General features: G+C 44.2%; 3 protein-coding genes across 5 annotated transcripts in view; 1 reads left to right on the top strand and 2 right to left on the bottom strand.

The window, feature by feature from the left end:
* Nucleotides 1-5,005: 5,005 nt before the first annotated feature.
* Nucleotides 5,006-7,024, bottom strand: LOC115143646 (cytochrome c oxidase subunit 6C-1). The gene is made up of 4 exons (XM_029684125.2): nucleotides 6,918-7,024; nucleotides 5,893-6,007; nucleotides 5,531-5,662; nucleotides 5,006-5,107 (listed from the first exon to the last, which is right to left on the bottom strand). Exons 2-3 carry the CDS (start codon nucleotides 5,995-5,997, stop codon nucleotides 5,537-5,539), a joined length of 231 nt encoding a protein of 76 aa, XP_029539985.1. The 5' UTR covers nucleotides 5,998-6,007; nucleotides 6,918-7,024; the 3' UTR covers nucleotides 5,006-5,107; nucleotides 5,531-5,536.
* A 26,867-nt stretch (nucleotides 7,025-33,891) lies between these two features.
* Nucleotides 33,892-50,383, top strand: tomm34 (translocase of outer mitochondrial membrane 34). 3 transcript variants are annotated; one of them, XM_029682689.2, is made up of 8 exons: nucleotides 33,892-34,068; nucleotides 47,270-47,409; nucleotides 47,598-47,694; nucleotides 48,547-48,699; nucleotides 48,853-49,004; nucleotides 49,156-49,303; nucleotides 49,472-49,598; nucleotides 49,693-50,383. In XM_029682689.2, exons 2-8 carry the CDS (start codon nucleotides 47,280-47,282, stop codon nucleotides 49,792-49,794), a joined length of 909 nt encoding a protein of 302 aa, XP_029538549.2. In that variant the 5' UTR covers nucleotides 33,892-34,068; nucleotides 47,270-47,279; the 3' UTR covers nucleotides 49,795-50,383. The 3 variants fall into 3 exon arrangements, with proteins under 3 accessions (XP_029538549.2, XP_064857752.1, XP_029538548.2); XM_065001680.1 differs by lacking the exon at nucleotides 33,892-34,068 and adding an exon at nucleotides 36,468-36,570; XM_029682688.2 differs by lacking the exon at nucleotides 33,892-34,068 and adding an exon at nucleotides 46,850-47,046.
* Nucleotides 50,384-63,931: 13,548 nt separating this feature from the next.
* ywhaba (tyrosine 3-monooxygenase/tryptophan 5-monooxygenase activation protein, beta polypeptide a) overlaps nucleotides 63,932-70,669 on the bottom strand; it is a 9,291-nt gene continuing 2,553 nt past the window's right edge. The window contains exons 2-6 of the mRNA XM_029682687.2: nucleotides 66,900-67,200; nucleotides 66,447-66,570; nucleotides 65,834-65,997; nucleotides 64,213-64,308; nucleotides 63,932-64,078 (exon numbers count right to left, since the gene is read on the bottom strand). Of these exons, the coding sequence (XP_029538547.1) occupies nucleotides 64,022-64,078; nucleotides 64,213-64,308; nucleotides 65,834-65,997; nucleotides 66,447-66,570; nucleotides 66,900-67,193 (735 nt within the window). The 5' untranslated portion in view covers nucleotides 67,194-67,200 and the 3' untranslated portion in view covers nucleotides 63,932-64,021. The remainder of the gene's footprint in view (nucleotides 64,079-64,212; nucleotides 64,309-65,833; nucleotides 65,998-66,446; nucleotides 66,571-66,899; nucleotides 67,201-70,669) is intronic.

Below are 70,669 nucleotides of genomic sequence, written 5' to 3'. Positions count from 1 at the left end.
ATTTAGCAGACGCTCTTATCCAGAGCGACTTACAAATTGGTGCGTACACCTTAAGACATCCAGTGGAACAGCCACTTTACAATAGTGCATCTAAATCTTTTAAGGGGGGTGAGAAGGATTACTTTATCCTATCCTAGGTATTCCTGAAAGAGGTGGGGTTTCAGGTGTCTCCGGAAGGTGGTGATTGACTCCGCTGTCCTGGCGTCGTGAGGGAGTTTGTTCCACCATTGGGGGGCCAGAGCAGCGAACAGTTTTGACTGGGCTGTGCGGAACTGTACTTCCTCAGTGGTAGGGAGGCGAGCAGGCCAGAGGTGGATGAACGCAGTGCCCTTGTTTGGGTGTAGGGCCTGATCAGAGCCTGGAGGTACTGAGGTGCCGTTCCCCTCACAGCTCCGTAGGCAAGCACCATGGTCTTGTAGCGGATGCGAGCTTCAACTGGAAGCCAGTGGAGAGAGCGGAGGAGCGGGGTGACGTGAGAGAACTTGGGAAGGTTGAACACCAGACGGGCAGCGGCGTTCTGGATGAGTTGTAGGGGTTTAATGGCACAGGCAGGGAGCCCAGCCAACAGCGAGTTGCAGTAATCCAGACGGGAGATGACAAGTGCCTGGATTAGGACCTGCGCTGCTTCCTGTGTGAGGCAGGGTCGTACTCTGCGGATGTTGTAGAGCATGAACCTACAAGAACGGGCCACCGCCTTGATGTTAGTTGAGAACGACAGGGTGTTGTCCAGGATCACGCCAAGGTTCTTAGCGCTCTGGGAGGAGGACACAATGGAGTTGTCAACCGTGATGGCGAGATCATGGAATGGGCAGTCCTTCCCCGGGAGGAAGAGCAGCTCCGTCTTGCCGAGGTTCAGCTTGAGGTGGTGATCCGTCATCCACACTGATATGTCTGCCAGACATGCAGAGATGCGATTCGCCACCTGGTCATCAGAAGGGGGAAAGGAGAAGATTAATTGTGTGTCGTCTGCATAGCAATGATAGGAGAGACCATGTGAGGTTATGACAGAGCCAAGTGACTTGGTGTATTGCGAGAATAGGAGAGGGCCTAGAACAGAGCCCTGGGGACGCCAGTGGTGAGAGCGCGTGGTGAGGAGACAGATTCTCGCCACGCCACCTGGTAGGAGCGACCTGTCAGATAGGACGCAATCAAGCGTGGGCCGCGCCGGAGATGCCCAACTCGGAGAGGGTGGAGAGGAGGATCTGATGGTTCACAGTATCGAAGGCAGCCGATAGGTCTAGAAGGATGAGAGCAGAGGAGAGAGAGTTAGCTTTAGCAGTGCGGAGGGCCTCCGTGATACAGAGAAGAGCAGTCTCAGTTGAATGACTAGTCTTGAAACCTGACTGATTTGGATCAAGAAGGTCATTCTGAGAGAGATAGCGGGAGAGCTGGCCAAGGACGGCACGTTCAAGAGTTTTGGAGAGAAAAGAAAGAAGGGATACTGGTCTGTAGTTGTTGACATCGGAGGGATCGAGTGTAGGTTTTTTCAGAAGGGGTGCAACTCTCGCTCTCTTGAAGACAGAAGGGACGTAGCCAGCGGTCAGGGATGAGTTGATGAGCGAGGTGAGGTAAGGGAGAAGGTCTCCGGAAATGGTCTGGAGAAGAGAGGAGGGAATAGGGTCAAGCGGGCAGGTTGTTGGGCGGCCGGCCGTCACAAGACGCGAGATTTCATCTGGAGAGAGAGGGGAGAAAGAGGTCAGAGCACAGGGTAGGGCAGTGTGAGCAGAACCAGCGGTGTCGTTTGACTTAGCAAACGAGGATCGGATGTCGTCGACCTTCTTTTCAAAATGGTTGACGAAGTCATCTGCAGAGAGGGAGGAGGGGGGGGAGGGGGAGGAGGATTCAGGAGGGAGGAGAAGGTGGCAAAGAGCTTCCTAGGGTTACACCTTGTGCTGGGGACAATAAAGGGCCACTCTATGTGTAGTTGTCACTCAATACAATGCTACAGATGTCTCAAGTTTTGAGGGAGCGTGCAATTGGCATGCTGACTGCAGGAATGTCTACCAGAGCTGTTGCCAGAGAATTAAATGTTAATTTCTCTACCATAAGCCACCTTCAATGTCATTTTAGAGAATTTTTTAGTAGGTTCAACCAGCCTCACAACCACAAACCACATGTATGGTGTCGTGTGGGCGAGCAGTTTGCTGATGTGCCCCATGATGGTGGTGGGGATATAGTATTAGCAGGCATAAGCTACAGACAACAAACACAATTTCATTTTATCGATGGCAGGTTGAATGCACAAAAATACTGTGGTGAGATCCTGGGGCCCGTTGTGAGGTCCATTTTTTAAATACGGTGGCCAATATTGAGAGATATCGTGAGGCAACCCTCACACATATCTGAAATTACATGATCAATTGATGTTTACTGATCATGAAAAGCATGCAGTTACTTGCTGTATAACTCTAATTGAGCTAAATGTGTGTTATGGTTTTCCATGGAATAATCGGAAATGTGTAGTTCTGACAATGCTCTTCTAGATGTGATGATATTACAACCAAATAATTCACATTTATTTAAAGATGCACTATGTAGAAATCGCTCAATTTCCTGATTGCTAAAATTCTAATAGTTCGCCTAATTTCAGTTTGTGACCAAATCAGCAGATAATCACACCACCTAAACGCTGTGAAATATACTTTCCATAACCAAAAATATAGTTTTTTTCAGCTGTTTTAAACTGGTGTACAAAACAGAAAGCAAAAGAGGCAAAAACGAAATTTAACAACGGAAAGAATAGAAATATCGCATATAGATCAGAACTACCTCTCCTTAGACTTGCTTTCAATAAGTGACTATAACTTATTTATAAATATGTGAATATGGTGGTGTCGCCCAAAAGGTTACATATTGCAGTTTTAACAATCCCTTAAAGGAATGGTTCATCCGTTTTGAATGTAATACTGTTGTTGTGCATCTCCGAGTGATGTTCTATCGAATCGCTGGGTCATTGCATGTTTTCATGTATATCTTGAAGTATTGGCGTTCAAGCAGGCAGACATCCGGGCGGTATGAAGCAGCGGCGTGATAAAGTCGCTCTCACTACCCTGGAAGTTAATAGGAATGCGGCTTTTAGATCCTAAAACGCATTATCATACATGTCAGAATTCAATAATAGCCATGTCATAAATCGTTGATCATATTTTTGCGACATTCCTACCTCGAGGAATTTCTAATTTAACAGTGTGTCTAGCACGTTTCCTATTTGCCTGCCTCTTTAGGCCAAGGTGCATTGCATGGTGCCGTTGCCAGCGATATTATAGAAAGGAATCCAGACTGTCAACCTAATCGCGTTCACGTTGTCATGCAGTTGCTAAATTAATCGTCACGCAATCTCATCTCAAAGTCAGTGTATATGTCGCGAAACGTCCCCATTTTCCCTCGAACGTATGTAAATGTCACGATTCCATAGTTATACAGTACTACAGATAGCAAGTTAATTATCCCACATCCCGGAAAATATTTATGTTGTACTTCTTGACGAAATTCGGGCTAATGTTTTTTTGATCTAGCGCCCAAAAGACTCCCATTCGGAACTTGGAGAGCACGTTTCATTAACGTAGAATGGGAAACGTTTCCCATCTCCTCAAAAGTATATCTGCAGTTGCGAATGTTAAGAGTGCAACTCGAGTGACATTGATCTGCAGGTTGAACATGGTGAGATTGTAGACCCCTACATTGATAGTGCAGTTTGTTTAAGCTATTTTAGAGCCAACTAGCTGCGTTACATGCTGATATTGTCTTTGGTGTTGTGTGTGGCAACGCTTGCTTGCTAGCTAGCAAGCCAGCCCACAGAGGGAGCTTTGTATTGTCGATTTGAGTTGCAACTGATTTCCACAACGATTTTCCATGTTGCTACCAACCTTACAGCCAAAATTAAAAATTTGTTCACAAAAAAAAGATTCTCACGGGTTATTTGACACTGTAAATGAATTAATTCCCCTTTAAATGGCATGATTGTATTGGAGCTGGGTGTCCCCTCACACACCCGGCAAATCTAACGCTCATCACCTTGTGACATTTTAATGATAACGACCTATAGAAATCCCCTATCACACAACTGGTTTCCATCCAATTGGCGACAGACTTTCATGTGAATATTATAAACCCAATGTAAAGAAAATGTGCATTTTCCCACCAGACTTGTGGATAAAAAGCAGTGCGTGATGACGAATTGCACACATGTACTTTCACTTCCGTTTTCATGTACGAAATAAAAGTTCAATGTGTTCCCATCGCATTTTCAACTCTACCTCTGGTTGTCGTCTCAAAAACTGTTGCATTAAATAGCAAATAGGCCTACTCTGATCTTGGCACTTGTGCTCTAGCCAACAGTTTACATTGTGGGTAGGCTAGTGTACATGAGATTATCATAGATAAGAGCAGACTACTTGTGAAAACTGCAGTCAAGCATCGGTAATTTCTCCACAATAAGACCCTCGATATTTATTGAAAAGGGGCATCAGGCTCACCACCATGGGAAGTTATGCATATATTTAATCTATAGCCTAATAAACATGGTTTCCCTGAGTCTTAGTGTGAGGACCACACACACATTATCGCATGACTACAAGTTTAACTTCGATATCATGGTTCTCAATGTTTGTGCATAAAGGCGTTTCCACCAGCATTTCTCACATAATTGTTTTTACCCAACACAAAAACATCCCCACCATGTGAAACAATCAAATTCTGTTACCATTTAAAAAATGTAAAGTTCTAGTTTCCATCACAGCTGTCATTATTTTATTATGGTACAACTTCTACTCACATGACTTAAACTGAAATGTAATTTTTTAAATGCTGATTCTGTTGCTAAACATTTTTTTGCTAAAGCTTTCTGATTGCTTCGGTTTGGTTCGTAAATGGTTTCTATTGCAAGACGTAATGAACACACTCCCAGTATTCTTTGGGAATGAAAGCATTGTTGCATTCTTATTAATCAAAAATGTTTCAACACAGTTTATCACAATAACACAGATGAATCATAATGAGGCACTGGCACCAATAGAGAATAATTTATTCACGAGAACATAACCGCAGTGTTCGATGAGTAAATCACAGAGCTGGAACATCAGACCAGGAATGCACAATGGGACATCAGCTGTAATACAGAAAGGGACAGATCATAACACAATGCAGTATTACAGCTATAACATTGACACATTATTATAAAACCATCCACTCATGGTCCAAGAGCACTGCAGCATTATTTTATCCTCCTTGTTAAGGTTAGCGCCAAAAACACTTGGCTCAACAAATCGTTGAGACCTTGTTTATCAAATTCAAGGGCTTATTCAGTAGGCAACAATGTTCTGAAACATTTTAGAAACATTTGCACACTTACAGGACAAGTTGAACATTTTGACAAATGTTCTGATTTGTGCCTACAGAACACAGAGGTGTGCCAATGTGGGGCTGGCTGGGACAAAAGCCTGCACCCACTGCAGCCCTCCAGGACAAGGAGTGAAGAACACTGGCCTAATAGATAGATGAAATGATGCCTCATTGGTTGCAAAATACTCACAGGGGTTTATTCGCCAGTTGGCCTGACACTTTCAAAAACGCCAGCGTCCCTCATGTTGTTGAACTCCTTTGTGGTGTCATATTGTTTGTAGAAATCGGCATAGGCCTGTTTCCTGGGCTCTGTTACACCATACTGAGAAGACAAAGACAATATTACCTCATCAGAAGGAAGTATTTACTTATGAATACAAAAACATGCCTGTTGCTGATGATATCCATTCAATGTGACAAATTCCATGATGGACTTTAACCATTCCATTTCAAACTTCTCTCCCCAGGGCTTTTCCTACATAGAAAATGTTAAGGTGGCCACCTTGTTGAAATCCCGGGCCACCTTAAACAAAAACATGATTGTCAGCTGACCTTGAAAGCTGCTGCAGCCACCAATGACAGAGCGAAGGCAATAGGCAAATGGAACCGCAAACGCTTCCCAAGGAGTCCTCGCATTGCAGGCTTAGCCAGAGACATTGTGGAATTCCTGGAGTTCAGAAGAGAAATGGCACATAATTTACTTGGGTTCAAGTACAACAATGCTGCTTTCAGAAATGTCCTTATATCAAGAAATATATTGGTTGTACTTAAGGTCACACTTAAGTTGATTGTAATGACTTTGCTGTGAGGTGAAAATTAAATCAGGCATTTAGCTGCGTGACCAACATCCAAGTCACATTTGGATCAATCCCAAGTGGTAGCTAGCAGATTCCCCTTCAATAGAAAGGACACCAATCGGATTGGCAATTCAGAAAAACATGGTTGAATATCTCCATCTGAAGCTGGTGATGCTATTGACATTGGCTAATGTGATCCATATATATTGTATGTAAAATGCCTCTATTTAGAAATAGCTAGCCATACTTTTTCTAATGGGCTATATCAGTCTAGCCAATGTGTGTGCTGGTACAGAATCAAGTGCTACCTTCGTTAACTACTGGCAGCTAGTTATGTCAATAGTTGACTTACTTACCTACCTAACTTAGTGTCACAATTTCAGAGAACCATTAAAACTATCAATGTCATGACTCAAATGTAAAATGTAATGCTAACAAGCTCCTTAGCTTAGCTAGCTAACGTAGGTCCTTCTACCCTGGCCATTGGGTAGATGAGCGCTGTCGGCCGCTAATATTTGTAAAGAAAAGAAAGTCAACATAATTAACTAAATGTTCGCTGCAATTGGCTAGATATATATACACGTATTCTGACAGTAAAACTACTACACCCACAACATTGAACAGATAGGTTTAGCAAACTTAGTTTGTTGCTAACGGGTAATGTCGACAATTACAAATTGACCATGTAAGGAGAGAATCATAACATTTAAACAACTAAGTATATATTGTCTGTACATGTTTCATAGAAAGCATTTGGTTTCACATTTACTAAATACTTACAAGAAGCACTCACGACCTTCACCAAAATGTGTTAGTGCACCTCTGATGCGTTGATCTTTCGGATTTATGCGGATGGAATATTTATTCTTCTTTAAATTTGTATTGGCGGATCGCAACCAACTGAAAGGCGCATACACCGCCACTTACTGTGCTGGAGGTCGGTCGGTTTCCCTATTCATATTCACATATATGGTAGTGAGAGGAAGCCCACCGGCAGTGAGAGAAGATGGAACCGGAAGATGGATTTTGGCCTACATTCTGCAAATGTTCTCATTGATGAAACATTTCATCTGTTCCCAAAACAGACATATGCAGATGTATGCTAGAACGGGCCAATAGGCTAACTCGTGCTTGGCTCTGCCCACCTCCTTGCTTGTTCTGCCCACTATGACAAATCTGTTCCCATTGGAAACGACAGGCAATCTTGGTTTAGTTATGAAAATCTTTGACGTTGTGGCACAAAAGGGAAAAGGGACGGGTGATGGAAGGAATTGGTTTTGCAGAGGGATTATCTTGGTTTTTACTAGAAACATTAATGGAAACAAAAACGAGCTTTTTGGTCTTAATATAAAGGTTAGGGTTAGGCATATGGTTAGCAGTGTGGTTCAGTTTAGGTTAAGGCTATGTATAAAATAAAATTTGAGGAAGATTGTAGAAATATGCAGGGTTTATGACTTTGTGGCTGTGGTAACTAGTGAAGACCGACAATCTTGCAGAAAGAATACTAAGTGGAAAGTCCAGGGCTCGAGGAAATATCCATCGATGGAAGTATCAGCGCACAAGAATGATCATCAGAGATGCCCTAATGATTCCTGCTTATATTCTTTATGGTACAATAAACTAACATAAAATAAAACATGAAATATATCAGTATACCTGATGATGACATTGCTCTTGCACACGGTTTTTTACTGGCATCAATGACTCAAGGTGTATAAGACCATAGAGGTATAATATTAATTGGAGACTGTGTCCAAGATATCCGACCTTGTTTTCAAGGTAATGCTACTGACATTTGCATAGGCCAATTCATAAACCTTCTAAATCCGGGTTTCATCCTGTTTATACCGTCCAACATCCCATGAGCGAGCAGCACGATTAGCTATGTAATCATTACGTCATCCAAAAACATGGCAGATATTGGATTCGACATGAATATAAGATCTTAATATCGTCGGTGTGAGTGATGAAAAAAAAATCATTGCCTCCGCGACAATTATTTCAATATTTCAACGGATGTTTTGTGCACAAAGCTGATGTCTTATTAGGAATTTTAAAACTTGACATCTCTATGTGGCCGTTTATGGAAATTGAAGCAAAACTGTAAGTGCAGTCTAAACCGTGCTTCTAGACCGGAAACCTGGCCCCTTGGTATAGACCAGGCCCCCAGTGTCTGGTCTGGAGAGTGAAATCATGAGCTCTTGCTGCTAGTGGTGCTAAAAGCCCTGTTCAGTCCTTGAAAATATATGTAAATTACTATCGTCAGAATGGCCAACCCCCCAAAATTACACGCATTTTGGGCAATTAAAAAAATATATGATCAAGTTCGATCCACACAGTGAATAATTTAAAAGTTCGCTAAAAATAGAGATATTTTTAAAAATAGTGATCCATTCTGGCTACTACATTTAGTCACACAGGAAAAAATAAAAGTAAATGTCACACAGGACCACGGGCTTGCGCCCTCATGCACGCTTTTTGCATGTGTCGCTCAGGCAGGGTGAAAATAACTACATCGACCATGATCCTTTGCTAGTTAAGGCCACTTTCACCATGATCCTTAGCGATGTTTTTGGTGCCATTCAACCCCATTCAGCAATATGGCACGTTTCAAATTCAAATACTTCCAGCATCATGCGCCATCAGCGCTATAACTAACTACTGGTTTTAATGTCTATCAGAGGAGGCTGTTGAGGTGAGGACAGCATATAATTATGGCTGAGATGGAGTAAATGGAATGGCGTCAACCACATGGAAATCACATGTTTGATATGTCAGATACCATTTCATTAACTCCATTCCAGCAATTATTATGAGCCGTCCTCCCCTCAGTAGCCTCCACTGATGCCTATGGTATAGATAGTGGAGACTAGTTGAACAATGAGTGGTGATTATTTTTATAGACTGAGTCAAGTACTGTAAATCTTCAACGTGAAGTTCCATCCTTAAATTACATTTAATAGATTAATTCAGACACTACACTGGTGGCAGCGAAGGTACCCAGCTAGCACATAACATTCTGAGCTTGGTGAGAGCGTGGTTATCCTATAGTTATTTTGCATATAACCTTCCCACAATGTTCTGGGAATGGTGCAGGATACCCAGCTAGCACATACTGAGAACCATATGTACTTCAGCATCAAGTTTCCTACAGGTTTCCTCATGGTTCTATTTAAAGTAATGTTCTCATTGTTCAGAGCATGTTAAGAAACAATGTTCTTTTGTGGGAATTTCAGTACTTCAGTATAACAAAACAACAAAACCCTGCAAGCTCCTGCACATCATCTCTTTGTTAACAGGGATTGTGTCAATTCAGAACTTGCACAGGACAGTTTACAAAATTGACCATTTAAATAAATGTTGCCAATTTATTAATTACTACCTTTAGCTAAGATTACATAGTTAATCCAGAGATTCTAACCTTTGCCTTGATTCGTCAGTCTTGTCTAGATCATTATGACATTTATAGTTCTTTATGATAGCCACATTAGCAGCTAATTAGCATTTCATTTTTTGGGAGGGTAAATACAGGCAAATATATTGATAAAACTCACCTTGTCCTAGAGACTTGTATCAAAAGGTCATGCCAGGGTAAGCCTACACGAAACACAGCCCTTTTTTTTAAGTGATTCTAAAATCCCCTATGGAAAAATGAATGGTGGAAAAATGATTGGAACCATTTCCCTTCTAGACCGCTAGGTTTTATTGGTATTAAGACTCATACTGTGGTACTCTATAGGGCCTGGCTTTTGTGCGAGTTCTACCCCACATTTCAATCAACCCAACCTGAGAACGAACTGGCCTGATAATTCCTGGCTGTTCCTGTCCCCAGTCCACCTGGTCATGCTGCTGTTCTGACTGCAGCTGGACCCCTGTCCTGACTTTACTGGGCATGCTACCCTGCTGAAAAGTCATCCGATTTTAGAATCTTCAAGTGTTGTGAGTTTTTTGTCGGACATCATCTGTTGTCATTCATCCAGGATGGATGACTTCTATTGACAAAGTATTAGCTCCATCGAAATTCTCGGACACAAAATCCCAATGTGCCAATGGCTTAACAGTGCTGTCACAATGCATATGATGTAGACCTATGCATTTGTAGGCCAATTAGCTAGCACATTTGGTTCCTTGGAGATTATGGGAACAGATGTTTTTGGTTTTCCATTGGTTCTGGGAATTTCCTGACAGGTAAAACTGAACTTTTTTTTTTTTAAATATTCTGAGAACAGAAATGAAAATTTAGCCTGTTCTGGGAACGTACATTTTTAGATTGCAGGGAGGTTCTGATAACATTTCACTATGGTTCCCTGAAAGTTGTCCATGAAGGTTTTATTAACGTTCTGAGAATTAAAATTATAGGTTATTTGAAGGTAATTAAATAATGTTCAGAGGACATTCTCCAAATGTTATGAGTGTTTTCAATGACATTTAAAGGTTATTTGGAGGTTTTTTCATAACTTTCATTGAATGTTTCAATAAGACTTTTAATAACTGTGGTATCCAATGGAACGCCGTTTGGGTCTTTGTGTGTCAAATAACACTATTTGACGCATCAAATAACACTATTTGACGTGTCAAATAATATGTAAACTATATGCAAATGTTGGCCAATCACTATATGAAAAACTTCTCATTCATCATCACCAACAAACGACTAAGTCATGTCGAACCTTGAAAACATGAGAGACTGCTTTTTAAGTTTTGCCAGCTAAGTGCAACCACCTTTACAACCACCCCAGGAGGATCGTGTGGTTCAAAGGTAGGATTAATTCTGTTAGGTTAGGTAATACCTGGCAAAAATCAACATTAACCGGCACAACACAATTACGTTAGCTTGCTAATGATTGCAACAGCTACCGTGGGGTGTGCGAGTATGGGCGGTGTCGATTATGCTGAGTGTCATTATTGTCATTTTTATAACGTTTGCACATGTCAGATTTCAATCGTTCAGGAGACGGAATAATGCTGGAGTCCAAAGGCGGAAAACCTGGAGAAGCAGGTTGATAACTATGAGGGTTTGCCTGATCGCTAACCCTACCATCCGGCAGCTGAACAGGATAGGTACATTTTCCCTATATCCATGTAGTACATGAGGCAGAGTTCGATGCACAGTGCTTGCTTTGTAAGTAAGCTAGGTGTGACTCTATCTTGTGATTAAACATAGACTTGTTCTAGGTTATTTTACTGATTTAAAGATTATGGACTATTTCCCTGTTTTATATTAGGATACTTTTTATAAGATTGAAATAATGTTTCCATATCTCAGTATCTTTAGAGTATCCTGTGAGGGAGATCAAAGTGCCCTATGGTCAGGAGGAGAGCAGCTTCTTGAAGGTTTTGGGGGAAACATTCCCCCAGATAAATCCAAATGTAGAGGCAGCAGAAGAAAAAGTACCCAGAGGCAAACACGTGTGCTGTCACACTAAGGCTCCCTCTTCATAGCACCTACAATGCCTTTAGGGAATTCATGAACTCTGGTATTGTGAATTCCCCACATACCCCATAATGAGAAAGCAAAAAGAGGTTGACATTTTTGCAAATGTATAAAGAAAAATTAAATATTACATTTATGACCCTTTACTCAGTACTTTGCTGAAGCACCTTTGGCAGCGATTACACCATAGAGCCTTTTTGGGTATGACGCTACATTTTTATTTATTTAATACATTTTAGAATAAGGCTCTAATGTAACAAAATGTGGAAAAAGTCAAGGGGTCAGAATATTTTCCAAATGCACTGTATTTCTATATTGGCTTTTTATTGTTCACTTAATGATCATTAAAATTAAATTATACAATCTATATTGCTTGTCTTGGTGTTAAGGTTGTTTTTTTAGAAACACTTTACTGACACTTCACTAATAACTGTGACCTTAGATATCTCTGTTTATATACACTAGGGTGGGTTCTCTAGGTTTTTGTATGTCTATGTTGGCCTGATATGGTTCCCAATCAGAGACAGCTGTTTATTGTTGTCTCTGATTGGGGATCATATTTAGGTAGCCTTTTTTTCCCCCACTTTCTGGTGTGGGAACTTGACTATGTGTAGTTGCCTGTCAGCACTATTTTGTATAGGGGCACGGTTCGGTTGTGCTTTGTTGTTTTGTATAGTGAGTTTCAGTTTATTAAAATATGTGGAACTCTACACATGCTGCACCTTGGTCTCATCATTATGACGAACGTGACAATAACCAATATCCATTGCTGATATTGACTGAAGTTCTGCTGCCACATTGCAGCCAACTCATCCAAATCTGATCATTTGATGTCCTACATTAAGAACAAATTAACTTCAGCCATTATCATTTAATTAGAACTACATGAAATAAGGCTTCCCATCCCCTGCATTAAGTGACAGCTCCACTTTGGGAACTGCACCTTCGTAGTGACTTATCGACTTTCAAATGCATTGATCTAAGAACTAGATCAATTAGTCCAAGGAGAGCTACCTGCAGGTTTTCAATCCAACCCTGTTCCTGGAGAGCTACGCTCCTGTAGGTTTTCAATCCAACCCTGTTCCTGGAGAGCTACCCTCCTGTAGGTTTTCAATTCAACCCTGTTCCTGGAGAGCTACCCTCCTGTAGGTGTTCACCTCAACCCTGTTCCTGGAGAGGTACCCTCCTGTAGGTTTTCAATCCAACCTCAGTTGTAACTAACCTCTAACTTATTAAGCAGGTAATGATTAAAATTAGGTGCACTAGATTAGGGTCGTAGTGAACCTACAAGACAGTAGCTCTCCAGGAACAAGGTTAGGAGCCCTGCACTAGTCCATCTTCAACCACGTCATTTGAGCTGTCACAATGTGTCAACAATATTATGTTACTAACTGTAATAGGTTGCTGTTAATCACAATTATATCAAATGTAACGGGGGCTAACCACTATCTTCATAGTTTATTTTTTTAACCATAGGGCGTTCTCCACACAATTATTTATTTTAACAATTTATAAAAATCCCGATTGGGCAATACAAAAATGTAAGTTTTGTTTTAATAACGTCCATTCAGAATGTTCTGTGGTCTTCCCACAGCAGGCACGCTCTGAAGGCTCCAATCCAGTGCTTGCAGAAACCTCTCCTGGGTCGTATTGTACTGAGTGGAAGACAAATTTTGTGTCAGCAGATGGAAAGCTATGCTAAAGTGCCATGGAGCAAAATACAATAACCATATTATATATATATATATATATATATATATATATATATTAGTGGCCGTATATCTTAACAGTACCTGACTATCCAAATATGACCAGACAGAATCGTACTGGAATGGGGAAGTACTTAACTTTTGTTAAGGCCACCTGTGTCTAAACTCTGGTCCCCATCCGTTTAGAGTTGAAGATGTCTATCTTACCTTTCTAGATACCAAATCATACAGTGTGTGAAAGAGGGGGAATGTTAGTATTATAAAATGTATAATATAAAAATGAACTGATTCAAAGGAACGAGTGGCGCTGAAGAAATAGCGCCCAATCCCTCATCCCAGTAGGGGAGTATCAGGGGTGTATGTAGTAAGTCAGGTTGGAGTAGGAACGAGTGGCGCTGAAGATATAACTGCCATAACCCTCTGTACTGTCAACTCCCAGGCTGCCTCTGGGGCCTTCAAATGGAATGATTTTCCGCAACATTTACATCTGTGTGTTGCTGATGGTGAACTGGATTTGTGGCACAATCCCCCATTCCGACCAACAAAGAGCTGCGGCGCCAGTGGTTGGGGGAGCTGAGGTGGTGGTTGGAGGAGCTGAGGTGGTGGTTGGGGGAGCTGAGGTGGTGGTTGGGGGAGCTGAGGTGGTGGTTGGAGGAGCTGAGGTGGTGGTTGGAGGAGCTGAGGTGGTGGTTTGAGAGCTGATGGTGGTTGAATTTGGGGTGAACAAATCCCTTACGGTGGTCAGATTGGCCCTCTGCATTGCCAGGGAACCCAAGACGAACAACTGCAGAGGTGACTGTCGTTGTTCAGTCCTCAGCCCATGGTGGTTCCACTGACTGGCAAACACAGCAAGATCTCTGTTCACCTGTGGCAGGAACACAAAGTGCAGTGCCCACAGGCGCACCTCATTGTTGATGTCGATGATCTGCTCCGTCTCCAAGAAGGTGAACAGGTCATGGTAACCGTTGGAGACTCCATGCCAGAGGTCCCCCCACAGCCACTCCATCCTCTGGTTGTGAGTGCTCCTTCCTCTGAGGGCACGTCCCCTCTCACCACCCCTGAACTGCTCCATGAAGGCACATATGTGGTTGTTTTCACCACCCGGTCACATCTCACCTGGGATGGTACTCCGTAGCTGGTGATGGCTGCTTCGAATGACTCCATGACTGTGGCACTCTGGTTTTTGTCAGAGGCCTTCTGAAACACAAGTCTGCTTTAATTAATGTTTTTTTTTAATTGATTGACTTGACACAGGAGACAACACAGGACAAGTAAAATTATACAATCTCAGCCTTTGCCACTCATGCCGTACAAAATTATACAAATGTAACAACTTGCCATCTTGGTAAGGTTCCCGTTGTTGGATGTCATTTGCCTCTTGTAGGAACTCCCCTGCAACAGCAATTAGATTGCTGGCCATCTCTTCATCAATCAAATGACCGCTCGCCCACCGAAGGCTCCGCAACATGGTCTCTAGCCTGAAAAATAGACCGCAGACCCGATGGGTCCAGTGACATTTTATCTGTATGTAGTTAACAACCCCTAAAGTGTTCTCTTGTCTAAACTGTGCCAACTGAGCCTCCGACCTATGAAGACAACCGTGCATTGACAGGCGATGTAGGTTTAACTAACATACTTTAGCTACAATCTAGCTTTGTTTTGCAGCTGTTACACCACTCATTCTCAACACCTACGTTAGATAGCTAGCTAACATTAAGTTAATGTTACCTGGCTATTAGTGGTTGAAGTCCATCTCTTCTGTCCGTGAGCAGCAATCTGGTGCAATCAGAGGTGGTAGATTTACAATTTGTGAGAAATTGGGCAGCCATTGCTAGCTAATTTTACCTCGGAAGAACAGAAGTTGAGTGAACGTCTTTCATCAGTACCTGAGAATTGGGCGGAGTCCAAACAACCTTTATGCAAATGTGATCATCAGTGACAAAATCTATGACTCCATAGCATACTGTAATGACCTGACTAGATCATAAATGAACAATTGTCCAGACAGAGGCTTGAGTTTGCGAATTGACGGTTTATTGAACCAACTTTACACAGGCTACTGTTTGGGCCGTAGCACACGCCAAATAGATGACAGATAACCCACAAGCCAATCGTGACCTTCTCTTGTGACGCCCAGACGTAAGAGAGAGAGAACAAAGGCTGAACCTGGTCTTAACTTCCAATGCCCAACCCCCCTCCACGCCACTCCGCCAACCACCAGGATGCCCGGCATCAGAACATTCCAGGCATTCCCGTGATTGGCAGATAGCAGGTTAATTGACATGTCGGACCCCGCGAACACCGGGTACTGGTCAGTACAACACAACCACCTCCTAGCCTAGCACATAACACACAGCTGTCTGTGCGGGTCGCTACACAGCCCCCCCACCACAAAGTCCCTCGTCCCCGAGGGAACACACAAAGTCTCTGAAGCGACCCGGAGGTCTCCTTTGCCTGCGTGGCCGTGATGGTCGCAGAGTGCCCCTCTGGGAACCAGGGGATGAAGGCAGGGATATGGGGGACAAGGAAGCGGGGAACGGGTAATACAGTCCGTGGTTCTGGGGAACCACGCAGTGACACAGGGGGAGACAGGGGGAGTGGGCTGTCTGGAGCCTTGTCTGCGGCACCTGAGGGTGGGTGCCTGGAGAATGTCATTGCCAGAGAGGGGAATTGTGGGGGTTCCTGGGGTTTGGGGAGAAGAGGCCCCTCTGTATGGGGCTAACCTGTCCCGGTGCAGTGCCACCTTTCTCCCCTGGGAGAAGCTGCACCCGGTACACAACCTCCCCTACCCTCTCCAGGACACTGCAGGGTCCCACCCAGTGACTGTCCAACTTGGGGCATCTGCCTTTTTTCCTTAGGGGCTGTAGACCCAGACCAGCTCCCCAGCCACAAAGTGCCTTCCCCGGGTGTGCACGTCATAGTTCCTTTTCTGCCTCACACCTGCATTCACCAGCTGCTCTCTGGCGAAGGTGTGGGCTGTCTCCAGGCGGTCCTGGAGTCTCCGGGCATACTCCGGCCCCGGAGGAACATGAGGGCTATCCAGGGGCCGACCAAACGCCATCTCCGCAGGGGTGCGGATCTCTCTCCCCAGCATGAGGAGGGCAGGCGTGCAGGAGGTGGAGTCTTGGACAGCGGAGCGGCATGCCATGAGGACCATAGGCAGGTGCTTGTCCCAGTCACGCTGGTGTTTGGAAGAGACGATGGCCAGCTGCTGTCCAAGCGTTTTGTTGAAGCGCTCCACAAGGCCATCACTTTGAGGATGGAGAGGAGTAGTGCGGGTCTTGTGCATACCCAGCCTCTCACACATGGTGGCGAACACACGGGACTCAAAGTTTCTGCCTTGGTCGCTGTGGATGGACTCTGCAGCTCCAAACCTGCTGAACATCCCCGCTGTCAGGGCGTCGACGATGGTCTCTGCCTCCTGGTCTGGCAGAGCATAGGCCTCGGGCCATTTTGTGAAATAGTCCATGGCCGTGAGCACCCAGCGGTTTCCACTGTCTGTGGTGGGGAACGGCCCAACTACATCCACTCCCACCCTCTCCATGGGAGCCCCCACTGGGAACTGTTGGAGCTGAGCATGAGAGCGGCCTGGGGGCCCTTTCTCGCTGTGCAGTTGTCACAGCGGCGACAAAAGTCCTCCACATCCCTCTTGTGCTGCCCCCAGTAGAAGCCCTGACGGAGACGGCGCAGTGTTTTTGTGACCCCAAAGTGTCCAGTCCCCACCCCCCATGAGTACTCTGGAGCACAGCCTCCCGCAATGCTTTTGGGACCACCACCTGCCACCTCTCCTCTCCCGTAGCTGACTCCTTCCATGCCCGCTGTAGCACGCCATCAGCCAGCCGCAGTCTCTCAAACTTCGACCACAACCCTTTGGTCGCGAGTGAGAGCGCTGTCACCTCTTCCCATGGTGGCCTCACCTGCGCCTCTACCCACTGTAGCACTGGCTGTAGGTCTGTGTCCCGTCCCTGCTGCTGCCGCCATTCAGCCACGTCGACAGTCTGCAGCTCACAGCAGACAGGCCCGCTCGCCCGACACACTGTGGCACAGACACCCTCCTCTGCCCGCAGCTCTCTCTCCCGTCCCTCTCTCCGTTCACAGTGGCGGCAGCCGTCTGCAGTACAGGGCCGACGGGACATGGCGTCGGCGTTGGGTGGCGTGCCCCTGCCCTGTGCACCACCGTGAAGTCATACGGCTGAAGCTCCTCCAACCAGCGTGCCACCTGCCCCTCTGGCTCTCTGAAAGACATGAGCCACTGGAGAGCAGAGTGGTCAGTCCTTACAGTAAAGGGCAGACCACCCAGGTAGTACTTGAAGTGTTTGACGGAAGCCACAACAGCCAAGAGCTCCCGCCGGGTGACACAGTAGCGGCGCTCATGTTTGTCAAATGTTTTGCTGAAGTACGCCACCACTCTCTCCCCCTCTGGCCCCACCTGGGCCAGCACCCCACCCATGCCCACATTGCTCGCGTCTGTGTCCAGGATAAAGGGCAAGGTGAGGTCAGAGGGCGAGCACGGGGCCTCGATCAGTGCACGTTTGAGGGTGTTGAACGCCTCCTCACACTCCACTGTCCAAGTGAAAGCCTTGTCCTTCGGCAGCAGGCGGTTCAGTGGAGCAGCAACGCTTGAGAAGCCCCGTACAAACCTCCTGTAGTACGAGGCCAGGCCCAGGAAGCTCTTCAGCTGACGCTGGTCGGTGGGGGTGGGCCAGTCTCTGACAGCCCCTACCTTGTCCTCCATGGTGCTGATCCCCTCCTTCCCCACTCGGTGGCCCAAGAAGGACACCTCTCTCCTCATGAAGTGGCACTTCTCGGGGTGGAGCTTCAGACCTGCGGCAGCCACCCTCTCCAGCACACGCCGTAGCGCCCGGGGCTGACTGGAAGGAGCTGCCATGGGCCAGGATGTCATCGAGGTATACCAGACACTGCTGTCGGGGGATGCCATCCAGCACCCTGTCCATCAAACGCTCAAAAGTAGCTGGAGCGTTGCACAGGCCAAAGCACAGGACCTTGAACTGCCAGTGTCCTCTGTTAGTGGAGAACGCAGTTTTGGCTCTGGCCTCTGGGGAGAGGGGCACCTGCCAGTAGCCGCTGCGGAGGTCTAGTGAGGAGAACCAGGAGGACCCCCTAACCAGGTCCAGCGACTCATCGATACGTGGTATGGGGTATGAGTCCTTCCTGGTTACCTCATTCAGCCGCCTGTAGTCCGCACAGAACCTCAGCTTGCCCCCCTTCTTCGGAACCATGACGACTGGCGCCACCCAGGGGCTGTCTGAGGGCTCAATGAAGTCTGCCCGCTGCATCTCCAACACAGCCTTGTCTGCCGCCTCCTGGCGTGCCAGCGGGATACGGCGGGGACGCATCTTGATGGGTCGAGCATCACCTGTGTCGATCTCATGCTGCACCAGATGGGTCTGACCCACCTCTTCCTCACTCAACGCAAAGCTGTCTCTGAATTCAAACAGCAACTGCCACAACCGTTCCTGCTGCTCGGGGTCAAGACCAACACAGTTCCTCCCCCATATCTCCCTCACTGCAGACAGTGTCCTCTCCTCTCCCATCTGGGGTAGCTGGGCTGGGGGGGTGCGGCCCGGGCTCACAGAGGGCTGTGTCATGGAGGTAGCTGGGGGAATGTAACACACCGCCGTAGGTGACAGGGGGACTGGGGAAAAGTCACACACAGCTGTGGGGGAGGGCGCAGCCATGAGTCTCTGCTGCTTTAACTGTTGGAGTAAAGGGTTTGTTGGGTTGAGTGAATGTGACATTAGGGGGGCCATGGTGACTTCCGTCCCTCCCTGGAAGCTCAGTGTGCCCCTATTTAGGTCTAACTGGCAGCCTGTGCTCCTAAGAAAGTCCAACCCCAGGATACAAGGGTCCTGCACAGCCGCCACCCACACAGGATGACGCACAGTCCTGCCCCCTACTGTCAGAGTCATTATTCCCTTCCCTTTCATGGGTGCCAGCTCACCTGTGACTGTGCGGAGCTGCACAGTTGTAGGCTCACACTGAGTCCAACCTTGCACAATATCTGGCCTCACAAGGGTTACTGTGGACCCAGTGTCCACCAGGGCGGAGCAGGGCACCCCTCCACAGTGACAGGGACATGACAAAGTTCCCAACACAGGTCCGGCCCACCACAACAACAGGCTCCATCCGCTTGCCCTCGTCTGCTTCTGGGGGAAGTGGAGCCTTGCTTCCCCGTCTGTGCCGGTGGGCTCCTCCTGAAGATGATGGTGGTTGGGATAGAAAGCCAGGGTCCGCACTACCCGGTCTATGCGGACCCCGAGCCGTTTCCTGAGCTCTGGGGGACATGGGGCAATCTCGGCGCAGATGGCCTGGCTGGCCACAACCCCAGCAGACCCTGGGACCAGGGCTTGTGTTTCGTGCCGCCTGTAGCGACACAGCCCGAATGAGTTCTGTCATTTCGGCCACCAAAGCAGGCTTTTCCGGCTCCGGGCTGCTCTGCCCCCAGCTCGCACAGAGGGTGTGTCTCCCTGCACCCCCACCAAAGCCCCAGCTGAAGCCCCAGCCCACACCAGCTCCCTCTCCAAAGCCATCTCCAAGGCTGTCTGCAATGACTCAGGATGAGCCAGCTGGGTCTGTATGCGCAGCTCCGTAGGGGAGAGCGCCTGTATGAACTGGTCCCGTGCTAGCTCGCTCTGCACGGAGGGGGCATGTGAGCATATGCCCGCCGAGAGAGGCTCTCAATGTCATTAGCTAGCACCCGTAGAGGCTCTCCAGGCTGCCTGCGTCTATTCCTCAGTTCGGAGCGCAGTAGCCCGGGCTGTACACACTGTCCATAGCGCCTCCTCAGTGCTCCCACTAGAGCACCATAATCATGCCTGTCCTCGGGGCTAATCAATATCAAACAGGCCAGAGCTTCATCCGTGAGGCATAAAGCCAACTGCAGTGCCCTTTCTTCATCCGACCACCCCCTAAAATGAGCTAACAGTTCAAACTGAGCATGAAAAGCTTCCCAATCCGCCTTACCGGAATACTTCGGGGTCTTAACAGATACGGACGCAGCCGGGAACTGGGCGCCGCCATGTTTGTTTACATCCTGAGCCCCAGATTCCTCGTCACGCCGCGTCGACGTCGCCACTTCGGTCCGCCCACCAGAATCCGCGCGAAATACACTCTACGAAGCACTCATGCCCGCTTCAGAGGCCATCACTCTAACGTCCTCCCTCAAGCGGCCTCTGCGCTCCGACGCCCTGGCGATCTCCTCAGACAGAACCCCCGACGTCCATTCACACGCACCTCCTTGGCCATAATCGTCCCCTACCTCCACCTTCACTTTCGGATTCCCTCGAAGCATTTTCAATCCCCGTTCTCACCTACGGTAGCTAGCCACATAAGTCAGCTAGCTAGCTGGCTAACTTGTATCAACGTTTTTACTTCTGACACCAATGTAATGACCTGACTAGATCATAAATGAACAATTGTCCAGACAGAGGCTTGAGTTTGCGAATTGACGGTTTATTGAACCAACTTTACACAGGCTACTGTTTGGGCCGTAGCACACGCCAAATAGATGACAGATAACCCACAAGCCAATCGTGACCTTCTCTTGTGACGCCCAGACGTAAGAGAGAGAGAACAAAGGCTGAACCTAGTCTTAACTTCCAATGCCCAACCCCCCTCCACGCCACTCCGCCAACCACCAGGATGCCCGGCATCAGAACATTTCAGGCATTCCCGTGATTGGCAGATAGCAGGTTGATTGACATGTCGGACCCCGCGAACACCGGGTACTGGTCAGTACAACACAACCACCTCCTAGCCTAGCACATAACACACAGCTGTCTGTGCGGGTCGCTACAATACATATCGTTGCATCGTTGTGACATATGAAATACGAGTGAGAGTGTAATCAATGTGTAATAACTACGTACAAAATGAATTAACGTGTTAAATTATGTGACGTGGAGTCATATTCAGGTCCTGATTGGTAAAGAAGCTTATTTGACGTGACAAATTGTGTTATTTGACGTGTATCTTCTTGACACGCAAAGACCCAAACGGGGTTCCATAGTATCCCGCCCGGGAGGTCTACCCCGGGGGTTGGTGATAGAGGTGCAGCGACTTTGGGAGTACACGGGCTGGGCACCCCGACGCTGATGGCCCCAAGTAGAGGGGAGAGGGTCAACCAGCCGTGCATGCCACATAAAGGGAGCACCATGGCACCCACAAGGAGGCCAGAGAGAGAGGCAAGGAGTGAGCCTACGGAAGGGAACGAAGCTCACAGAGCCGAATCTGTGAAGGGCTGAGCCAAACTTAAGTTATTTTGTTATGTTTCTTTTGTTCCCTAGTAAAGTTGTGTTTTCTGACTAGAACCTCCCTGTGTTCATCTGTGCACGCTCAACCCAACCACATAACACTGGGTTAACTGTTTTAAACTCGAAGCACAGATAGGACACATGGAAATTCATTCGCTGAGGCATTAATCAGGAAAACACTTTTTTTTATTTATTGTGGCACAGAATCAGTGAGATTCGACCTGATCTTCTGTGCTCTATCCATTAAATGTTGTCCACTGCGCCACCAGCAGTTCATTTTAGTCTATTCTAACAGACCCCATTTCAAAAGAAAACAAGCACTAATTAAGATCAGTTGTGGCCAATTAGTGGGCGCAGCCAACACCTGAACACACTTAGCAAGTTAGAGGAAAGAGAGTTTTATTGACGCTGAGAACGGAATGTTTAGGTTTTCAAATAACATTCTTAGATGTTCTTTGAACATTTGAAGTGTTGTATTTTCTATGGAAAGTTTTAATGTTTAAATAAACCATGAGAAAACCTGCAGAAAATGTTATGCTGGAGTACTGAAATTCCCACAGATTTTTTTCTTAAAGGTACCACGCATTCTTCCTATTTCCCCAAATAAAAATAGCTTTTGAATGAACAAAACATCACCCATAATATTTTTCCACTATTTTAATGCTCAGAATTTAAGACATTTTACCTTTTTTCCTCATCTCTAACTATCAGGAAGCCTGAAAGAACAGCTCGCCTTGACGGATGGCTCTTTGAAACACCAGTTAAACAATGGGCCACGTCATTCTGTGCCTAAATAGTATCCAAAATGCTCTCATGGTCAACAGAGCTGATCATGGCCTCTTGGATATCAGACAAACAGCAGTAATACAAAATACAATAAGTGCATAACTATTGTTTTGTAGCTATTTACAGAATAAAGTTCACTGATACACTTCACAAGAATTAGTAAAGCCAGAGTCACCTTAGAAGCTTAGACATAAGGGAATGTACATTAAAACAGCATTCAATTTTTTATTTTACCTTTATTTAACTAGGCAAGTCAGTTAAGAACAAATTCTTATTTTCAATGATGGCCTAGGAACAGTGGGTTAACTGCTTGTTCAGAGACAGAACAACAGATTTGTACCTCAGCTCTGGGATTTGAACTTGCAACCTTGTGGTTACTAGTCCAACGCTCTAACCACTAGGCTACCCTGCCACCCCCACAATAAATGTATGGACAATTTATTGGTGCCTCTGCATTAGCATTATAAATGACAATATGTTCAGAATTGTATGTTTTGATCCAACATTTATTTGATCATTTAGAATAGGCCAGCATAGCCAAAATATCGATCAACATGAACACTCATGCGAAATAAAGGTTAGAAATAATGGTGAAACATAATTTAACATTAAAAAATGATTAGAGCCTTAAGCCTAATATGGGGCCCCGGCCATCCTGTAGTGTACAGGACCCCATTGATTCGTACAATTTGTAATACTCATCTCCCATCCGAATGCTTGAAAATAAAACTATACAAAGTAGCAAAATGTGATATCATATCCCATAAAAGTGAATTAAAGTGAAATGCAACCAACTACAGAGATTGATGGGGATGGGGAGCGGGAGCGGGAGAGGGGGACCCATGTACCCCTACTTCAATCAAGCAGGCTTCAGTCACCCACTTTGCTTCAGTTACCCCCAAGATTGAAGTGGGAGACAAATCCAGCTATGGCCTCCTCCTTGACAGGCCTCTCACGCTGGGCAGACAGTGTTCTTGGGATTGATAGCTCGCACAGCTTCCCCCATACGGCGTGGATCAAGGGTGACCTCGTTGAAGAGGAGATCCAGGAGCCTGTAATGTTTTTTTAAAAGGGACATGTTTGTTAAATGGGTAATGAATTTAATGTCCTTTTATTTACTGTTCTGAGTTATGATTCTATCAAGTCGTTGATGTAGTGATCTACTCATTCTACAATGTGTTTTCTGGTGTTTTTGAAGTACTCAATTTGAAATATGCAATATTTGGTCATGCACTTGTTGCCACATATAATTTTATTTATTTATTTTTATTTCACCTTTATTTAACCAGGTAGGCAAGTTGAGAACAAGTTCTCATTTACAATTGCGACCTGGCCAAGATAAAGCAAAGCAGTTCGACACATACAACGACACAGAGTTACACATGGAGTAAAACAAACATACAGTCAATAATACAGTATAAACAAGTCTATATACGATGTGAGCAAATTAGGTGAGATAAGGGGGGTAAAGGCAAAAAAAGGCCATGGTGGCAAAGTAAATACAATATAGTAAAACAATAGTAAAACACTGGAATGGTAGATTTGCAAAGGAGCTAAATAAATAAATAAATTAAATACAGTAGGGAAAGAGGTAGTTGTTTGGGCTAAATTATAGGTGGGCTATGTACAGGTGCAGTAATCTGTGAGCTGCTCTGACAGTTGGTGCTTAAAGCTAGTGAGGGAGATAAGTGTTTCCAGTTTGAGATTTTTGTAGTTCGTTCCAGTCATTGGCAGCAGAGAACTGGAAGGAGAGGCGGCCAAAGAAAGAATTGGTTTTGGGGGTGACTAGAGAGATATACCTGCTGGAGCGTGTGCTACAGGTGGGAGATGCTATGGTGACCAGCGAGCTGAGATAAGGGGGGACTTTACCTAGCAGGGTCTTGTAGATGACATGGAGCCAGTGGGTTTGGCGACGAGTATGAAGCGAGGGCCAGCCAACGAGAGCGTACAGGTCGCAATGGTGGATAGTATATGGGGCTTTGGTGACAAAACGGATTGCACTGTGATAGACTGCATCCAATTTGTTGAGTAGGGTATTGGAGGCTATTTTGTAAATGACATTGCCAAAGTCGAGGATTGGTAGGATGGTCAGTTTTACAAGGGTATGTTTGGCAGCATGAGTGAAGGATGCTTTGTTGCGAAATAGGAAGCCAATTCTAGATTTAACTTTGGATTGGAGATGTTTGATATGGGTCTGGAAGGAGAGTTTACAGTCTAACCAGACACCTAAGTATTTGTGGTTGTCCACGTATTCTAAGTCAGAGCCATCCAGAGTAGTGATGTTGGACAGGCGGGTAGGTGCAGGTAGCGATTGGTTGAAGAGTATGCATTTAGTTTTACTTGTATTTAAGAGCAATTGGAGGCCACGGAAGGAGAGTTGTATGGCATTGAAGCTTGCCTGGAGGGTTGTTAACACAGTGTCCAAAGAAGGGCCAGAAGTATACAGAATGGTGTCGTCTGCGTAGAGGTGGATCAGAGACTCACCAGCAGCAAGAGCGACCTCATTAATGTATACAAAGAAGAGAGTCGGTCCAAGAATTTGTAAGTCGCTCTGGATAAGAGCGTCTGCTAAATGACTTAAATGTAAATGTAAATGTAAATTTAACCCTGTGGCACCCCCATAGAGACAGCCAGAGTTCAGGACAGCAGACCCTCCGATTTGACACACTGAACTCTATCAGAGAAGTAGTTGGTGAACCAGGCGAGGCAATCATTTGATAAACCAAGGCTGTCGAGTCTGCCGATGAGGAGGTGGTGATTGACAGAGTCGAATGCCTTGGCCAGATCAATGAATACGGCTGCACAGTAATGTTATCGATGGCGGTTAAGATATCGTTTAGGACCTTGAGCGTGGCTGAGGTGCACCCATGACCAGCTCTGAAACCAGATTGCATAGCAGAGAAGGTATGGTGAGATTCGAAATGGTCGGTAATCTGTTGACTTGGCTTTCGAAGACCTTAGAAAGGCATGGTAGGATAGATATAGCACGGCACCTCAGTACCTCCAGGCTCTGATCAGGCCCTACACCCAAACAAGGGCACTGCGTTCATCCACCTCTGGCCTGCTCGCCTCCCTACCACTGAGGAAGTACAGTTCCCGCGCAGCCCAGTCAAAACTGTTCGCTGCTCTGGCCCCCAATGGTGGAACAAACTCCCTCACGACGCCAGGACAGCGGAGTCAATCACCACCTTCCGGAGACACCTGAAACCCCACCTCTTTCAGGAATACCTAGGATAGGATAAAGTAATCCTTCTCACCCCCCCCCCCTTAAAATATTTAGATGCACTATTGTAAAGTGGCTGTTCCACTGGATGTCTTAAGGTGAATGCACCAATTTGTAAGTCGCTCTGGATAAGAGTGTCTGCTAAATGACTTAAATGTAAATGTAAATATAGGTCTGTAGCAGTTTGGGTCAAGAGTGTCCCCCCCTTTGAAGAGGGGCATGACCGCAGCTGCTTTCCAATCTTTGGGAATCTCAGATGACAGGAAAGAGAGGTTGAACAGGCTAGTAATAGGGGTGGCAACAATTTCGGCAGATAATTTTTTAGAAAGAAAGGGTCCAGATTGTCTAGCCCGGCTGATTTGTAGGAGTCCAGATTTTGCAGCTCTTTCAGAACATCAGCTGAACAGATTTGGGAGAAGGAGAAATGGGGAAGGCTTGGGCGAGTTGCTGTGGGGGGTGCAGTGCTGTTGACCGGGGTAGGAGTAGCCAGGTGGAAAGCATGGCCAGCCGTAGAAAAATGCTTATTGAAATTCTCAATTATGGTGGATATATCAGTGGTGACAGTGTTTCCTATCTTCAGTGCAGTGGGCAGCTGGGAGGAGGTGTTCTTATTCTCCATGGACTTTACAGTGTCCCAGAACTTTTTTGAGTTAGTGTTGCAGGAAGCAAATTTCTGCTTAAAAAAGCCTGCCTTGGCTTTTCTAACTGCCTGTGTATAATAGTTTCTAGCTTCCCTGAACAGCTGCATATCACGGGGGCTGTTCGATGCTAATGCAGAACGCCATAGGATGTTTTTGTATTGACACCTACACCACCCGATGTTACAGGAAGGCCATAAAGATCATCAAGGACATCAACCACCCGAACCACTGCCTGTTCACCCCGCTATCATCCAGAAGGCGAGGTCAGTACAGGTGCATCAAAGCTGGGACTGAGAGACTGAAAAACAGCTTCTATCTCAAGGCTATCAGACTGTTAAACAGCCACCATTGAGTGGCTGCTGCCAACACACTGTCATTGACACTGACCCAACTCCAGCCACTTTAATAATGGGAATTGATGGGAAATGATGTAAATATATCACTAGCCACTTTAAACAATGCTACCTTATATAATGTTACTTACCCTACATTATTCATCTCATATGCATACGTATATACTGTACTCTACATCATCGACTGCATCCTTATGTAATACATGTATCACTAGCCACTTTAACTATGCCACTTTGTTTACTTTGTCTACATACTCATCTCATATGTATATACTGTACTCGATACCATCTACTGTATGCTGCTCTGTACCATCACTCACTCATATATCCTTATGTACATATTCTTTATCCCCTTACACTGTGTATAAGACAGTAGTTTTAGAATTGTTAGTTAGATTACTTGTTGGTTATCACTGCATTGTCGGAACTAGAAGCACAAGCATTTCGCTACACTCGCATTAACATCTGCTAACCATGTGTATGTGACAAATAAAATTTGATTTGATTTGATTTGATATTGGTTAAGGGCAGTCAGGTCTGGGGAGAACCAAGGGCTATATCTGTTCCTGTTTCTAAATTTCTTGAACGGGGCATGTTTATTTAAGATGGTTAGGAAGGCATTTAAAAAAAAATATCCAGGCATCCTCTACTGACGGGATGAGATCAATATCCTTCCAGGATACCCCGGCCAGGTCGATTAGAAAGGCCTGCTCGCTGAAGTGTTTCAGGGAGTGTTTTACAGTGAGGAGTGGAGGTCGTTTGACCGCTGACCCATTACGGATGCAGGCAATGAGGTAGTGATCACTGAGATCTTGGTTGAAGACAGCAGAGGTGTATTTAGAGGGCAAGTTGGTTAGGATGATATCTATGAGGGTGCCCGTGTTTAAGGTTTTGGGGAGGTACCTGGTAGGTTCATTGATCATTTGTGTGAGATTGAGGGCATCAAGTTTAGATTGTAGGATGGCTGGGGTGTTAAGCATGTTCCAGTTTAGGTCGCCTAGCAGCACGAGCTCTGAAGATAGATGGGGGGCAATCAGTTCACATATGGTGTCCAGAGCACAGCTGGGGGCAGAGGGTGGTCTATAGCAGGCGGCAACGGCGAGAGACTTGTTTTTAGAGAGGTGTATTTTTAAAAGTATAAGTTCAAATTGTTTGGGTACAGACCTGGATAGTAGGACAGAACTTTGCAGGCTATCTTTGCAGTAGATTGCAACACCGCCCCCTTTGGCAGTTCTAGCTTGTCAGAAAATGTTGTAGTTGTAATTGGGTGGTGAGTGGAATGATTCTGAGTGAGTCTGACACCTTGGAAATCAAGTTTAAAACAATGAGTTTATATCTGGTTGCTCTTCTTAGTACAGCTACAGTTGGCTTTATCAAGGCACAAGGCGAGACCCAGATGCAGACACAGGTGGCAGATGGATGGAGTCTTACAATGTTTATTAATCCAAAGGGGTAGGCAAGAGAATGGTCATGAACAAAAAGGTCAAAACCAGATCAGAGTCCAGGAGGTACAGAGTGGCAGACAGACTCGTGGTCAAGGCAGGGAGAAAGGTCAGGCAGGCGGGTACAAAGTCCAGAAACAGGCAAGGGTCAAAACCGGGAGGACTAGAAAAAGGAGAATGCAAAAAGCAGGAGAACGGGAAAAACTCTGGTTGACTTGGAAACATACAGACTAACTGGCACAGAGAGAAACACAGGGATAAATACACTGGGGAAAACAAGCGACACCAGGAGGGGGTGGAGACAATAACGAGGACAGGTGAAACAGATCAGGGTGTGACAGTACCCCCCCTCCCCATCTAGGGATACCACCTAGCGTCCTACCTGGGCGCATACCTGGTTGACCGGGGTGTCGGTGCTGGAAGTCGGTGTTGAGGACTGGATCCAGGATGTCTCTAGCGGGAACCCAGCATGTCTCCTCCGGGCCGTAACCTTCCCAGTCAACCAGGTACTGGAAACCCCTGCCCCGTGGTCGAACACCCAGGATAAGTTTTACCGTGTAGGCACGGATGGCCATCAAATCAAATCAAATGTATTTATATAGCCCTTCGTACATCAGCTGATATCTCTGTACAGAAACCCAGCCTAAAACCCCAAACAAGCAAGCAATGCAGGTGTTGAAGCATGTTGGCTAGGAAAAACTCCCTAGAATGGCCAAAACCTAGGAAGAAACCTAGAGAGGAACCAGGCTATGAGGGGTGGCCAGTCCTCTGGCTGTGCCGGGTGGAAATTATAGCAGAACATGGCCAAGATGTTCAAATGTTCATAAATGACCAGCATGGTCAAATAATAGGTCTTGGACAGGTAGCACGTCCGGTGAACAGGTGAGGATACCATAGCCGCAGGCAGAACAGTTGAAACTGGAGCAGCAGCACGGCCAGGTGGACTGGGGACCGCAAGGAGTCATCATGCCAGGTAGTCCTGAGGCATGGTCCTATGGCTCAGGTCCTCCGAGAGAGAGAAAGAGAGAATTAGAGAGAGCACACTTAAATTCACACAGGACACCGGATAAGACAGGAGAAGTACTACAGATATAACAAACTGACCCTAGCCCCCTGACACATAAACTACTGCAGCATAAATACTGGAGGCTGAGACAGGAGGGGTCAGGAGACACTGTAGCCCCATCCGATGATACCCCCGGACAGGGCCAAACAGGAAGGATATAACCCCACCCACTTTGCCAAAGCACAGCCCCCACACCACTAGAAGGATATCTTCAACCACCAACTTACCATCCTGTGACAAGGCTGTGTATAGCCCACAAAGATCTCCGCCACGGCACAACCCACTCAAGTGACGCACCCCTCCTAGGGACGGCATGAAAGAGCACCAGTAAGCCAGTGACACAGCCCCTGTAATAGGGTTAGAGGCAGAGAATCCCAGTGGAAAGAGGGGATCCGGCCAGGCAGAGACAGCAAGGGCGGTTCGTTGCTCCAGAGCCTTTCCGTTCACCTTCACACTCCTGGGCCAGACTACACTCAATCATATGACCCACTGAAGAGATGAGTCTTCACTTAAAGGTTGAGACCGAGTTTGCGTCTCTCACATGGGTAGGCAGACCATTCCATAAAAATGGAGCTCTATAGGAGAAAGCCCTGCCTCCAGCTGTTTGCTTAGAAATTCTAGGGACAATTAGGAGGCCCGCGTCTTGTGACCGAAGCGTATGTGTAGGTCTGTACGGCAGGACCAAATCAGAGAGATAGGTAGGAGCAAGCCCATGTAATGCTTTGTAGGTTAGCAGTAAAACCTTTAAATCAGCACTTGCCTCGACAGGAAGCCAGTGTAGGGAGGCTAGCACTGGAATCATATGATACATTTTTTTGGTTCTTGTCAGGATTCTAGCAGCCATATTTATCACTAACTGAAGTTTATTTAGTGTTTATCCGGGTAGCCGGAAAGTAGAGCATTGCAGTAGTCTAACCTAGAAGTAACAAAAGCATGGATACATTTTTCTGCATCATTTTTGGACAGAAAGTTTCCTGATTTTTGCAATGTTACGTAGATGGAAAAAGATAAATCAGGGTCCAGAGTAACGCTGAGGTCCTTCACAGTTTTATTTGAGACGACTGTTCAACCATCAAGATTAATTGTCAGATTCAAAAGAAGATCTCTTTGTTTCTTGGGACTCAGAACAAGCATCTCTGTTTTGTCCGAGTAATGTACAGCTGTGTCATCCGCATAGCAGTGAAAGTTAACATTATGTTTTCGAATGACATCCCCAAGAGGTAAAATATAGAGTGAAAACAATAGTAGTCCTAAAACAGAACCTTGAGGAACACCGAAATTTACAGTTGATTTGTCAAAGGACAAACCATTCACAGAGACAAACTTCCGACAGATAAGATCTAAACCAGGCCAGAACTTGTCCGTGTAGACCAATTTGGGTTTCCAATCTCTCCAAAAGAATGTGACACAAGGAGGAGGGGAGGTGGGCCTGGCGACAGAAGACAAAGAACAGTGATAGACAGGCTTAATCTTAGACACGTGGAAGGTAGGGTGAATACGGAGGGTACGGGGTAATACAAGACGGACAGCAGTGTAACTCAGGACTCTGGAGATGGGACTGACCTTTAGTTTGGGGATGGAATCCGGATGACGGTCTGGCCAATGACCCTATAAGGGTGCAGAATGCCTTCCAGAACTGAGACAGGAGCCCCAATCGGAGACCATGTCTACCGGGAGTCCATGGATCTGGAAGACATATTGCACCATAAGCTGGGCAGTCTCTAGTCTCTAGTTTGGGGAGAGGGATGAAATGGGCGGCCTTGGAGAACTGGTCGACTACCGTCGGAGTTTCCCGCCTGTCCGGCGCTGCTGGAGTCATCCTTCACCCCGGCGCTGCCGGAATCTCCCGTCCATTCGGGACCCATTTCTAGGGTCCCCAGTCCGAGGTCGGCGGCGAGGGTCGCCGTGTTTAGGATGCCACGGAGGCAGACAATGGACACTTACCACGCCGCATATTGGTCCTCCGATCCTTCTCGCCTCTCCTCTTCAGATGAAGAGGAGGAAAACCCTTACAATGTGATGAATAGTTGACTAAAAGAGAGAGAAAGACAATAGTTGAACAGTTTTGAACAAATTAATTGAAGGAGAAGCAAGTTTCACTTAATGTTTCTTAGCTAGCAAATGCATCTGGCTAGTTTAGTTACTCAAACACTTGGCTCAAACAGAGGGATGCTATATTAGCTAGCTGGCTATGACTATCCAACACAACACTGGAACTCTTCCAAGCCAAGGTAAGCTTTTGGTTTTATTAATTTATTGCCACCGGGGCCCGCCAGTGTAACTGCTTACTGACTATACAATGTAACATTACTGCATGATTGTAGCGGGTTGACTAGCGCATTAATTATATTTTCTATGATGACTAGGACGTTACTTTAGCTAATATGGGGACAACGATGTAGGCTGTGTAGAGGTTATGACATGGTTTGGTTTGGAAAGGTTTTTTCGCCTGGTCACATACAGCTGATGTGTTGTTCATTGAAGTCCACAAACGAAGGGAAAAGGTGAGAGGAGGAGAGTGCAAAGATGCAAGAAGAAATACAACGTGGCTGCTATGAAAGTGAACTGTGTTTGAGTGATCAGGGGTGTATTCATTCCCACCAATTCTGTTGAAAAACGTTTCTTAAACGGAAGAAAATGAAACGAGGATAAAAAAATACCTGAATTTGTCCCATAGAAACTCTCGTTTGCAACTGTTGGACTAATGATTACACCCTAGATAAGCTAGATGCAGGCACGAGTATGAAAGGCGGAATTGAATGTGTCACTGTCTGTCCATGTGTGTCACGACTCCAACCGAAGGTGGCTCCCCTTCCTGTTCAGGTGGCGCTCGTTGTCACCGGCCTACTAGCTGCGACTGATCCCTTTTCCCCCTTTTCTGTTTATTAGTTGCACCTGTGTTTAGTTAGGATAATTGGTTGGGCTTTATTTACCAGCTGGCTTTATTTACCAGCCCGCCTGCTGGTTGTGCGGGATTATTTTCAGTGTACGGTTGTACACGACTGTAGGTCACCGGTGTCCGTGTGTATTTTGCTGTACTGTTTAAAGTTCCCCTTGTTTGGGGCGTTTGTTTGTGTTGGCGTCGTTTCGCCGGTGTGGTGTATTAAAAGTAGTGCTACCCTGAACTCTCTGCATCCTGCGCCTGACTTCTTCCTCCACTACACCCCGGGCGTTATAATGTGTCACTGTCTGTCATCTTAAAATGTCTCTCGACCTGTGTGCACCTACATTGTAAACTTTCATTCATAGACTACAGGTACAAGGAAAATTAGAGTATCATGTAGTAGCCTAAACCTACCAATGTTACATTGAACTGGGTGAATGGAATATGAATAACAGTCATCCAACGTGCTGTAATAGAAATAAGGCCATGCTCATGACAAAACAATTCGTCCTCCTACTGGCAGTAATATTACCTTTTGTAAAGCCTGGTAAAGACCCTTCATGTGCTGGTTGTTAAACTGATGGAAAAGATTGTCATATTTCCTGGAACTAAAAAAAAGCACATTTTAATTTAACCTTTATTTAACTAGGCAAGTTAGTTAAGAACAAATTCTTATTTACAATGACGGCCTACCACGGCCAAACCTGGACGACGCTGGCCCAATTGTGCACCGCCCTATGGGACTCTCAGTCAAGACCGGATGTGATGCAGCCTGGATTCAAATCAGTTACTGCAGTGACACCTCTTGCACTGAGATGCAGTTGTCTTAGACCACTGCGCCACTCGGGAGCCCCATAGAGATTTATTGAGTCAATGTCAAAGTGGATTCTGTACAGGTAGATCAACTTCAGTGATCAATGAAGTTGGAAAACTCTGGTCATGAAAGAAGTAATGGCTACTGTCTTTTTTGACATTGAAAACCTTGTGACACTATGTGGAGAGAAGGCCTACTTATTAAGATGGAAAGACTTGGTATTGGTGGGAGATTATATACCTGGATTTTGGCATTCTTATTTAATCACTCTTTTCGAGTTAAAATAGGATCCATTTGATCTGAACCACATTATTAATCATAATGTTGAACAAAATAGGATTGATAACACTGCCTTAAGGAATACCATTGTCAACTCCATAGTTGGCGAAGTCTTGCGCTATGTTCTTCTCGAAGAATAAAGTTGCTGATAATATACAGTTGTTTCTGTACGGACAACAGCCTGTGGGGAGGGTACAAATATTTGGGTCTATGGTTCAATGAGCGATATATATATATATATATATGGAAAGATCATGTCATAAATGTTGAAACAAAGTGTAAGAAGGTGGTGAATCTTATGCGCTCAGCCTCTGGTTATGAATGGGGTGCGACAGACATTCGTTGATGGATGTTTATAGAGCTCTGATTAGGACGACAACTGATTACGGGTTTATAGTTTATGGAACAGAGGTGAAGACTAGGCTTCAGAGGCTGGACAGAATCCAGTATATAGTGTTATGTTTGTTCCATGTATAATGACAAACCGGGCATAGGTTTAACTACTTTTAATAAACAGCTAGGAACATACTTGTGTAGCCATGCAGGGCTACTTCAACTCCCCCACCCTTACATAGCTTGCTGGGTAACGTAGTCTTAATGTTATTAACACCTAATAACAAATATTACTTTATGTTACGCCCTGACCGTAGAGCGCTTTTTATGTCTCTATTTTTGGTTTGGTCAGGGTATGATTTGGGTGGGCATTCTATGTTCATGTTTCTATGTTTTTTATTTCTTTGTGTTTGGCCAGGTATGGTTCTCAATCAGGGACAGCTGTCTATCGTTGTCTCTGATTGGGAATCATACTTAGGTAGCCCCCCCCCCTCCTTCTGTGTGGGATCTTGTTCTTCGTTTGTGTGCAATTAGTCTGCACAAGGAAGCTGTCATCTCCCCCTGCTCCACTAGCTGCTGGTAGATATTGAATCTCTGCCTGTTAAACGTTTCCAATTGTCAGCTAGATTGACTGTTAACTGCATAGGAGTAGGAGGACTAAGCCTATCCATGACGGGAAACACTCAGAGAACAGGTACAGTTTCAATTTGTCTTACTTCGGTAAATTGCTCATCAACTTGCTCGTCAACAGATTCCCATGGAGCAGCCCGGTTCTCACTGCTGTCACTCGCTGCTGCGGCTCGTTGGCATCGCTCTTGCTAGCTAGCATCTTCGACTACTCACGTCACTTCACTTGTGACAGAATGTTTCATTTCTGTCGTGGAAATTTGCAGAGTTAATCCTTTCTTTTTTTCTCTCTCTTCATAGTGACTACCAGTCTGACACCATGTTATGTTTGTTCCTTGTAGAATTACAAACCGGGGCATAGGTTTAACTACTTTTAATATTTGAATTTGTATTTATTAGGGATCCCCATTAGCTGCTGATAAAATAGTGAACTATGCTTGTACTGAATGAGCTAAAGATAAAACAGTACATCATTTAACATCCCTACATATCCACAGCACAAAATGTTCAATACCACCATACAACAATATCACAATGTGTGCATATGCATGTGTTTGTACCTTTTGTGTGTCTCTTCAGTCCCGGTTGTTCCATAAGGTGTATTTTTACCAGCTTTTTCAATCTCATTATACTGCTTGTATCAATTACCTGATGTGGAATAGAGTTCCATGTAGTCATGGCTCTATGTAGTACTGTGTGCCTCCCACAGTCTGTTCTGGGGACTGTGAAGAGACCTGTGGTGACATGTCTTGTTGGGTATGCATGGGTGTCTGAGCTGTGTGCTAGTATTTTAAACAGACAGCTCGATACATTCAGCTCGTCAACACCTCTTACAAAAACAAGTAATGATGAAGTTAGTCTTTCTTCCACTTTGAGCCATGAGAGCTTGACATGCATGTCATTACTGTTATCTCTCCGTGTACTTTTAAGGACCAGCCGTGCTGCCCTGTTCTGAGCAAACTGCAATTTTCCCAAGTCCCTCTTTGTGGCACCTGACCACACGACTGAACAGTAGTCTAGGTGCAGGAGAACTAGGGCCTGGAAGACCTGCCTTGTTGATAGTGTTGTTAAGAAGGCAGATACTTCAGCTAGCAATATACTTGTGTAGCCATGCAAGGCATATTTCAACTCCCCCACCATCTCATAGCTTGTTGATCGAACCTTGGTAGAGAAAAGGAAAGATTGGTCAGAAGTCAGTGATATAGGGAAATTGGTTGATAATTGCATTGATAGAAGTTATGTATTTTTTGAGATTTTCAAAGATTAATCTAAGGATCCAAATAGTGGACTCACAGGAGCAGGTGTGAAATGCATTTCAATTAACAGGTGTGCCTTGTTAATTTGTGGAATTTATTTTCTTAATGCGTTTGAGCCAATCAGTTGTTGTGACAAGGTATGGGTGGTACACAGAAGATATATTCGGTAAAATACCAAGTCCTTATTATGACAAGAACCGATCAAATAAGCAAAGAGAAACGACAGTCCATTACTTAAAGGCATGAAGGTCAATCAATCCAGAAAATTTCAAGAACTTTGAAGTCACAAAATCCATCAAGCGCTATGATGAAACTGTCTCATGAGGACCACCACAGGAAAGGAAGACCCAGAGTCACCTCTGCTACAGAGAAGTTCATTAGAGGTAACTGCACCTCAGATTGCAGCCCAAATACATGCTTCACAGAGTTCAAGTAAGACACATCTCAACATCAACTGTTCAGAGGAGACTGCGTGAACCAGGCCTTCATGGTTGAATTACTGCAAAGAAACCACTACTAAAGGACACAAATAAGAAATGTAATACTTGTGCACAAGTTCTACTTAAAATATCAAAAGGCACTCAATTTGTGGAACAACTCATATATTCCTTCCATGTAGTGTTTGCTTGCCACCTGCTTCTGCTTGCTCTTTAGGCTGGTTTTATGGCACTGGGCTGGGTTATGGTTTTGTCTAGGGTACAGCTGTCAAATTTGACTTTTGGTAGCAGGTTTAGGAGAACTTACACAGCAGGTTAGGATAATTGGGTTCAGGTTAGGAAAAGTGTTAGCTAAAATAAAAAACTTTTGAAATCAATTTTACAAACGCTGTATCATTTCTAGACATAACCCTGGGTTATTGTCATGGTGTAAAGTACTTCAACCAATGTCAAAAAGGACTTGCATACATTTCCTTGACTGATAGGCCTACTAACAGCAGTGTTCAAGTGATTGGCACCAGATCCCTGAGTGGCCTCATGAGCAGTGGAGAAAGTAATTGAGAGAAAGTATGACAGCTGGGTGGTATACATTACGCATATTCTGTTGCAAAACGTTTCTTAAGCGGAAGTGAACGGAATGGGGAGGGACCTACCTAGAATTTCTCCAGTAGAAACCCATTTTAACTGTTTAATTTCAAGGACAAACTGTTCTGTGTTTTTCTGTTAATGATTTTAGCTACATGGCTGCTGGTGAGGGTAACACTGGATGGGTTACTGGTCATCCAGCCTGATCTTCAAATAGAAACGAGGCAAGCCCTTGTCCAATGAAAGGAAGAACCGGAAAGGAAATCTAACACCATACAAGAGCCGACTTGAGCAAGTATATGTTCTTGTGATAGCCTGCGCCTCCTTTCCCAGAACAGAAGTGAACTTGCTTCTGAAAAGAGGCTGGTGGTTGGTTAGATTAGCGTCATGAATGCAACATTAGTGTCCCAGCAGCAACACTATCACTTCCGGTGTTTCGATTTTGCCTTCAAAATAAGTCTGCAGTAAAACACTCTATGATACAGTACGAAATCAAACATTTTTGCAGCTTTGCATAACGCATAATGTGGAAAGAATGTTTAAAAAAACTAAAGCAAATTACTACTTTATATAAGATACATAATATTATAAGGTGGAGCACACTGAGAAATTGTTGGCGCTTAAGTAAATGAATGTAAAGAACATAATATTCTACAGACCCAATTGATCTATATAGGGTGTTATGTCTTGGATGACAGGAGTCTAAATACCCAGCAGGCCTTTCTACTCCACCCATTCCATTGGTCCCAACTGTGGGTCTATAAATTACATATTGGCTTACAGAGAGGAATATGCTATTCTATGTGCCAATGTAAAAGTGGGGTTTGGTAATACTCAATAAGATCTGTAGAATCTATATATGGTGTTATTTCATGGGGCTCTGAATAATACTGTGTGCTGAACAATAGTGTGTGGCTGTAGATTTAAGTCAAAATTGTAACTCGGAGACTCAGAATCATTCACTGTATTTTTGGTAAGCAACTCCAGTGTAGATTTGGCCTTGTGTTTTAGCTTATAGTCCTGCTGAAAGGTGAATTCATCTCCCAATGTCTGGTGGAAAGCAGACTAAACCAGGTATTCCACTAGGATTTTGCCTGTGCTTAACTCCATTCTTTTATCTGGAAAAACTACCCAGTCCTTAATGATTACAAGCATACCCATAATATGATGCAGCCACCACAGCTTGAAATATGGAGAGTGATACTCAGTAATGTGTTGCATTGGATTTGCCCCAAACATAACACTTTGTATTTAGGACAAAAAGTTAATTGCTTTGCCACATTTTTTGCAGTATTACTTTAGTACTTTCTTGCAAACAGGATGCATGTTTTGGAATATTTTCATCCTGTACAGGCTTCCTCCTTTTCACTGACATTTAGAATTGTGGAGTAACTACAAAGTTTTCTCCAGAGGATGGATGAACAACAATCACAGCCATTCAATTCTGTAACTGTTTTAAGTCACCATTGGCCTCATGGTGAAATCCCTGAGCGGTTTCCTTCCTCTCCAGCAACTGAGTTAGGAAGGATGCCTGCATAGTTGAAGTGACTGGGTGTATTGATACACCATCCAAAGTGTAATTAAGAACTCCACCAAGCTATGCTCAAAGGGATATTCAATGTTTAGGTCCCCTTTGTGAGACATTGGAAAACCTCCCTGGTCTTTGTGGTTGAATCTCGCTGCTCGAATGGGGGACCTTACAGATAATTGTATGTGTGGGGTACAGAGATGAGGTAGTCTTTCAAACATCATGTTAAACACCATTATTGCACACAGTGATTCCATGCAACTTGTATGACTTAAGCACATTTTGTTACTCCTAAACTTATTTATGCTTGCCATAACAAAGGGGTTGAATACTTGTTGACTCAAGACATTTCAGCTTTTCATTTTTAATGAATTAGTAAAAAAATTGAAAAAGATTATTTCACCTTGACATTATGGGGTATTGTGTGTAGGCCAGTGACAAACAAATCTAATTTTAATTAATGTGTTCCATATACAGTGATTCACATTGTGGCCAATGGAATCAAAATTTTAAAAAGTCAAATACAACAGGTGTATTTCACCTTACAGTGAAATGCTTACTTACAAACCCTTAACCAATAATGCAGTTTTATTTTTTTAATAGAAATGTATAACAAATAATTAAGGAGCAACAATAAACTAACAATAGCGAGTCTATATACAGGGGGTTCCGGTACAGAGTCAATGTGCGGGGGGCACGGGTTAGTCGAGGTAATTGAGGTAATATGTACATGTAGGTAGTGGTAAAGTGACTATGCATAGATAATAAACAGAGAGGAGTAGCAGCGTAAAAATAGGGGATGGGGACTAAACAAATAGTCCGGGTAGCCATTTGATTAACTGTTCAAGAGTCTTATGGCTTGGGGTTAGAAGCTGTTTTAGAACCCATTTTTGACCTACACTTAGCGCTCCAGTACCACTTGCTGTGCGGTAGCAGAGAGAACAGTCTGGCTGGGGTACTTGGCAATTCTTTGGGCCTTCCTCTGACACCGCTTGGTATTGAGGTTCTGGATGGCAGGAAGCTTGGTCCAAGTGATGTTCTGGGCCGTATGCACTCCCTCTGTAGTGCCTTGCGGTCGGAGGCCGTGCAGTTGCCATACCAGGCGGTGATGCAACCAGTCAGGATGCTTTCGATGGTGCAGCTGTAGAGGATCTGAGGACCAATGCCAAATATTTTCAGTCTCCTGAGGAGAAATGAGGTGTTGAAAGCGTTCCACAGGGATGCTGGCCCATGTTGACGGCCAATGCTTCCCACAGTTGTGCCAAGTTGGCTGGATGTCCTTTGGTGGTGGAACATTCTTGATATACAGGTGCCATGCCAAATCTTTTCAAACTCCCGAGGGGGAATACGCATTGTCATGCCCTCTTCACGACTGTCTTGATGTGTTTGGACCATAGTTTGTTGATGTGGACACCAAGGAACTTGACGATCTCAACCTGCTCCACTACACTACTGTTTTTCTGTAGTCCACAATCATCTCCTTTGTCTTCATCACGTCTCTGACCTCCTCCCTATAGGCTCTCCAATCGTTGTCAGTGATCACAGTGATTTGCCGATGACACAATCACTGTTGCAAACTTGATGTTGGAGTCGTGCTTGGCAATGCAGTCATGGGTGAACAGGGAGTACAGGAAAGGGACTGAGCACGCACCCCTGAGGGGCCCCTGTGTTGAGGATCAATGTAGTAGATGTGTTGTTACCTACCCTTATCACCTGGGGGCGGCCCGTCAGGAAGTCCAGGATACAGTTGCAGAAGGAGGTCCAGGGTCCTTAGCTTAGTGATAAGCTTTGAGGGCACTATGGTGTTGAAGCTGTAGTCAATGAATAGTATTCTCAGGTAGGTATTCCTTTTGTCCGTGTGGACTGCAATAGAGATTGCATCATCTGTGAATATGTTGGGGTGGTATACAAATTGGAGTGGGTCTAGGGTTTCTGGGATAATTGTGTTGATGTGAGTCATAATCAGTCTTTCAAAGTACTTCATGGCTACAGACGTGGTACGGGTCGGTCTTCATTTAGGCAGGTTACCTTGGTGTTCTTGGGCACGGGGACTATGGTGGTCTGCTTGAAACATGTTGGTATTACAGACTCAGTCAGGGACATCAGTGAAGACACTTGCCAGTTGGTCAGCGCATGCTCAGCGCATGCTCTGTGTACAAGGCTTTACAGCGAAAGCACCACAAACTATTATGTTAGGTCACCACCAAGTCACAGAAACACAGCCATTTTTTCCAGCCAAAGAGAGGAGTCACAAAAAGCACAAATAGAGAAAATGAATTACTAACCTTTGATCTTCATCAAATGACACTCATAGGACTTCATGTTACACAATACATGTATGTTTTGTTTGATAAAGTGCAAAAATCACATTTTACATTGGCGCGTTATGTTCTAAAATATCCGGTGATTTTGCAGAGAGCCATATCAATTTACAGAAATACTCATCATAAATGTTGATGAAAATGCAAGTGTTATACATGGAATTAGAGATATACTTCTCCTTAATGCAACCGCCTTGTCAGATTTTTAAAAAGCAAACCATGCAATAATCTGAGTACAGCGTTCAGACAACCAAGCAGCCAAAAAGATATCTGCCATATTGTGTAGTCAACATTAGTCAGAAATAACATGATACATATTCACTTACCTTTGATCTTCATCAGAATGCGCTCCCAGGAATTCCAGTTCCACAATAAATGTTTGATTTGTTCGATAAAGTTCATAATTTATGTACAAATAGCTTCTTTTGTTAGGGCGTTTGGGAAACAAATCCAAACGCGCGTTCCAGCCGAATGTCGGACAAAAAGTTCAAAGTTATATTACTGGTCGTAGAAACATGTCAAACTAAGTATAGAATCAATCTTTAGGATGTTTTTATCATAAATCTTCAATAATGTTCCAACCGTAGAATTCCTATGTCTGTAGAAAAGCAATGGAACGAGAGCTAACTCTCTCGTGACCGCGCGTCGCGAGCCTGTGGCACTCTGCCAGACACCTGGCTCAATCCCCTCTCATTCTCTCCACCTTCACAGTAGAAGCCTCAAACAAAGTTCTAAAGACTGTTGACATCTAGTGGAAGCCTTAGGAAGTGCAATATGACTCCATTTACACTGTATTGGAATGGCAGAGTTGAAAAACTACAAACCTCAGATTTCCCACTTCCTGGTTGGATTTTTCTTAGGTTTTCGCCTACCACATGAGTTCTGTTATACTCACAGGCATCATTCAAACAGTCTTAAACTTCAGTGTTCTATCTAATACTACTAATAATATGCATATATTAGCATCTGGGACAGAGTAGAAGGCAGTTTACTCTGGGCACCTTATTCATCCAAGCTACTCAATACTGCCCCCCTGTCACCAAGAAGTTAACGCTTTGCTTGTTTGTTGGTTCGTCAGGAGGGCATAGCGGGATTTCTTATAAGCATCCTAGTTAGTCCCGCTCCTTGAAAGCGGCAGCTCTACTCTTTAGCTCAGTGCGGATGTTGCCTGTAATCCATCGCTTCTGGTTGGGGTATGTATGTACGGTCACTGTGGGGACGATGTCATCGATGCACTTCGTGATAAAGCCATGGGAAGAATCCCGGAACATATTCCAGTCTGTGATAGCAAAACAGTCATGTAGCTTAGCATCTGCGTCCTTTGATCTGCGCCCTCTTGACCTTGAATGAGTCACTGGTACTTCCTGCTTTCGTTTTTGCTTGTAAGCAGGAATAAGGAGGATAAGAGTTATGGTCAGATTTGACAAATGGAGGGAGAGCTTTGTGGGTGGAGTAAAGGTGGGCTAGAGCTTTTTTTCCTCTGGTTGCACATTTTATTAGTATTATACCTTTATTTCAACAAGGAACACAGACTGAGACCAAGGTCTATTTTACAGCTGGGCCCTGGTATACATGTTTACACATACAATGATTAAGAAACTACACAAGACAAACAAAAAGATCACAGATAACACAAAAAAAATTCAGCAGCAGATTGAACGACTTGATTAGTGTAGTGTTAGCTAGCTACATAGTTGTCTTTGCTGTCTTCGTATCCAAGATAATTGTGTAGTTTTAGAGTGATTATCTTAATTTACCGAGGTTAGCTAGCCAGCTATTTGTCATCCTTAACGTAGGAGACACTGCTAGCTAGCCAACAGCTAGCCAACGTCTACCGAACAGAACTTCCGCACTCAACAATCCGGTCGCATTTCGCTTCGCTCCACAGGTAGTATCACATTTTTCATTTCATTTCATTACAGTACAACGGCTTGATTTGTTTGATCGTAGCTAGCTACATAGCTAGCTACATAGCCGTCTTTGTATCAAAGATAATTGTGTAGTCTAGAGCGATTTCCTAGGTTAGCTAGCCAGCTATTGTCGTTCTTTTAACGCAACGTAACGTAATCAACACTGCTAGCTAGCCAGCTAGCCCCGAATAGCAGCACAGTAGAAACTATTACACTCAACGGAACGACTTGATTAGTGTAGTGTCAACAACGCAGCCACTGCCAGCTAGCCTACATAGTCAACAACGCAGCCTCTGCCAGCTAGCCTACTTCAGCAGTACTGTATCATTTTAGTCAATAAGATTCTTGCTACGTAAGCTTAACTTTCTGAACACTCGAGACGTGTAGTCCACTTGTCATTCCAATCTCCTTTGCATTAGCGTAGCCTGTCAACTATGTGTCTGTCTATCCCTGTTCTCTCCTCTCTGCACAGACCATACAAACGCTCCACACCGCGTGGCGCGGCCACCTAATCTGGTGGTCCCAGCGCGCACGACCCACGTGGAGTTCCAGGTCTCCGGTAGCCTCTGGAACTGCCGATCTGCGGCCAACAAGGCAGAGTTCATCTCAGCCTATGCCTCCCTCCAGTCCCTCGACTTCTTGGCACTGACGGAAACATGGATCACCACAGACAACACTGCTACTCCTACTGCTCTCTCTTCGTCTGCCCACGTGTTCTCGCACACCCCGTGAGCTTCTGGTCAGCGGGGTGGTGGCACCGGGATCCTCATCTCTCCCAAGTGGTCATTCTCTCTTTCTCCCCTTACCCATCTGTCTATCGCCTCCTTTGAATTCCATGCTGTCACAGTTACCAGCCCTTTCAAGCTTAACATCCTTATCATTTATCGCCCTTCAGGTTCCCTCGGAGAGTTCATCAATGAGCTTGATGCCTTGATAAGCTCCTTTCCTGAGGACGGCTCACCTCTCACAGTTCTGGGCGACTTTAACCTCCCCACGTCTACCTTTGACTCATTCCTCTCTGCCTCCTTCTTTCCACTCCTCTCCTCTTTTGACCTCACCCTCTCACCTCCCCCCCCTACTCACAAGGCAGGAAATACGCTCGACCTCATCTTTACTAGATGCTGTTCTTCCACTAACCTCATTGCAACTCCCCTCCAAGTCTCCGACCACTACCTTGTATCCTTTTCCCTCTCGCTCTCATCCAACACTTCCCACACTGCCCCTACTCGGATGGTATCGCGCCGTCCCAACCTTCGCTCTCTCTCCCCCGCTACTCTCTCCTCTTCCATCCTATCATCTCTTCCCCTCTGCTGCTCAAACCTTCTCCAACCTATCTCCTGATTCTGCCTCCTCAACCCTCCTCTCCTCCCTTTCTGCATCCTTTGACTCTCTATGTCCCCTATCCTCCAGGCCGGCTCGGTCCTCCCCTCCCGCTCCGTGGCTCGACGACTCATTGCGAGCTCACAGAACAGGGCTCCGGGCAGCCGGCGGAAATGGAGGAAAACTCGCCTCCCTGCGGACCTAACATCCTTTCACTCCCTCCTCTCTACATTTTCCTCTTCTCTCTCTGCTGCTAAAGCCACTTTCTACCACTCTAAATTCCAAGCATCTGCCTCTAACCCTAGGAAGCTCTTTGCAACCTTCTCCTCCCTCCTGAATCCTCCTCCCCCCCTCCTCCCTCTCTGCAGATGACTTCGTCAACCATTTTGAAAAGAAGGTCGACGACATCCGATCCTCGTTTGCTAAGTCAAACGACACCGCTGGTTCTGCTCACACTGCCCTACCCTGTGCTCTGACCTCTTTCTCCCCTCTCTCTCCAGATGAAATCTCGCGTCTTGTGACGGCCGGCCGCCCAACAACCTGCCCGCTTGACCCTATCCCCTCCTCTCTTCTCCAGACCATTTCCGGAGACCTTCTCCCTCACCTCGCTCATCAACTCATCCCTGACCGCTGGCTACGTCCCTTCCGTCTTCAAGAGAGCGAGAGTTGCACCCCTTCTGAAATAACCTACACTCGATCCCTCCGATGTCAACAACTACAGACCAGTATCCCTTTCTTTTCTCTCCAAAACTCTTGAACGTGCCGTCCTTGGCCAGCTCTCCCGCTATCTCTCTCAGAATTACCTTCTTGATCCAAATCAGTCAGGTTTCAAGACTAGTCATTCAACTGAGACTGCTCTTCTCTGTATCACGGAGGCCCTCCGCACTGCTAAAGCTAACTCTCTCTCCTCTGCTCTCATCCTTCTAGACCTATCGGCTGCCTTCGATACTGTGAACCATCAGATCCTCCTCTCCACCCTCTCCGAGTTGGGCATCTCCGGCGTGGCCCACGCTTGGATTGCGTCCTACCTGACAGGTCGCTCCTACCAGGTGGCGTGGCGAGAATCCGTCTCCACACCACGTGCTCTCACCACTGGTGTCCCCCAGGGCTCTGTTCTAGGCCCTCTCCTATTCTCGCTATACACCAAGTCACTTGGCTCTGTCATAACCTCACATGGTCTCTCCTATCATTGCTATGCAGACGACACACAATTAATCTTCTCCTTTCCCCCTTCTGATGACCAGGTGGCGAATCGCATCTCTGCATGTCTGGCAGACATATCAGTGTGGATGACGGATCACCACCTCAAGCTGAACCTCGGCAAGACGGAGCTGCTCTTCCTCCCCGGGAAGGACTGCCCGTTCCATGATCTCGCCATCACGGTTGACAACTCCACTGTGTCCTCCTCCCAGAGCGCTAAGAACCTTGGCGTGATCCTGGACAACACCCTGTCGTTCTCAACTAACATCAAGGCGGTGGCCCGTTCCTGTAGGTTCATGCTCTACAACATCCGCAGAGTACGACCCTGCCTCACACAGGAAGCGGCGCAGGTCCTAATCCAGGCACTTGTCATCTCCCGTCTGGATTACTGCAACTCGCTGTTGGCTGGGCTCCCTGCCTGTGCCATTAAACCCCTACAACTCATCCAGAACGCCGCAGCCCGTCTGGTGTTCAACCTTCCCAAGTTCTCTCACGTCACCCCGCTCCTCCGCTCTCTCCACTGGCTTCCAGTTGAAGCTCGCATCCGCTACAAGACCATGGTGCTTGCCTACGGAGCTGTGAGGGGAACGGCACCTCAGTACCTCCAGGCTCTGATCAGGCCCTACACCCAAACAAGGGCACTGCGTTCATCCACCTCTGGCCTGCTCGCCTCCCTACCACTGAGGAAGTACAGTTCCCGCTCAGCCCAGTCAAAACTGTTCGCTGCTCTGGCCCCCCAATGGTGGAACAAACTCCCTCACGACGCCAGGACAGCGGAGTCAATCACCACCTTCCGGAGACACCTGAAACCCCACCTCTTTAAGGAATACCTAGGATAGGATAAAGTAATCCCTCTCACCCCCCTTAAAATATTTAGATGCACTACTGTTCCACTGGATGTCATAAGGTGAATGCACCAATTTGTAAGTCGCTCTGGATAAGAGCGTCTGCTAAATGACTTAAATGTAATGTAAATGTTACATTTACCCACAGGTTATTCCCCTAACAGCACAAGAACTTGCATTACCCGAAGCAAGCAATAGAAGAAAAAAATCTGGTAATGGTACTGGTAATGGTACTGTGTTTAGGTCTGAAGCCAGATTGATTGCTAGAAAGAGTATTGTTAACAGTTAAAAATGTAACATGCTGGTAGAAATGAGGTAAAACGGATTTTTAAGTTTCCCTGCATCAAAGTCCCCAGCCACTAGGAGTGTCGCCTCTGGATGAACATTTTCCTGTTTGCTTATGGCCCTATACAGCTTGTCTTAGTGCCAGTATCGGGTTGTGGTGGGAAATAGACAGCCACGAAAAATATAGATAAACTCTCTTGGTAAATAGTGTGGTGAAGCAGCTTATCATGAGATGCGAGTAAAATCTTGAGACTTCCTTAATATTTGATTTTGTGCACCAGCTGTGGTTTACAAATAGACACAGATCGCCACCCCTTGACTTACCGGATGCAGCTGTTCTATCTTGCCGATGGACCCGAAAACCCCGCCAGCTCTATGTTATCCATGTCGTCATTCAGCCACGACTCTGTGAAACATAGGATATTAATGTACCGTTGGTAGGATGTCCTTGATCGGAGCTCATCCATTTTGTTATCCAATGATTGCACGTTGGCTAATAGGACTGATGGTAGAGAGGGTTTACTCACTCGTCTGCAAATTCTCAGAAGGCCCGACCTACCTTTTTCTACATCTTTTCTTCACGCAAATGACGGGGATTTGGTCTCATACCTGAGAAAACAGTATATCCTTTGCGTCTGCTTCATTAAAGAAAAAATCTTTGTCAAGTTCGAGGTGAGTAATCGCAGTTCCAGAATAGATTTTCGGTCATAAGAGACGGTAGCAACGACATTATTTACAAAATAAGTTTAAAAAATAAGTAACAAAAAAGGAACAAAATAACAGTTGGTTAGGAGCATGTAAAACGGCAGCCAGCCCCTACAGCGCCATTCCATTATGGGTGCACTCTGTATTATTCAAAACTACATGAAGAGACACCATATATACATTCTACAGACCGCACTGAGTATTCCCTACAGTACTTTTACCGTGGCACCCATAATAGTTTTTGCTCTATAAGCCAATATGTATTCCCATATACAGTTATTTGCACTGTGGCCATTTATTTGACCTTGGAACAAATGTCACTTAAATAGAAACAAATATGAATCATTGTTAATGTTTAGACAATTATTTTTCATAGATCATGAATAATACAGGTAATTGACAAGTTCCTACTATTAAGTGGAGGGCTTTTATTTCGGATGTTTCAAAATGATGTGACCCGGAAGTACTTTATTGTTGCTGAAGACACACTGATGTTAGTTAGCGTGTAAGGAAGACACATTTTACGCATCTAACTATATTGTTTAAGATCTTGGTTTTACGTCCTACGTTATTTGTTAGTTAGACGATTTGCGGACGAGTACAGTGCAGGAGATTATAGATAGCTACGCTATCAATATTACATTCACTAATTGGTAAGTCGACACAGGCTAGCTGCTGGCTAACCACTTCTAAGGAATTAACTAGCTAGCCAGACATATATTTATACAATTATATTCATTATTCAAGGTAAGTATGTAGCTAACTAGCCGGCTGGCTCAGTTTAGAATGGATAATAAGTTGTTTGGTTTGTAAAAGTTGGCTGGCTAGCAAGCTAACGTTAGCTAGCTAACCTTTCTTGTGTCTGTCTTGTTACAGCAAATCAAATATGCCACATAAGCGTCGTTCCCAGTCTTGGACAGAGTTGAAAAAAGCAGGCAACGAATGCTTTAAAACTGGACAATATGGGGAGGCTGCCTGTCTTTACAGCCAGGCGATAAAAGATGTGGAGAAGTCAGGTAGGCAGCTAACTAGTCAGCTAACCAGTCAGAATAATCGGCTCAATGTTCTAGATTAGAATCTAGTGTTTTCTCTGATCTAGCTACGTGTGTTTAAAAATATATATTTTTATAAATTAAGACACGTTTTCTGAAACCAGCACAAGCTTGCCATGTTCTGATTGTTACCACTGTAAATTAATTTACAGGAAAGAATTCAGAGGATCTTAGTATCCTGTATTCTAACCGTGCAGCCAGTTATCTGAAGGATGGAAATTGTGCGGAGTGTGTGAAGGACTGCACAGTGTAAGTAGCCTACATTGTAGATATGATGTTTTGTGGTAGGCCACGCAGACCTAGATCTTCTGCTCTATAGGTAGTTCTAGCCCAATATTGAACTAAAGGTGCACGATGTTACTCCTTAGTCCAAGGACCTTACATGTTTTGTTTAAAGGATGAATTGGCTCCTGGAAGCCTAAACAGCCAAATACTCCATCAAAACGTGAATCGATTCTCTATGGTTCTAGAAACGTAAATCCCTCAACTCAAAATAATTTCATAAATGCAAAATACAGTACACTTTTAACTGGTTTTAACAGTTGCAGCTGACAGTATTTTTCAGTGACAACACGTTTGTGGTGTCAGTCTTCTGTTTACACACCGGTGTTCAGAGACACAGATGGCTAATTATCACAGGTAGTCCACTCTGTTTTCCATCTCTTTTCTTTAAACAAGAGCTGTGACATGGAAACATGGCTGTGGGAAGCCTAACCCTATAAAAGTGTGTATCAATTTAACCTTTTGTTTTTTTGAAAATGATTTCTCGCCAATATGAAAGATAAGGTACTTATTCTTACAAAACTGTACTGCAAGCAATGCGTGTTAATGTTAAGACCGAGCGTCGTGGCTCTTAACTAAACTCCCCCCTACAGAAGACTCCTTCGTCCAATTATTTTTATGTGTAATGTAATGGAATTGAGTCATGATCAAGGGCTACAGGTGGTTCATACTGCTGAAGTAACACTCTTAACTAAAACATATCAACATCTTTTCCCAATACTTTAGTAGCTCATTACTTTGTTTGCTGTTGAATAGGTTCTGTATTTTTTGTACTTACTACTGCAGCAACACTCGTACCTAAAACTTTTTATATTCTAGCTCTCTTGACTTGGTTCCATTTGGCATCAAGCCTCTCCTTCGCCGGGGTGCAGCGTATGAAGCCCTTGAGAGATACAGATTAGCCTACGTAGACTACAAGACGGCCTTACAGATAGACTGTCACATACCTGCAGCCCAAGATGGTACCAACAGGTATAACATGTTGCACATATCCATTTGAACTTATTTTTGTTCACTAAAAGCCTTGAAGTCCTTTAACTTCTGAAAACTTCTCAATGTCATGCATAGGGGGCATAATCAAGATGGTGGAATTGTGTACAACTGGATAACCCCTTTTCCTTCCAGAATGACAAAGTGTCTGACAGAGGTGGATGGACACTCCTGGCGAGAGAAGCTCCCACCCATTCCCATTGTTCCAATGGCCGTCAAGGAGAACTTTTCTCAGGCAACATGCCAAACGACACAACACAATGGCACCAGAGAAAAATATAAATCTGGTTTGTCTTTCATATGATTGTCTGGTTTTGCTGTCCAAATATGAATAGAAACAGAAAACTGTTAATAATCTTCTTTGCACAACCTGTAACAGATATACACAAGTGTACAGAAATAGTAGTCCCAGAAATAAGATATCAATTTTTTCCCCAGTCCCAGGAGAGGATGTCATTAAAAAAGCCCTATTCCTGAAAGAGGAAGGCAATGCACTGGTGAAAAAAGCAGAGTACAAGAAAGCCATAGAGAAATACACTCAGAGCCTCAAACACAATCCCTCAGAAATCACAACCTACACAAATAGGTGAGGCTTATGTCTGTCTGGTGTGTAGACAAATTGCCATAGAAACCTTGTACGGGAGTTGTATTCCCATCTCTGCATTGTCATTCTGTGAAATTGCCCAGCTCCTGTCAGACTTGGAATGTGCATAATTCCTATGTTGGGACTAATTTGTACCTTTGTACTGAATAGGGCACTCTGCTACCTCTCTGTAAAGATGTACAAGGAGGCAGTGCGAGATTGTGGAGAGGCCCTGCAGCTCGACCCCGCTAATATCAAGGCGCTGTACAGACAAGCTCAAGCACACAAGGAGCTGAAAGTGAGAGACTTTCCGATGAACAAGAAATGCAGTGTATATATTGTATGTACCTGTTTTAGCATTTTGTTTGATTTGTGTTAATTTTGCCCTTCAGGACTACAAAGCTTGCGTGGAAGATCTAAACAGCTTGCTGAAGGTTGAGCCAAAGAACACAGCCGCACAGAATTTACTGCTGAAAGTGCAAAATAAAAAGTGAGCTTGTGATTCGGATGCCTGTGGATGTGAAGGACCCTATGCTGACCTGGTGTACATGCCTGAAGTGCCTGTGTTCACTCACAGAAGCAGTTTTTCCTATCTAATTCCTGGCCTCTTAACTTAAAGTTCAAGTTTTTTTTTTTTTTTTTTTACAACCAAATCTCTATTTTTGATGTGGAATTGATTTGCTCTTTGGGGAAAGTGTTTCTCTAAAAGAAGTGAAATCAGAAAAAAAGGTGTCTGGACCTTTCTGTAACATGAAATTTACATGACCATTTTTTTTAAAGATTTGGTTGTAAAAAATTATCTGTTTAAACCCACTCAAGTTGGAGTATTGCTGTGACTACTAAAGAGGAAGCACAGTGAATGCATTGCATATTTAGCCTTCATGTACATCATGCAATCACTGCATGAAACTGGAAATATAGCATTCAACAATTGTTGAATAACAAGGACTATGCATCTGTACTGTATTTCCACTAGTATAATAACCGATTGTTCGATAAACATGTTTCATTTATGTTATGTCGTGATCAATAAAATGACTGTTGTAATTAAAGGGTTAATTCACCCAAATAACAACAAAATTACATATTGGTTTGGTATTTTATTAGGATCCCCATTAACTGTTGCAAAAGCAGCAGCTACTCTTCCTGGAGTCCACACAAAACATGACATAATACTGCTGAAAGTGCAAAATAGACAAGGACAGAACTCTACATTTGAAAAAAAAGGCACGTAGCCTACATATCAATGAATACACACTATCTAGGTCAAGTAGGGGTGAGGTGTTGCTTTATTTGTTTTGTTTTTTTAAACCAGGTTTGCTGTTTATTTGTGCAATATGAGATGGAAGGAAGTTCCATGCAATAAGGGCTCTATATAATATTGTATGCTTTCTTGACTTTGTTCTGGATTTGGGGACTGAAAAGGCCCCTTGTGGCATGTCTGGTGGGGTAAGTGTGTCAGAGCTGTGTGTAAATGGACAATTTGGGATTTCCAACACATGTTTCTTATAAAAAGAAGTGATTCAGTCAGTCTCCTCAAGCTGCACATTTTGCTCTTCATTGTAAATCAGAGGGCTGATATAAATACAAGAGAGACTGGCATGCATAGTATTTATATTTGCCCTCTGATTTACAATGAAGAGCAAAACGTGCCGCTCTGTTCTGGGCCAGCTGCAGCTGAAAAAGGTCTTTCCTTGCAGCACTGGACCACACTGGACAACAATCAAGATTAGACAAAACTAGGAGCCTGCAGATCTTGGTTTTTGGAGTGTGGTGTCAAAAAAGCAGAGCATCTCTTTATCACGGACAGACCTCTCCCCATCTTTACAACCATTGAATCTATATGTTTTGACCATGACAGTTTACAATCAAAGTAACGCCAAGTAATTTAGTCTGAACTTGTTCAACAGCCACACCATTCATTACCAGATTCAGCTGAGGTCTAGAACTTGAATGATTTGTACCAAATACAATGATCTTAGTTTTAGAGATGTTCAGGACCAGTTTATTACTGGCCACCCATTCCAAAACAGACTGCAACTCTTTGTTAAGGGTTTCAGTGACTTCATTAGCTGTGGATGCTGATGTATATATGGTTGAATCATTAGCATACATGGGGACACATGCTTTGTTTAACGCCAGTGGCAGGCCATTGGTAAAAATGAGAAAAGAGTAAAATCTAACAGTAAGCGCTCCAACAATCTAATTATCATCAATGTCTTTCAACCAATCATCAGTCATTTGTGTCAGTGCAGTACATATTGAGTGCCCTTCTCTATAAGCATGCTGAAAGTCTGTTAATTTGTTTACAGAGAAATATCCTTGTATTTGGTCAGACAATTTTTTTCCCCAACAGTTTGCTAAGAGCTAGCAGCAAGCTTATAGGTCTGCTGTTCGAGCCAATTAAGGCCACTTTACCACTCTTGGGTAGCGGAATTACTTTTGCCTCCCTCTAGGCCTGAGGACAGACACTTTCCTCTAGGCTCAGATTAAAAATATGAGATAGGAGTGGCTATAGAGTCAACTACCATCCTCACTCTTTCTGCCCATAACTTCATTTAAAATACTCAAGTTTTTTTTCCATCCTTCTTTATATCATTGACCTTGGCTTCCTAATACAGCTTCTTCTTCTATTTGTTGAGTTTAGTCACATAATTTCTCAACTTGCAGTAAGTCAGCCAGTCAGATGTGCAGCCAGACATATTAGCCACACCTTTTGCCCCGTCTCTTTCAACCTTAATTAACCGTTCTAATAGTCAGTTTCGTAACATGTGCATGTTTATAAATAATTCAAAGAAGCAATTTCATAATTTTATCAAGTGCAGCGTCTGGATGCAACATTAATCAGACCAACAAATATTTTTAAAATCATCCACATAAGAGTCACAGCAAAATCTTTTGTATGATCTTTATACACTATTTTAGGCCCAGCTGTTGGAACTTTGGCTTTCCTGGATATAGCCACTATATTGTGGATCACTGCATCCAATGGGTACAGATACAGCTTTAGAACCAAGTTCTACAGTACTTATCATACCAGTCTATGGACAAGGTATGATAACAATCCATGTGTTGCTTTTGTTTACCTGGCCACTGTTTCTAATGCTAACTTTTTAGCATTTGTGGCACAAATCCACTGCAAGTCAATGGTACCTACTGTGCATTCGGAAAGTATTCAGACCCTTTGACTTTTTCCACATTTTGTTACATTACAACCTATTGTTTCTTTTCCTCAATCTACACACAATACACCACAATAAAACATTTACAGAATGATCACATTTAAATAGGTATTCAGACCCTTTATTCAGAACTTAGTTGAAGCACCTTTGGCAGCAATTACAGCCTCAAGTCTTCTTGGGTATGACAGTACAAGCTTGGCACACCTGTATTTGGGGAGTTTCTTCCATTCTTCTCTGCAGATCCTCTAAAACTGTTGTCAGGTTGAATGGGGAGCATCACTGCACAGCTATTTTCAGGTCTCTCCAGAGATGTTCGATCAGGTTCATGTGCGGGCTCTGGCTAGGCCACTCAAGGACATTCAGAGAATTGTCCCGAAGCCATTCCTGCGTTGTCTTGGCTGTGTGCTTAGGGTCGTTGTCCTGTTGGAAGGTGAACCTTTGCACCAGCCTGAGGTCCTGAGAGCTCTGGAGCAGGTTTTCATCAAGGATCTCTCTGTGCTTAGGTCTGTTTATCTTTCCCTCGATCCTCCCAGTGCCTGCTGCTGAAAAACATCCCCATAGCACGATGATGCCACTACCATGCTTCACCATAGGGGTGGTGCCAGGTTTCCTCCAGACGTTACGCTTGGCATTGAGGCCAAAGAGTTCAATATTGGTTTCATCAGACCAGAGAGTCGTGTTTCTCATAGTCTGAGAGTCTTTAGTTAGTTGCCTTTTGGCAAACTCCAAGTGGGCTGTCATGTGCCTTTTACTGAGTAGCTTCCGTCTGATTGGTGTAGTACAGCATAGATCGTTGTCCTTCTGAAAGGTTCTCCCATCTCCACAGAGGAACTCTGGAGCTCTGTCAGAGTGACCATCGGGTTCTTGGTCACCTCTGTGACCAAGGTCCTTCTCCCCCGATTGCTCAGATTGGCCGGGCGGCCAGCTCCAGGAAGAGTCTTGGTGGACAATTCCTTTGACCTCATTGCTTGGTTTTTGCTCGGACATGCACTGCCAACTGTAGGACCTTATATAGACAGGTGTGTGCCTTTCCAAATCATGTCCAATCAATTGAATATACCACAGGTGGACCCCAATCAAGTTGTAGAAACATGTCAAGGATATTCAAAGGGTCTGAATACTTATGTAAATAAGGTATGTTTTTTATTTGAAAAAAATGCTAAAACCCCTTTTTTGCTTTGTCCTTATTGGTTATTGTTTGTAGATTGTGAATAGTTAGTTATTTAATTAATTTTTCCATTTTTAGAATAAGGCTGTAACGTAAGAAAAAGTCAAGGGGTCTTGACTTACTTCTCCACGCACTGTAAATTAGCATTTTTGCCAAATCATCTTTAAGTATGTTAATTGAGTTACACAGTAAATGTTTTGATATTTTGGGATGATTTGTATGTGAAGCGTGAATATGCTAATATAGGCACATATTTCTATTATGTTATCTATAGTACCTATATAAGTAAACTATCCTTTTAAGGTCATAGTTATCTTAAAATTGCATGGATATCTACAACAGACTATGTCCTTTTCATTGAGTCTAGGAAAGGAAGGCTAGACCAGAGGCAGATGGTTACCGAATTATACTGAATAAAAATACTGTATGCAGTGTACTCAATCACTTTTTATAGCTACTGTTTACAGGCCTCCTGGGCCATATACAGCGTTCCTCACTGAGTTCCCTGAATTCCTATCGGACCTTGTAGTCATTGCAGATAATATTCAAATTTATGGTGACTTTAATATTCACATGGAAAAGTCCACAGACCCACTCCAAAAGGCTTTCGGAGCCATTATTGACTCAGTGGGTTTTGTCCAACATCTCTCGGGACCCACTCACTGCCACAGTCATACTCTTGACCAAGTTTTGTCCCATGGAATAAATGTTGTCATAATCCTGGACTATCGGACTACCATTTTTATTACGTTTGCAATTGCAACAAATAATCTGCTCAGACCCCAACCAAGGATCATCAAAAGTCGTGCAATAAATTCTCGGACAACCCAAAGATTCCTTGATGCCCTTCCAGACTCCCTCCGCCTACACAAGGACATCAGAGTACAAAAATCAGTTAACCACCTAACTGAGGAACTCAATTTAAACTTGCGCAATACCCTAGATGCAGTCGCACCCCTAAAAACCAAAAACATTTGTCATAAGAAACTAGCTCCCTGGTATACAGAAAATACCCGAGCTCTGATGCAAGCTTCCAAAAAATTGGAACGGATATGACGCCACACCAAACTGGAAGTCTTCCGACGAGCTTGGAAAGACAGTACCGTGCAGTATCAAAGAGCCCTCACTACTTCTCGATCATCCTATTTTTCCAACTTAACAGGGATAAAGTCATGTACATTTTTGAGGAAAAGATCATGATCATTAGAAAGCAAATTATGGACTCCTCTTTAAATCTGCGTATTCCTCCGAAGCTCAGTTGTCCTGAGTCTGCACAACTCTGCCAGGACCTAGGATCAAGGGAGACACTCAAGTGTTTTAGTACTATATCTCTTGACACAATGATGAAAATAATCATGGCCTCTAAACCTTCAAGCTCCATACTGGACCCTATTCCAACTAAACTATTGAAAGAGCTGCTTCCTGTGCTTGGCCCTCCTATGTTGCACATAATAAACGGCTCTCTATCCACCAGATGTGTACCAAACTCACTAAAAGTGGCAGTAATAAAGCCTCTCTTGAAAAAACCTTGACCCAGAAAATATAAAAAACTATCGGCCTATATCGAATCTCCCATTCCTCAAAAGAAAAATGAAAAAGGTGTTGCACAGCAACTCGCTGCCTTCCTGAAGACAAACAATCTATACGAAACGCTCCAGTCTGGTTTTAGACCCCATCATAGCACTGAGACTGCACTTGTGAAGGTGGTAAATTACATTTTAATGGCATCAGACCGAGGTTTTGTATCTGTCCTCGTGCTTCTAGACCTTAGTGCTGCCTATGATACCATCGATCACCACATTCTTTTAGAAAGGTTGGAAACCCAAGTTGGTCTACACGGACAAGTTCTGGCCTGGTTAAGATCTTATCTGTCGGAAAGATATCAGTTTGTGTCTGTGGATGGTTTGTCCTCTGACAAATCAACTGTAAATCTCGGTATTCCTCAAGGTTCCGTTTTAGGACCACTATTGTTTTCACTATATATTTTACCTCTTGGTGATGTCATTCGGAAACATAATGTTAACTTTCACTGCTATGCAGATGACACACATTTGTACATTTCGATGAAACATGGTGAAGCCCCAAAATTGCCCTCGTTGGAAGCCTGTGTTTCAGACATAAGGATGTGGATGGCTGCAAATGTTCTACTTTTAAACTCGGACAAAACAGAGATACTTGTTCTAGGTCCCAAGAAACAAAGAGATCTTCTGTTGAATTTGACAATTAATCTTGATGGTTGTACAGTCGTCTCAAATAAAACTGTGAAGGACCTCAGCATTACTCTGGACCCTGATTTATCTTTTGACGAACATATCAAGACTGTTTCAAGGACAGCTTTTTTCCATCTACGTAACATTGCAAAAATCTGAAACTTTCTGTTCAAAAATGATGCAGAAATGTATTAATTATTTTGTCACTTCTAGGTTAGACTACTGCAATGCTCTACTTTCCGGCTACCTGGATAAAGCACTAAATAAACTTCAGTTAGTGCTAAACACGGCTGCTAGAATCTTAACTAGAACCCAAAATTTGATCATTTTACTCCAGTGCTAGCCTCTCAACACTGGCTTCTTGTTAAGGCAAGGGCTGATTTCAAGGTTTTACTGCTAACCTTACAAAGCATTACATGGGCTTGCTTCTATCTATCTTTCCTGATTTGGTCCTGCCGTACATACCTACACGTACGCTTCGGTCACAAGACGCAGGCCTCTTAACTGTCCCTAAAATTTCTAAGCAAACAGCTGGAGGCAGGGCTTTCTCTTATAGAGCTCCATTTTTATGGAATGGTCTGCCTACCCATGTGAGAGACGCAGACTCGGGCTCAACTTTTAAATCTTTATTGAAGACTCATCTCTTCAGTGGGTCCTATGATTGAGTGTAGTCTGGCCAAGGAGTGTGAAGGTGAACGGAAAGGCACTGGAGCAAAGAACCGCCCTTGCTGTCTCTGCCTGGCCGGTTCCCCTCTTTCCACTGGGATTCTCTGCCTCTAACCCTAGTACAGGGGCTGTGTCACTGGCTTACTGGTGCTCTTCCATGCCGTCCCTAGGAGGGGTGCGTCACTTGAGTGGGTTGAGTCACTGACGTGATCTTCCTGTCTGGGTTGGCGCCCCCCCTTGGGTTGTGCCGTGTTGGAGATCTTTGTGGGCTATACTCGGCCTTGTCTCAGGAAGATAAGTTGGTGGTTGAAGATGTCCCTCTAGTGGTGTGGGGGCTGTGCTTTGGCAAAGTGGGTGGGGTTATATCCTCCCTGTTTGGGGTTATATCCTGCCTGTTTGTCTCCCGACCCCTCCTGTCTCAGCCTCCAGTATTTATGCTGCAGTAGTTTATGTGTGGGGGGGCAAGGCTCAGTCTGTTATATCTCCTGTCTTATCCGGTGTCCTGTGTGAATTTAAGTTTGCTCTCTCTAATTCTTTCTTTCTCTCTCTCTGAGGACCTGAGCCCTAGGACCATGCCTCAGGACAACCTGGCCTGATGACTCCTTACTACTGTCCCCAGTCCACCTGGCCGTGCTGCTGCTCCAGTTTCAACTGTTCTGCCTGCGGCTATGGAACCCAGACCTGTTCACCGGACGTGCCACCTGTCCCAGACCTGCTGTCTTCAACTCTCTAGAGACAGCAGGAGCGGTACAGATACTCTGAATGATCGGCTATGAAAAGCCAACTGATATTTACTCCTGAGGTGCTGACCTGTTGCACCCATGACAACCACTGTGATTATGAACATTTGAACATCTTGGCAAACTTCTGTTATAATTTCCACCCAGCACAGCCAGAAGAGGACTGGCCACCCCTCATAGCCTGCTTCTCTAGGTTTCTTCCTAGGTTCTGGCCACCATGCTTCTACACCTGCATTGCTTGCTGTTTGGGGTTTTAGGCTGGGTTTCTGTACAGCACTTTGAGATATCAGCTGATGTAAGAAGGGCTTTATAAATACATTTGATTTGATTTGTGAGGCCGGTTGGACATACTGCCAAATTCTCAAAATTGAAGTTGGAGGCAGCTTATGGTAGAGAAATTAACATTAAATGATCTTGCAACAGCTGTAGTGGACATTCCTGCAGTCAGAATGCCAATTGCACACTGCCTCAAAACTTGAAACACCTGTGGTATTGTGTTGTGTGACAAAACTGCACATTTTAGTGGCTTTTTATTGTCCCCAGCACACGGTGCACCTGTGTAATGATACTGTTTAATCAGTTTCTTGATATGCCACACCTGTCAGGTGGATGGATTATCTTGACAAAGGAGAAATGCTCACTAACAGGGATGTAACAAATTTGTGCACAAAATTTGAGAGAAATTTGATTTTCGTGCATATGGAACATTTCTGGGATATTTTGTTTCAGTATAGTTGCATTTATGAGCATATTGAAATCTATATCTCTTGACATGTTGACAATTCTATCAGTAATGCATAATCTTTAGATGTAGTTATATGGCAGATTTCGATTTGGGAAACAAATGGGGATCAAATCAGAGACACTCATCCTCCCTGATAAAGACTGAATTAGATGATACCAGTTTTGAAACCAGTTGTTTTTCATTGTCTAGTTTTTGCTTCAATTACAGGAAGTTTGAGCATATTTTTTACATTTTTAAATTATTTTTGTTGTTGTTGTGAATTTTACCCCTTTTTCTCCCCAATTTCGTGGTATTCAATTGTTTCTACCTTGTCTCATTGCTACAACTCCCGTACCGGTTCGGGAGAGACGAAGGTTGAAAGTCATGCGTCCTCCGATACACAACCCAACCAAGCCGTACTGCTTCTTAACACAGCATGCATCCAACCCGGAAGCCAGCCGCACCAATGTGTCGGAGGAAACACCGTGCACCTTTTCACCGTGCACCGTGCAACCTTGGTTAGCGCACACTGCGCCCGGCCCGCCACAGGAGTCGCTGGTGTGCGATGAGACAAGGATATCCCTACCGGCCAAACCCTCCCTAACCCGGACAACGCTAGGCCAATTGTGCGTCGCCCCACGGACCTCCCGGTCGCGGCCGGTTACGACAGAGCCTGGGCGCGAACCCAGAGTCTCTGGTGGCACAGCTGGTGCTGCAATACAGCGCCCTTAACCACTGCGCCACCTGGGAGGCTTGAGCATATTTTTTGGTAAATGTATTTTTGGATTATCAATATTTTTATGTTTCAGCAATGTCATCTCAGTATATTTAAGCAATAAGGCACGAGGGGTGTGGTATATGGCCAATATACCACGGCTAAGGGCTGTTCTTACACACGACGCAAAGCGTAAAATACCTATCCAGGCATTGTAGGTTCAGCAATGTATGGGAAGAGGAACATCACCATAGGCAATTCACACTGGTAGAAGTGGAAATGGCATTCCCACTCCCAGAGGGTGCTCAACAGCAACACAGGCATCCAAATGAGCAAGTATTTGAATAAAAAACAAAACAATTTGGACATTTTATAAAAACGGTTTAATGTCAAACTTCTTCAGATTCCCTTTGAAGAAGTTTCCTCTCAATGTCCCCTCCCCTGTGTGACATCTTGACCATTTCAATTCCAATGTATCTCAGAGAACTAACATGATGTTCATCTTGTACAAAATGAACAGCAACCAGATTTTTTGTCTCAACCTGTCCGTATATTGCAGCGGTGCTCACTGATCCGTGTCTTAAGGCTTCTATGGGTATTCCCTATGTAAGACAGACCATAAGGACATTTCAACATGTAAATAACATTGGTGGACTCGGCCTTTGATCTTTGTCCTGTGTGGGGGTGGATAAATGAGTTGCATTTGTACGTGAAGCTGCATTGAGACACATTTGTAATTACCCTCTAGAACCTTGTCCAAGAAAGTTTCCCTTTTCTCTGGTGGCTAATCAGATTTAACCACAATGCCTCTCACAGTTGGGGGTCTTTTAAAGACCATATGTGGGTGATATTTAAAAATGGGTTTCAATTGTGGGTCAGTATCAATAATGTACCAGTGCTTCCTGATAATGTCCTCAAATGCCTTCCCCAATGGTGAGTATTGGGTGAAGCATGATGGGACATGTTCTGCTTTTCCTTTAACTTTTTGTTGAAGGCTTTCCAACTGTTAGTCCTTGACAACGACCATTTGCATGTTTTACCCAATTGTCTTTGTACCCCCTTTCCTTAAACCGTTGTGTGAGGTCCGTGGTCTGTTTCTGATAAGAAGCATCAGAGCTGCGTATTCTTCTGATGCGACTGAATTGACTTATAGGGAGACTTTTAATAGGTGGATGTGGACGAAAGCTGTCACCTCTTAGGAGGGTATTCCTGTTTGTAGGTTCCCTATAGAGATCTGTAGAGAGAAAACGGATTTGTGGTAGGTCATAGTTAATGGTGAAATTAAGGTGTTCATTCATAGACTTTAGATAAGCATGGAATTCCAAAAGTTCTTCCTGGGTCACTGTATATATCACGAAAATGTCATCCAAATATCTCAGAATTAAGAGAATATTGGAGGGGAAAGCATTAAGGTCTGAATTCAGCACCAGCTGTTTTTCAAACCTTCCTAGATATAGGAATTAGGAGCCATAGTGTTCCCCATAAGCAGAAATGGGAAATTATACTATGGCCTACCAAATGTTGGATATTATAATTATTGCTAAATTAGGGGTGAAAGTAGCCTAAGCCAGTAGGCTATATGGTCCAGTACGGAGTATTCGCAAAGCAAATTATTATGGTGCAGGTAGCCTACTTTTTGAAGTGATATGTTTGACCATCAGATGAAAACATCATCACACAACACTTATAATATGCAAAGCTGAGCCTGCGTAGACAGCGAAAAATAACAGTAAACAGTATAAGACATGCCACAGTATCCAGTCTAAAATCAGCATATTCCAGGCATCTTATCCGGGTTATTGTAAACGGATATGATGTTTATATCAACTCAAAAAGAGAATACTTGATTATCCCAAATAATAACAGGATATTGGTGTGCATTTAAGCGTGGTCAATATCTCAATGGGAAGCCCATCCTCCTATTTTCGGAACTGGGAGGCATTTCCTGAGGCTATTCAATGGATATTTGGCAAACCTTTTGTTAAGGGAAATCGTTATTTTGTTGCACCATGTATCTTCATTGTGGCCAATGGGTGCACTTGAGGATATACACTATATGACCAAAAGTATGTGGACTTCTGCTCGTCGAACATCTCATTCCAAAATCATGGGCATTAATATGGAGGTGGTCCCCCATTTGCTGCTATAACAGCCTCCACTCTTCTGGGAAGACTTTCTACTAGACGTTGGAACATTGCTGCTGGGACTTGCTTCCATTCAGCCACAAGAGCATTAGTGAGGTCGAGTACTGATGTTGGGCGATTAAGCCTGGCTCGAAGTCAGTGCTCCAATTCATTCCAAAGGTGTTCGATGCGGTTGAGGTCAGGGCTCTGTGCGGGCCAGTCAAGTTCTTCCACACCGATCTCGACAAACCATTTCTGTATGGACCTCGCTTTGTGCAAGGGGGCATTGTCATGCTGATACAGGAAAGGGCCTTCCCCAAACTTGCCACAAAGTTGGAAGCACAGAATCGTCTAGAAAGTCATTGCATGCTGTAGCGTTAAGATGCACTGGGGCAGGTAGTGTTCTCCTGGCATTTGCCAAACCCAGAAGGAGAAGTGTGATTCATCACCCCAGAGAACGCGTTTCCACTGCTCTAGAGTCCAATGGCGACAAGCTTTACACCACTCCAGCCGACACTTGGCATGGTGATCTTAGGCTTGTGAGCGGCTGCCCGACCATGAAGCTTCTGACGAACAGTTCTTGAGCTGACGTTGCTTCCAGAGGCAGTTTGGAACTCGGTTGTGTGTTGCAACAGAGTACAGATGATTTGTACGCACCACGCGTTTCAGCACTCGGCCTACCACTTTGCAGCTGAGCCATTGTTGCTCCTGGACGTTTCCACTTCACAATAACCAGCACTTACAGTTGACCAGGGCAGCTCTAGAAGGGCAGAAATTTGACGAACTGACCTGTGGAAAGGTGGCATCCTATGACGGTGCTACGTTAAAAGTCACTGAGCTCTTCAGTAAGGCCATTCTACTGCCAATGTTTGTCTATGGAGATTGCATGACTGTGGTCGATTTTATACACCTGTCACCAAAGGGTGTGGCTAAGATAGCCAAATCCACTCATTTCAAGGGGTGTTCAAATACTTTTGTATATATAGTGTAATGCCCTGATGCTTCATTTCAATTTTTATGTTGTGTGTAATAGTATATTTAAGCAATAATGCCCGAGGAGGTGTGACCGTGGTATTTCGCCCATATACCACAAACCCCTGAGGTGCCTTATTGCTATTATAAACTGGTTACCAACCTATTTAAGAGAAGTAAAAATAAATGTTTTGTCATACCAGTGGTATACGGTCTGATATGCCACAGCTTTCACCCAATCAGCATCCAAGACCCAAACTACTCAGTTTAAAATATTCAAGAGCCCTTAGTAGACAGGAACAAATAAAAATAGGACGCCTGAGGAAAAGATTAAGCCTTCTTTCTGAGGTGGAATGCAATTTCTGTCAAATAAGTAGCCAATGTTTTAATTGGACATTAAATAACATTTTAATTGGTCATTAAATGAGGGTTTTCAACTGGTGTTTTAGGCAGCAACTCCGTCAGAGACACAAACCAGTGGGTATAAAAACAAAACAGGAACATTTGGAACTGATAAAACTTTTATTTCACTTTAAATTGTCTTTTACATTTCCTGATAACATGTAAGGTGAAACTAGAACTGTTTTAAAAGACATACACAAATGTTGTTTTACGTCAATAACCAGTTTTTTTTGTTTGTTTGTATTTTTTTTAATGCTAGTCTAAAATGTCACAACCACGTGCGCACTAAGCAATAAAACCGTCACAGAAGCAAACTTTAGGCAGAATACCGGTCAGTAAAAATAAAGCAATTGGAGATACCAGATATACAGACAGGCTCGGTTCCACATTCACTACTGCATTTCTTTTTTATATATATATCAAGCGTAGAATAACTGCCATTTGCTCAGCTAAAAGGGGAGATTTTTCTTCAGTGCATGAAACATGGTCTTCAGCAAGACCGACTGAGACAGATCAATTCGACACCTAAGTGGAATGTTATGGTGATGACAAGGTATTGTGACACTGAGTGAATTCAGCTACCTCTTAAGGGTCCTTGCACTACTCCAGAATCTAACCCGTCCACTGACCGCATTCCACTATAATATGGTCTCCTCTGGAGATACACAAAACAAAAGCATCAATGCCATCTCTGACTATGATAGACAACCTCCTTACACAACTTACATTAGGGGACTTGCTTACACACTCGTCGTGGGCAAAAGCATACATTCGCTTAGATATCATTTCATGAAGGAAACTGGTCAGTTTTGTACTGTCAGCATAAGGCTATCAAGATAGGCTTGAATAACCAAGACGTCAAAGTTCAACGCAAACGGCTTTAAGGTGTTTCTTTGCAAGCAGGTTAACATTTACATTTAAGACAGATTTATATTTACCGCAAACGTTTACAATTTACAGTTGAGCCAAAGAGTGAGTCATTATTACACAAAGCAAAAAGTAACATTTAAGAACAAGCCAGGATCATTGTACTGATTTCAAACAACACCTTGATGACAGCTGTTCAGGAGAATGGTCCAGGTTTGTTCAAGAAAGGTATATTGTCTTAATGTTAGGTTCCGATGGAATGTTATATTTTTTCTTGTTTATAACTGGACAGATGTGGAATGGCAAAACCTACAGTAGGGTCCCTTTTATTCATTTTAATTCCATATGCAAAATAAACAAACAATACACAGCAATACGCATGTTAGTCAGTGTCACAATAGAGCCCGTTATACCATTCTGTATGAGGTCACAGCAGAATTGCACTGCTACTCAAACCATACAGTCCTGAATTTTATTGTCCAGAATGTGATTATGTGGAGAATAACTAAGCATCACAGTGTTTGTTGAAAATAAAACCGACAGTTTAATACATTTTCTGAGTCAAACCAGCAAATCGCAAGTACACTAGGAAAGCAAAAAAATGGATACTATAAATGCATAAACTTGCTAGGTGAAAGAACACATATCTTTTTAAATGTTTGGAGGGAATCAAAAGGAAGGGAGGTGGAGGAGAGAATGGCCATGCCACTCAACTGGGCAATTTTATAATTTTTTCTCTCCTCACAAAACAAGACTCGGCTTGTTAACAACTGAGTGTTACCCTGTTGCCTTGGAGCATATCGGAGAAAGGGCACAACTGGTAGGTCAGGTACAATTCATGCTGCTCGTCATACAGAAAGGAAGAGGCTGGATGGAGCGGGAATGTACGGGCTGTATATGTGTAAGAGAAGAGAGAAGGGTGTGGGTGGATTAACAGTGATGTGCAACGCCTTTAGTTCTCCCCTTCGCCGGCATCCCCCTCATCACCCTGGTTTTCTGATGTCCACAGCTGCAGAGGGGGAGAAAAACAAATCCAACCATTGAGTTCATTGGATTCAGACACTCAAGGTTTTCAGTTCCAAGACTATTACGCATTTGAATGGCATTACATCGACAAGGCGTGTATTGGCAGTAAGCACTTACAGTGAGGTTGTCCCTTAGTAGCTGCATGATCAGGGTGCTGTCTTTGTAAGAGTCCTCGTTCAAGGTGTCAAGCTCGGCGATTGCTTCGTCGAAAGCCTAGAGGGTAAACAGGCGTATGGAAGGGCATAAAAAATATGTTCTGAAAGACCCAGAATACAAAAACCTACAATGCCTCAAACATATTTTAAATGTACCCCTAAAAAAGGGCTTACCAACTAACAAATCTTGGCATACCAGATGACAAAGCACCATCCATTAAAGTCTATTTTTGATTCAATATCTGGCAAATGCCAAAAACACGAGCACCGGTGTTAAAGAGCAGGTTTCTGTCACGTACACTACATGACCAAAAGTATGTGGATACCTGGTCATTGAACATCTCATTTCATTAATATGGAGATGCGCGCCCCCCCCGCGCTGCTAAAACAGCCTCCACTCTTCTAGGAAGGCTTTCCACTAGATGTTGGAACATCGCTGAGCATTAGTGAGGTCGGGCACTGATGTTGAGCAATTAGGCCGGGCTCAAGGTGTTCGGTGAGGTTGAGGTCAGGGCTCTGTGCAGGCCAGTCAAGTTCTTCAACACCGATCTCGACAAACCATTTCTGTATGGACCTCGATTTGTTCACGGGGGCATTGTCATGCTGAAACAAGGAAAGGGCCGTCCCCAAACTGTTGCCACAACATTGGAAGCACAGAAACATCTAGAATGTCAGTGTATGCTGTAGAATTAAGATTTTCCTTCACTGGAACTAAGGGGCTTAGCCCAAACCATGAAAAACAACCCCAGACCATTATTCCACCTCCACCAAACTTCACAGTTGGTACTATTCATTTGGGCAGGTAGCATTTTCCTTGCATCCGCCAAAGCCAGGTTTGTCCGTCAGACTGCCAGATGGTGACGCGTGACTCCTCACTGCAGAAAACACGTTTCCACTGCTTCATAGTCCAATGGCGGCGAGCTTTACACCACTCCAGCCGGCGCTTGGCATTGCGCATGGTGATCTTAGGCTTGTGTGTGGCTGCTCAGCCACGGAAACCCATTTCATGAAGCTCCTGGCGAACAGTTATTTTGCTGATGTTGCTTCCAGAGGCAGTTTGGAACTCAGTAGTGAGTGTTGCAACCGAGGACAGACAATTTTTTACCCTCTACGCGCTTCAGCGGTCCCATTCTGTGTGCTTCTTTGTCCTACGACTTCGCGGCTGAGCCACTGTTGCTCCTAGAAGTTTCCACTTCACAATAACAGCACTTGCAGTTGACCGGGGTAGCTCTAGAAGGGCAGAAATTGTTGGAAAGGTTGCATCCTATGACAGTGCCACGTTGAAAGATACTAAGCTCTTCAGTAAGGCCATTCTACTGCCAATGTTTGTCTATGGGGATTGCATGGCTGTATGCTCAATTTTATACATCTCTCAGCAACTGGTGTGGATGAAATAGCGGAATCCACTCATTTGAAGGGGTGTCCACATACTTTTGTATCTATAGTGTAGCTGAGCAGGAGGGGCGTGGTTGTGCTCTGTATTGATTCGGTTAGGGCCAGACTCATGCTGATCACACAGGCGCTGCTGTGTGATGGAGGAACGTGTGTTTGTGTGAGAGAGACAGTGTATAGCGGTGCCCCACCGCCTTCGCCAAACTGCAGGCCTGCTCGGGGGAGTTGAGGATCTCATAGTAGAAGACAGAAAAGTTGAGAGCGAGCCCCAGCCTGATGGGGTGTGTCGGCTGCATGTCCTTCTTGCTGATGTCAAAGGCCTCCTGGTAGGCCTGCTGGGAGTTCTCCACTGTGGCTGTGACAGAGAGGGAGAAGAGGTCCAATTAATTAACGGCATCATGCTTTTGTTGAAGTGAATTCATGTTTCATTTCACAGCCCATCTCCTGTATAATGGATACTGATTAAACATCGTCTAGATCTTACGGGGCGGCACATAGCCTTGTGGTTAGAGCGTTGAGCCAGTAAACGAAAGGTTGCTAGATCGAATCCCCGAGCTGACAAGGTAAAAATCTGTCGTTCTGTCCCTGAACAAGGGACACCCACCGCAATTGCAAATAAGAATTTGTTCTCAACTGACTTGCCGAGTTGAATAAAGGTTAAATAAAATAAATAAATGTACTATGAGGACATCAAATTGGAGGTTTTGCTTATTTCCATGAAAATCAGAGGTTGAAGAAAAGTGGCTGATTAACAAATATGGGTGACTCAGAAGCTTCCCCAATGAACAGAGATGATCAACTTACTCTTCTTTGATTCTCCAGACGCCACCTCAGACAGATATCTGTAGTAGTCCCCTTTCATTTTAAGGTAGAACACCTTGCTTTCTGCCTGAGTTGCATTGGCGATGAGGTAATTGTCGAGGAGTGCCTAAAACAGAAAAGAAAGAGGGGTTGGTTGGGTGTCAGTTAACTCAAGTCCGCCCTTTCAACACACAGGACCAAACAAAAGATTAACCCAAAATATATTATGCTTTGTAACCTGTCTTTGGCGTCAAATCCATTCCAGCTCACAATCAGAATTCCTAATGAAAAATGCCTGTTGAGTATAGGGCATTCCCAAATTGCCTGAACTCTAAATGAACCGGACTATAAATGAATTGAAATAAAGCCCCAGTGTTACACCCATAACATCACGGGACCCTTCATTTAAGAGTGAGGGGGTCCCATATGGAGTAGCAAGCGGCCGCGCTCTCTCACCAGCACGTCCTTGCAGATGTCCTGCAACTCGGCCTCAATCTTCTCGCGGTACTCGCGTGCCATCTGCTGCTTCTTCTCGTTGCCCTCGGTCTTCTGCTCGATGCTGGAGATGACGCGCCAGGAGGAGCGGCGCGCCCCCACCACGTTCTTGTAGGCCACCGACAGCAGGTTGCGCTCCTCGTTGGAGAGCTCGCCGCCCTGCTCCGTCACCGCCTTCATGGCCGCCGCCATGTCGTCATAGCGCTCGGCCTGCTCGGCCAGCTTAGCCTTCTGTACCAGGTCGTTCTTGTCCATGTTGAGGCTGCGAAAGGGCACAGAGTTGTGGTCATAGTCACAAGCAAGCAACATTGAGAAGCAAGCAAGCAAGCATTGAAAATTGAGAAAATGCTGGGGTCATCATCAATTCGGTCAATTGACAATGAAATAAACTTGAGTAAACTTGACTTTAAATGCTTTTTAATTTCAGCTTACTTCCCGATTGAATTTAAATGAAATTGACATCAACCCCGGAACAACTCTCTGGACATGCTATCGGGTTGTCTATATATCAGACATGAGGCCCTCCCTTAATTAACAGAGTATGTACTAATATTTGGCCTAATTACTGATTATTCAATAGGCTAGGTTTTAAAACAGATACAGAACATTATATGGACATTATATGTCAACATAAAAAACCTTTCAGATACCACTCAGGAGTTACTCCCAAAGCTATTTCCTTAGGAGCCATACTTGTGAACTTTGTTTAAACCATTGGTCTAAAATGGCTAGCTGCTAGCTTTTCTCATAGGCGAACCTGGCCAAATTAACCAGCTGAGCAGATATTTATATCCGGTAACAAAATAACAACCTATCAGAGACCTTAAACAGTAGAGCCACCATCCAATTGCATTTGTTCCATTAGGCCACCAGAGGCAGATTGTTAAACAATTCAAATACTTGGTTTAATTTGTTACCTATGGTCTAAAATATTTTAGAACACCTACTCTTAATTTTTTACTATTTTCTACACTGTAGAATAATAGGGTAGACATCAAAACGATTAAATAACATATGGAATCGTGTAGTAACCCCCAAAAAAAGTGTATTCATATATTTTATATGAGATTCTTCAAAGTAGCAACTCTTTGCCTTGACCAGCTTGCACACTTGGCATTCTCAAACCATTGTTTGGGATGAGCATGACTGCAGACTGAAGGAAAAGCAGCCAACAAGTGCTCAGCATGTGTGGGAACTCCTCCTTGACAGTTGGAAAAGTATTCCAGGTGAATCTGGTTGAGAGAATGCCAAGAGTGTGCAAAGCTGTCAAGGCAAAGGGTGGTTATTTGAAGAATCTCATGAATCAATGTGTTATTTCATAGTTCTGATGTTTTTACTATTATTCTACAATGTAGAAAATAGTACAAATATAAGAAAAACCCTTGAATGAGTAGGTGTTCTAAAACTTTTGACCGGGAGTATACATGACCAAATGACATGTTTTTGCTCATCCATTTAACACACATCCATGTACTTTCACAAAAAAAAGGCACATTATATAACTTTGTATTGAGACATGTGTTGTCAAATACAAGATTATTTTTAAGGAGGAAAGCCTCCACTGCTGGTCCTCGAGTGAAATAGTGCAAATGTGACGAAGTAGAGAATTCGAAATGCATATAAAACCTTGTATAATTAAGTGTACACATCTACGTAATTTCTGGTATACTCATTGTAGTGATGAACATTTCCGTACTACGCCTATCATATAGTCTGTGTTTTGGTCTGAGTGACTCCAAGATGCTCCTTTCATATTATTAATTTACTAAGTGTTGCCTGCTCTTCGATTCACAATACAACCACAATTAGTGTAGGCCTAATAAATACTTTAAGTTTAGGCTACACTAAAGTTCCATATGCAATAGGTTATAGCAAGGAGGACACCATATGGTGTGAATGCGTGCAGCGTTCAACCTATAGTAGGCTAGGCTATATCAACACCATTTTTGGATACGATACGCTAGCCAAGCTAAAAACACATCCGTGACAATGAAGAGAGCTCTATTGTTAGGCTATAGGCGAAGGCCAGTCAGTCAACAGCTTGTGTTGCAGGAAAGCATGATCAGATTGTGTGGCTTTTACTACATCGGCTTCATTCATTTTTAAGCCAGGTTTCACCTCAGTGAATGCTTGGAGTAGCTGCGCCCTCTACTGGACACTTGGTGAACCCAGCCTGGCCAGCCAATTTACCAGGGCCTAAAATAAACACCCCGCTACCTGCCAAATGTGGGTAGACTTTGGCGTTGGCGGGTTAAATGTCTATTTCACCAGCCACGTTGGCGGGTGGTCAGGGCTCCACAGTGCGAGTATTTACCTCGCATTTGTGAATAGAAATAGTCAAGTATGATCACACTTATCTGCAGTAGCTGTTTTCAAAGTATTTCTGCCGTTTTGTTTCATAGCTGGTAAATTAATTGCACAAAGTCAAAAAACTACAAATCCTATATAGCCTATACCACCCCGCTCTGCAACACTGCCTGGCTAGGGCTGCGCGCACGTGAAGAACAGAGTGAAAGATTCATTTATTTTTTAGAAGTGCTGCACACCGGCATAAAAGTTGGTCTAAAACAAACATCTACTGAAGTGAGACTTTGTCCTATTTACATTGTTTTGTTCACATGCTAGGTTGTTTTTCTATGTTTGAGCTTTAAATGCTAGGGAAGAAAAGACAACGCTTCTTCTACTAGTCAGACAATCTCACAGGCACAACAAACATGACTTGAGTCGCACTACAACGGTAACCTCACCCATTTATTGCCTAGTCTGATATTTTGGTTAAAGAACACATCACAAAAAATGAAAAACAATAACCCACATTGCTTCTTACAAAGCATGCTCATCCGTTCGTTTGTGCTTTCTTAGTGAAATTTGTGTGAAAAAACATGTTGGCCAGTAAAAATATCTGAGAGGCTGGTAGATTTTTAAAAATCTGCCTGTCACAGTCGCTGGTGTACCAAAATGTAAATGTTATGCCCTGCCATTTACACGTGACAAGGACGGCTAGATAAACGTTGTAGGCATAACCCACTCGTAGGCAAGTATACACATCCATGCAGCCTCATATGCTAAGACATGATTAGGCCCTAGCAGTGTGTTTGTGAAAAAGGCTGACGAAATCGTAAATGTATCTTGCAGATGCTAAACTCTTTCAACTGTCGATCAAGTCCCATTGGGGATCTAGGCAGTTTTAGGCCATAATCTGAAGACCATCTTTAAAACAAGGGTTTTCCAAACTCAGTCCCCGTGTGCACATGTAGGTTTTTGCCCCAGCACTACACAACTGATTAAAATAACCAACTCATCATTAAGCTTTGATTATTTGAATCAGCGGTGTAGTGCTAGAACAAAAACCTACAAGGAGGAATTTGGGAAACCCTGTAATAAATAACCATTATAGGAAATGAACCTTATCACTTCATTTAAATTTGAGGTGAAACACAGCTCTTAGACTTACACCTAGAGCAAGGAATGTTTCTAATGCCCTAGACACCAATAGAAAATAACATGAAATGGTCTCAGTACTCAGTGACAACGCCGCAGGGGATCTTAGCTAGAGGTCGACTGATCTCAAGAGGTCGGCCGATTTCAAAATTTCATAACAATTGGAAATCGGTGTTTTTGGACACCGATTTGGCAGTTTTTTTTGGTTCACCTTTATTTAACTAGGCAAGTCAGTTAAGAACACATTCTTATTTTCAATGACGGCCAAGGAACAGTGGGTTAACTGCCTC

The sequence above is a fragment of the Oncorhynchus nerka genome, linkage group LG15 (genome assembly GCF_034236695.1).
Source record: "Oncorhynchus nerka isolate Pitt River linkage group LG15, Oner_Uvic_2.0, whole genome shotgun sequence".
Taxonomy (NCBI): Eukaryota; Metazoa; Chordata; class Actinopteri; order Salmoniformes; family Salmonidae; genus Oncorhynchus; species Oncorhynchus nerka.
The sequence above is the reverse complement of the archived record's forward strand: the minus strand, read 5'-3'. Positions and strand labels throughout refer to the sequence as shown.

Bases quoted from the DNA above. Each gene is read 5' to 3' on its own strand.
- LOC115143646 (XM_029684125.2), bottom strand. From the start codon at position 5,997: ATGTCTCTGGCTAAGCCTGCAATGCGAGGACTCCTTGGGAAGCGTTTG. The intron at 5,663-5,892 runs GTCAGCTGACAA...TTGTCTTCTCAG, and splicing joins TGGCTGCAGCAGCTTTCAAG to TATGGTGTAACAGAGCCCAG.
- tomm34 (XM_029682689.2), top strand. From the start codon at position 47,280: ATGCCACATAAGCGTCGTTCCCAGTCTTGGACAGAGTTGAAAAAAGCA. The intron at 47,410-47,597 runs GTAGGCAGCTAA...ATTAATTTACAG, and splicing joins AAAAGATGTGGAGAAGTCAG to GAAAGAATTCAGAGGATCTT. The intron at 48,700-48,852 runs GTATAACATGTT...TTTTCCTTCCAG, and splicing joins GCCCAAGATGGTACCAACAG to AATGACAAAGTGTCTGACAG.